The sequence below is a fragment of the Trachemys scripta genome, chromosome 11 (genome assembly GCF_013100865.1).
Source record: "Trachemys scripta elegans isolate TJP31775 chromosome 11, CAS_Tse_1.0, whole genome shotgun sequence".
NCBI lineage: Eukaryota > Metazoa > Chordata > Testudines > Emydidae > Trachemys > Trachemys scripta.
The window spans coordinates 29,082,933-29,155,021 of record NC_048308.1 but is presented as its reverse complement, the minus strand read 5'-3'; the positions used below and the strand labels follow the sequence as shown (position 1 = coordinate 29,155,021).

The following is a 72,089-nucleotide window of genomic DNA, read 5'->3' as shown; positions in this document are numbered from 1 at the left end:
TGGTATCATTGACAAACTTTAAGCATACTCTCTATGCCATTATCTAAATCATTGATAAATATATCAAATACAACTGGACCCAGAACTGATCACTGTGGGACCCCCATTTGATCTGCCCTTCCAGCTTGACTGAAGTAACTGATGATTACTCTCTGGGAATGGTTTTCCAACCAGTTATGCACACACCTTGGAGATCACTTGTGATGAACTGCATGATATAAATGTAGGATGCTATCATTAATGGTGTGAGTGAAAAAAATAGGGACCTATTTACATTCTATTACTCTCTATATACATCGGACTGTGGATTGGATGAATGCAGACAGGTTCCCATTGTTGAAAGTATTATTGAGATGATACATTTTATGTTGCGCAATTCATGTTGCATCTCAAAGTACTTTATAAACTCTTTGACTCTCACAAATTGCACAGTGCATATCCTCAGGATATAAAGAGAGAATGTTTGACTAGGGCTGGCAAGAGATTAAAAATGTTAATCATGATTAATCACACTGTTAAACAATAGAATACCATTTATTTGAAACTGTAGAAAACATCCAAAAATATTGACTTCAATTACAACACAGAATACAAAGTGTACAGTGCTCACTTTATTTATTTTTGATTACAAATATTTGCACTGTAAAAAAACAAAAGAAATAGTATTCAATTCATCTCATACAAGTACTGTAGTGCAATCTCTTTATCATGAAAGTTGAACTTACAAATGTAGAATTATGTACAAAAAAACTGCATTCAAAAATAAAACAAAGTAAAACTTTACAGTGTACAAGCCCACTCACTCCTACTTCTTGTTTAGCCAATTGCTCAGATAAACAAGCTTGTTTACATTTGCAGGAGATAATGCTGCCTGCTTCCTTGTTTACAATGTCACCTGAAAGTGAGAACAGGCGTTCTCATGGCACTATTGTAGGTGGCATCGCAAGATATTTAAGTACCAAATGTGCTAAAGATTCATATGTCCCTTCATGTTTCAACCACCATTCCAGGGGACATGTATGGTCCTAGATGGGATGTTTGAATTTAAGAGGAACGTACTTATAAATTTTACCTTAATCTATTTGCAGTGGTAGAGCTTATCACCTTCCAAAAGGCTTTCCTTGTAACTCACATTATGACAGAAAATCAAGAAAGACAGGCCATTTGATTCCAATTACCACCCACTGGTTTCTCATCAGGTGAAAAATCTCAAATTGGTTGGCTCTTTATAAAGCAAAACTTTTTGCTGAGCGATGCAGAGCAGACAAGAACAGTAACCAGGTCCACAGCATGTTACATAATAATGGAGAAAGGGAAAATAGGCTAAAGATCCTTGATACTTATAAAAAGTGCATGGAATTCTTAATGATTGATTGATGACAGTAGTAGAAACTGGTTTACAAATCCTTGCCATGCAGGGAACTTATCAGAAACAAAACAATCACAACATTGAGCTTTTGTTTAGAGACATTATACGGGAATTATAGTAATCAGATCTCTCTATTTAACAGGTTGTTACCATTGTACAGGATGAACATCACTACACCACCTGATATGGTTCCATTAAATTAAGTGAAATCTCTGATTACACATTTAATGGACCAGGCATGTCTATCAAATGTCAACATTTAAAAAACTGGCTGAGCAGCTAACAGCAGTTGAGAGATTAATTCTTCATTTCCTTTTGTGTGACCATTTCTACTAGGAAGCCCCAGGGGGATTATGAATGGCTCGTTTGGCAATAAATATCCAACAAGTTGTGATATTTGGTTACGGATTGCATCCCAATACACACTAATGACCGCACACGTTCACCAATATACAGTATGCATAAAATCTCCTCTTTCATCTCCATTTTTGGTCTGCTCAGCGGTCGCTTGTGGTCTTGGGGATCCAGTCACTGCGGGTTGTCCATCTATTGTCTTGCCTGAGGACTACATGATCTGGCCATCCTCATGTTGCGTCGTACATGCATGTCATATAAGGACTTTTTTTTTTGTTTTTTTTGTTAGGAGAGTTTTATTTGCAGAGATTGATATAATTGTTTGTTTTTTGTTTCCTAATTGACCAGATGCCATCACTTCTATTGAAATTAGCTTTCTGTATAAAACAGTTTTTCTAGAAAAAAAAAAAAAGAGAAACAAAATGCCTAATTTAAAAGGACTGCTACCATGGGAGAGTGGACCAATTAGGTAGTTTTGATCTCCAAAATAAGTTGGAGAAATTTCTCTACTGAATAGCAGAGCAACCATATGTATTCTATGGCTCTTCCAATCATTAAAGCTCTCTGGTTCATGATTTAGGTTAATATCTTCATTATTTGCAATAGGTGTCATTGGTGAAGGAAAAAAACATCTCTAGTTTTAGCCCAACTCTCTAGAGTAGCCTGTGCTAAAGGATGTATAAATTTCTGGAGAGTGATTTTTTTTTTTTTTTTTTTTTTTAAATACTCCGTGGTAGCCTCATAATGTTTATGCTAGCACAATTTTCTTCAATAAAGACCCAGTGGTTGGGCGAGCTCTAATCCAGACAATCTACTGCTGCTTTGAGTTGATAGCACCATAGAATATTTCCACCCTGTTTAATGGGTCTGTACAAAGTATCTGCACTTATTCTTGGTTTTTTATTCCATATAAATTGGTACTAGAGTTTTATCTGGGATGATAACAGAAGGATTTTGAAACAAGAAAAATATCCTTAGCAAAAGGTTCATTTGACTGTGGCTAGTCTACCCAACCAAGAAGTTGCATACTTCCCCTGCCACTCCAGATCTTTTTTGTTTTCATTTGTTGAAGTATAGTTACTCCTCACTTAACGTTGTAGTTATGTTCCTGAAAAATGTGTCTTTAAGCAAAACGATGTTAAGCGAATCCAATTTCCCCATAAGAATTAATGTAAATGGGGGGTGGGAAAGGCTAGGTTCCAGGGAAACTTTTTTTCACCAGACAAAAAACTATATATTATATAGATATACACACAGTATACATTTTAAACAAACAATTTAATATTGTTCACAGCTATGATGACTGTGACGCTTGGCTGAGAAGGTGAAGTTAGAGGGTGGAAGAGGGAGGGATATTTCCCAGGGAATACCTTGCTGCTAAATGATGAACTAGCACTCGGCTAAGCCCTCAAGGATTAACATGTTGTTGTTAATGTAGCCTCTCACACAAGGCAGCACGAACACGAGAGAGGGGAGACAGCATAGCAGACAGATATATACACACACACACACCCCTTGTGTGTGGGAGAGAGAGATGCACACTGCCCCTTTAAGTAAGCTGACCCACTCTTAAGTGCATTGTCTTTTTAAGTGAATCAGGAAGTTGAGACAGCAGCTGCTGCCCCAAGCTCTCTGTCTCTCTCCCTTCATGTCCCCTCCCTGCTCTATATGGAGATGGAGTAAGCGGGGTGTAGGACCAGGGGGGAGGGGGACACCCTCACATTAGCCCCCTCCTTCCCCCGCTGCACAGCAAGCAGGAGTTTCTGGGAGCAGCTCCAAGGCAGAGGGCAGGAGCAGCACATGGCAGTGCGGGGAGGGACAGCTGAGCTGCCAGCAATTGATAGCCTGCTAGGTGGCTGCAGCACAGGGAACTTAGGGGAGCAGGGAGCTGATGGGGGGGGGGGGAGGGGGTTGCCGATCCACCCTGGTTACAAGCCCCCACCAGCTAGCTGCAACAGGCTGCTCTTCATGCAAGCAGTGGAAAAGCAGGCAGCTGCCAAACGACGTTAGAAGGGAGCATTGCACAACTTTAAACAAGCATGTTCCCTAACTGATCAGCAATGTAACAACGTTAACTGGGATGACTTTAAGTGAGGAGTTACTGTAGGGATTTCGCATTTAAATCACAGAGCACTTCTAAGTTATTTGAGATTTGAATGTCCAGGTATCTTATAGAATTTGTTGCCCATTTGTACCCAAATGATTTCTGGAGGAATACATTTTCAGAGTCTGGCAAACTTATAGACAGCATTTCAGACTTGACGTAACTTACTTTAAATATGGACACTTTCCCAAAGTCATGGATGTCTTTAGAGACTAATTTTAGGGAAATAGTTGGTTGAGATAAGAATAATATTCCATCGTCTGCATATAAAGCTATTTTCTGATTTGGTCCTGCACATTTTATTCCTATGTTAGGAACAATGAATCTATGTGCAGCAGGATCCATGGCCATGCAAGAAGTAAAGACAATGAACATCCCTGCCTAGCTTCTCTGAGTGATTCAATCCCATTAATGTGCACATCTGCTTTTGGGCTGGTGGTGTAAAGAGCAGTTATTCATTTAAAGAACTGGAGGCTGATGTCCCTGAGGGGCGGGACTTGAAACAGAAGGTCCCACTCTATTCTATCAAAGGCTTTCTCGCCATTAAGTGACAACAAAAGAAATTGATTTTTTTTTGGATCTGGCATTATGGATGATTCCAAGTACTCTCTGAAAATTGTCAGACATTTGTCTACCCTCATTGAATCCAGCTTGATCTGCATTTATATAAGCTAAGATGTGCACTAGAATAGGCTAGCTAATATGTTTGCTAAAATCGCTCTCATGATTCAACAGTGATATGGACCTATCAGAGCTGCATAAGGTAAGATCTTTGTCAATTTAGGGAGAACAACAATAGCTTCTTCCATATCTGTGGAAGTTCCTCCCATAACAGAAAAACAATGAAAGTAGCTCTCAAGAGACCCCTCATACCTCCTTAAATACCTTGTAAAATTCAGCTGGAAAGCCATCATGCCCTGGACTCTTAGAATCATAGAAGCTTAGAGTTGGAAGTGACCTCAGGAGGTCATCTAGTCCAACCTCCTGCTCAAAGCAGGACCAACCCCAGCTAAATCATCCCAACCAGGGCTTTGTCATGCTAGGCCTTAAAAACCATTAAGGATGGAAATTCCACCACCTCCCTTGGTAACCCATTCCCATGCTACACCACCCTCCTAGTGAAATAGTTTTTCCTAATAGCCACCCTAGACCTCCCCCACTGCAACTTGAGATCATTGCTACTTGTTCCGTCATCTGCCAACACTGAGAACAGCCAAGCTCCATCCTCTTTGGAACCCCCCTTCAGGTAGTTGAAGGCTGCTATCAAATCCCCCCTCACTCTTCTTTTCTGCAGACTAAATAAGCCCAGTTCCCTCAGCCTCTCCTCATAAGGCATGTGTCCCAACCCCTTACTACTTTTCATGCTTGCTATTGCCTCTAAGATTTCTTCTTCTGTTGTTTCTTTATCTAAAGTTTCTTTATAAGCTGTGTTTCTTTGGCAAGCCTGCTACTTCCAGATAAATTTTAACTTCTGAGCTTGGAGTATCTGAGCTGTAGAGATTTTTAAATAAGATGCAAACAAAGCACATTTTATTAGGGTGTGTAATTATCATTTGCTGCTTGTTGTTAATTGGTGGAATATTACATTGCTCTCTAAGCTTTTGAGTCAATACCTTATACTTGTATGTCTTTTCATAAAACATCTGCTTTTTGTACATAAGGGCTTTTTCAGCAGCATCTGTCATCAACATATTCAATTTCCCCTTAAAGTTAGTTAATTGTTGATGTACTTTTTCTAACCTGTTTTTATGAATGTCTTGTTACCTTTTTATCTCCTGGTTCTATTTTGTCTTGAGCTCTTCGATTTTTCAGTTGAGAAATTCTGCTTATTAGTTGCCCCCTAAATATTATTTTACCTGCCTTTCAGAAAAGACCTCTTTTGATATTTTCTATTTATTTTAGTCACCTTGGAGAAGCAAGCAGCTCATTTTCCAAAAGAGGGATCTTTGGGTCCCATCCCAGCTAGCAAATATTACTTCCAATAGTGCGTGTTCTGCCCAATGTAATGGTGCCAATTCATGATTAAGAAATTAATATTAAATTTAATCTAGTATAGAGCTGATTAGGGTGTGAATAAAAGGTGTAATCTTTTCCCTCGGTGTAATTCTCTCCAGAAAGCTGAGAGATTGAATTGTTGGCACAGAGGAAGTTAATGCTGCACCTGCTTCCTTATCCCCCTCGTCTTTTTATCAGACCTTTCCCAGTAAGGAATTGGTGTGCAATCGAAGTCTCCTCCAAGTACAGTTTCCCCTTCCTCAAAGTGTTGCAATATTTAAATCCTTTTTTGCTTTTGATTGGGAGCATACATTGAGCAAAGTTCTGTCAGGGCTCTTTTCCTTTTAATTACATGATTTAACCCTTTTAAAATAAGATCTTTGAATGTCAAAGGAAGAGCCATTGAAAATAACTATTTAGTTTATTGGAAAAACTTGAAATTATTGTGATTCTTGAGCTGTTTCATGGAATGAACCCCTGTATGGCCAATGTCTCTCATTTAGAATTATGTGAATATGGTTTTCTGTTTGTAAACTTCTCTATATATTTCTTGTAGTAATTCCTTTTCTCCTCACCCGCCTTTCAGGTTCCCGCCCCTCTTCTCCATTCTCCTTCGTTTAAATCCAAAAATAAAATACCCAACATTGCATGTAAATCAGTCTCCAAACAACTGTGTTTTGCTGAACCCTAATCCTTTTTACACTTTCTATGAACATTTGGACAGCTTCTCTTGCAATCCATAGGGATTCATTCTCCACCTATTCATCCCCAAGAAGTCCCTTCTAGTTAATCTTTAGGTTTCTCCTCAGGTATCTGAGTTCTTATTCAGCTTCACTTCTGCCATTGCCAGTATGGTCTCTAGAGTTTTTTCCTGTTCTCCTTTTCCTGGGTTTCACTATCTGTCAAGACTTTTACAGTAGCTTAGCTTTAGTTACTACCTCTGAAATATCCTTTTGTATGGGGAGTTTGAATGGGGATCTCCATCTGTAGCTGATACCTGCCCTCCAGAGTGCTGCTGTAATTTCCCTCAGCTCTCTTCTCTTTTTTAAAAAAAAATTAGGGCAGAGAGATCATGGAAAAATTGCAGCTTGTGGCCTTACACTATGAGCTCTGGCTTTTCTCATAACTAAACTTTCTGCTGATAATCATGAAACTTCACAATTTGGTTTCTGGGTCTATTGGCAGGCCTTGGTAGAAGGAGCAGCACTCTATGTATTCTGTCAATTTTTACCTCTTCCATACAGTTCAGCTGTAACAACTCCACAATTAAGGTTTTTACATGCCAGACTGAGTTTCCTTCTTCAGCATTTTCAGACATTCCTTTAATTCTTAGTTGGGAATTGGTCCTGCTTTGAGCAGGGGGTTGGACTAGATGACCTTCTGAGGTCCCTTCCAACCCTGATATTCTATGATTCTGATGTTGGGGAACTAGTAGAATAACATGGCTGTCTGATGTGACAGCAAAGTAATCTGCCTCCATTGACCTCACCACCCTCCCTAAACTCCCCCCACAAAATCAGAGCAAAGAGTTGCACAGGATGAATTCTCTTTAAAAATCTGAAATTTAAAAAGATACCAAGAAGAGTGTTTCCTGCTCACAGCATAGAGACCTCCAAGTAAACATGTGGCAGCCAAATCAGGCAGAAAGGCCAGGACTTAAGAAAATCCATTAGCTACCAAAGCAGACATTTTGGTGCTGATCACTGAATTAAAGGCCATGAGACATGATCTGATGACCGAACTTCTACTGCTAAAAGAAGTTACTGACTTGGAAGAATGAGTCACTGTGCTAGAGACTGATTTAAGAGAAGAAAGTGACAGAGAGAGAGAGAGACGCAGAGCCACATGGCATTGATGGAGAAGAGAGAGAGGGAGATGCAGGTTAAATTCTGGAAGAAGGTCTCATTAAACCTCCAAGTTTGGCAGCTGAAGTATGCAAGGTCTGGGCTAGTCCCGTGCTTTATGCATGAAAATACTTGCATACTAGTTCTTCAAGGACAAAGAAAGAAACTCTGATATCTTTTTGTTCCATGTATGAAAACAGATCCTAATATCTTATTTGCACCAACCAGCTGAAGGGAATTACTTCTGATTTCAAATCATAGTTCAAGGAAAAAAGAGATACAAGGAAGAAAGCATCAGTCTGCAATTTCACCACCATTTGGTAAAGCTGAGAGCTTTCTGGAGGACTGCCATGTTGCTTCATGATCCCTGTTGGTACAATCGGAGACCTCCAATGAAACGAACACCTATGATGAGAATAGAAGGCAACCATGAATAAGAAGAAATTAATAAGGGAAGCATTTTCCTGTTGTGCCCCTGGGATGAAAGTTAACAGCAGCTTGTGGGGACTGATTACAGAGCTTCTTTTGTTTCAGGAACTCTAGCATCCAGGTAGCATTGTCCAGCTGACTAGCATCCAGCCTGCACTATTGCAGATACACATCCACAGAGGAAAGGCTTGGACAGTACAGCTAAGCCTTTGTAATATTAATTAAAGGACCTATGGTAGCTTAGGCTGGAGACGTACTCAAAGAGGGTAGAGGGAAAGCTGAACGCTGACCCAGTTTTTATTTTGCTGTCCTTGAGATTCAGTCTAGCTTCTCAACATAAATACAACAAATATCTTAAAATCTGCTTTAAAATAATGTTAAGGGTCAAACCTAACCCCCACAAAAAGAACTTAAATTCTGTGTTAAGCCTAACATAGTGCCCATAACTTTATTCTGCTGTGCGTCAGTAATGTAACACGTGCAAGATGACCCACTGCCCTCAGAACCCCTGATTAAGGACCATCTGACTAGTAATTCTAGGGAACAACAAAATTAATTAAGAATGGCATGGCAGTCTTGTCCTCGAGAATTAATTGCTTTTGTTGCCTTGCTGTCTAGATTTGTAAATTGGTTTTCATTTGACTTTAATTAGCTTTTGACATATATTTCCTTGAGTGGGGGGAAAATTTGACCTGTTTAGCGTCCCTCTCCCCCCCTTCTCAACCCTCCATTATCTGCAAAGCAGCAGTATACTTTACCAAATGTATAATATGCAGTGTACTGTGTGTGTGTGTGTGTGTGTGTGTGTGTGTCTAGAAATATTAGAGGATAGTTTGCATGATATTTTGTGTACAAGTAGAACTTGCTATCGAACAGTGAACACACTTTGAAGTGTGTAGTCCTTATTAATTTTCTCATTTATGCAGGGGTTGATGTGGAAGCTCTCTGGCTAACTTGACATATTTTATTTGCATGTTAATCGACTGTACAATAGCGGTTGGGGCATCTATCTTATATTTAAACTTAAACTGCTAACCCTTTTTGGGTTATTTTATTATATTTTAGTCTTTTTCTGCTATAGTATTAACTGAGTTTCTAACTTTCTAATTTGCCTAGCTGTTAACATTTGTTTGTGTAAAAGTAATCACATGGAAGTATTAAACTAGTATGGCTCAAATTAATATAACTTAGTTCAAGAAAATAGATTTCTTCATGACCATACCATCCTATATCAGCCTGAAACAAAGAAAAAATGGAATATTTTACTATCTGGTCACCACTTAAGTTCCTGACTCTAATAAGGATCTGTTTAACCCAACATTCTTTAATTATTTCAAACCACAATGACTGTTAAGCAAACAAGTCACACTGATCTTAAAGTAATTGTCTAAGAATGATTCTTACATTATACTTGTTTACTCATGCCTACTGAAATGTCTTTTTTTCTGAGAATTAAATGAACCATTACCTGTTCAAAATTTAATTATTTTCACCATCTAAAAATGCTATGCTCTTAATGAAAATATTTATTTAAAGAAGCAAAAAGAGTGCCACAAAATACACATGAAAGTTTGTGCATTTAAGGCTTTAACCTGGAAGATGCAGCATGTTCTCCACTCTTTTTGCTAATAAAGATACTGTGTATAATCCATAACAAAATGGCTGAAAGTCAACGCAATACTAAGGGCTTGGTGATAGAAACCATCAACTCCCATTGGTTTGCCTTGGCTCTTAGTACTGTATGAACTTTAAACTACATACTTAATAGCTCTCTCCCTATGGCGGACTTTGATCAAGATTACTTAATGAGGATCAGCATAGTCAAATCAGTGAATTCCCTAGCTTAATTATATTTATCATTCATTTATTATGTACTGACATAAACAACTAATAGGAAAAGGCATAAGAGAAACAGATAAAAAATAGATACACTGAAGTGGTGTTATATTTAACTTCCATTCATGACATTAAAGGTTGAGAGAAAAAGTTTACCTTCCCACACCCACACATACCCCGTCCAGCCCATATTAACAAATTACAATAATTTGTGATTCTCTGTTGGCTGCCCAGGAGGTTGAGTTGGCCTTGTTGATTCATATCATCACTGTTACCTTTTATCCTGATTCATATTTGTAAGAGCAGAGCCAGATCTACAAAATTCGTGTCTAAATTTGGGGGAGTTTTTAGCTTTAGAATTTTGTTGCAGACCCATCTTTAAATTTAATTCATAAGTAATCAAAATTGATCAGTGGGAAGAGAAAATTCTTCAAAATTGATACGTACATAAATAATAGTGTGATGATTATGTTCCAGTTACTTACGTTTTTCATTCCCAGCTCCTTGAGAATAGATAAGGGATGTCTGGGCTCACCCAATCCAAAATGGAACTATTGGTAAGTATGGATGCCTAAGTGACCCAGATATGTCACACAAAGTAGGTAACTGAAACAGAGCAATAACTGAAAAGTAGAACTGGTTGGAATTTTTTTGATGGAACAGTCTTCCATTTAAAAAAAAAAGGGGGGGAGGGAGGGGAAACATTTAATTGCAATTGAAATATTCCATTGGAACCTGATAATTGTGACCTGTTTTTTATGGGAAAATTGAATGTTTAGTTTCAACAAAGTTATTTGGATTAATATTTTTTACTTTTCATATTGTAGCAAAATATTGATTTTAATATTGTATTGTGTGTATTATATAGTATATTTAATACTTGAATGTAATTAAACATTTTTCTGGGATTTCATATCTTTAGAAGATTTGAAATTTTGCCTTTGTGTTTTGATACGGAATGGATTATTTTCTGAAATGTCAATTTTCCACAGGATGGAAATTCCAGTTCCTGTCCATCTCCACTCATAAAATTGTGCATATGCACATGCTCTCACGTTAATCTGGAGGAACATTAACATTATCTCTTTACAAGGCATATCTGAAATGCCATTATGATCCCATATCGTCTCCTGGGCCAGGAGATTTGAGTGTGGGTAGAATTGTGTGTACACTGAAATTTCTATTTTGCAGGGAAATCTGCTCTGAAATGTATTTTTATTCTGAATCAAAATGAAATGTTAAATTTCTCATGAAACAAAAATTTTAAATGTCTTTTGTTTTGGATCAACAGAAATGTTTTGTTTCAATTTGGACTTTTTATTTTTTTTAAATAACATAAAATAAAATTTAATTTTGAAAGTAATTTTGAAACGGAAAAATCAAAACATTCCATTCTGAAAATGTCTAGGCCATGTTGACATCGATGAAACACTTTGTTTCAATATTTTTCTCAAATGAAATTTCATAAAAATTGACTTGTTTGAGTAGAAAATTTAGATTTCCACAAAACATATTTTCCAATGGAAAAATGTTCAGAAAATTTTCCACTACCTTTACTTAAGGGTATTGCCATTCAAAAGACTGCAGCGTAATGTGAAACATCAGCTTCCTTCTTCCAGATTAGATGTACTCACTGTTACATGTCAAAAAGTTATCTCCTCCCTTTACATCCCCAGAGAACTGACCAGTGAAGCGCCTGAGCCCAGAAGTGGCAGCAACAGATAGCCGTTTCTGCTTGTTCTCATCCTATCCTAGAGAATCCAATAGTGGGATCAATGAGAGGAAAAAATCAATTATCCTTTTCTGGCTGTCTCCCCTGTCTAATTGATTTCATAACCCATGAAGTAGGAAGGGTAAGTACTTGTTTTGTGTGTTTGCAAAAAAAGTGTCCTATATTTTCTCAATGGGGAAACTGAGAAACCAAGAGGCTAAGTGACTTCCCCTATGCCACACAGCAAAAGCAGTTGCAAAGTCAGGACTATGGCTTGTCTACCAGGGAAAGAGCACAGAATAGCTGTTAAAATTATGTCAGAATAGAAAAGGGCATCGAGTGCCTTTGTCCTGTTTTTAGCGGAGTCTGTGTCCATAGTGGATTCAGTTAAACTGCAAAAAGGCCCTTGTATTGTGGAGTAAGTGAGAAGCTAGTGCGGATTAGTTATTGAGCTTTAAATTCACATCATAGTTTATTGTGCAGTAGCTTCCTCATGCAGACAAGCCCTTAGAACTCATGAGTTCCTGACTCCCCACACCTTGCTAATCTGCTAGACTATATTGCCTCAAAAACATTTTTTAAAATAAATACTAGGTGAAAAGAAGATCTAGAAAGGAAACATTAATAAACCAGAAGGGGGATAAAGCTGCAGTGGAAAGGGGTTACAGATGATTAAGCAATAATAAAGACCATGTCAATGTAAATATGACTATACAGCTGGTAAAGGAATACTGGGTAAAAATTACATATGTAAAGTCAGCAGGTGCTCATTGGGATGCTTTCTGGGGTTTTAAGGGAACTAGCATAATGCAGTCATGGAACCTCTAGCAGATAATTTTGAAATGTCATGTAGAACTGGCCAGGTACTAGAGGGCTGGAGGGAAAAAATGTTGTTAGCATCAGTCTTTAAAAATAGAAAAAGGAGCAGCTCTAGCAGTTACTATCCAGTAAATTTAATTTGAATCCCTAATTAAAATAATGGAACAAATATGAAAAGAAAAAAATCCTACACATCTAGAGGACATGAAACCATGAGCAATAGGTGGCATAAAGAACTCATAATGCAGACAAATTTGCTTTATTTGATTGAATCACAAAATTAGTGAATGAGAGAGAGCTTAACCATAGTGTGTCTAAAGATTAAACAATTTGATGCAATTTCTCATGAAATCATATTGGATAAAATAATTACAACCAACTTGGGACCAGCTGACATCACATGGATTGAAATACATCTGAAGAGCTGTAAATAGACCAAAGTGTTGACTTAAGAAGGGATATATGATGAAGTGCTGCAGGTACTGGTATGGGTGTGAGGCTTGGTTTAATTAAACATTTCTATTGAGCTGAAAGAAGTTACAGTTGCAGATGACCTATACTACATTATTAAGTAAAGCCAGACAAATTATTTAAAAAGCACTTTGAAATAGGTTAGAAATATGGATAAGAAATACAGAATACATTTGGGAAGAGATACTTAGAAACCAGTAATGCCAAAAAGAACTAGGGATAATAATGAATAAGAAATTGGATTAGGGCTGATGTTACTATCTTAAAACAAGTAAATCCAGACTCTTGTGTAGGAACAGGTCCAACACTATTTTATTGACAGAGCTCCAGTAACCTGCTTCTCTAACATTTCACCAGCAGTGCTGGGGCTCTCAGGCTATAAAAAACATGGTGGCCTTAAGGAGATGTTACATTACAGCAAGTGACGACATATTGGGGAGCGAGGGGAAAAGGTAGCACTGTTCTGGGAGGCTTATACGGTCTTAGACCCAGGGAGATGGCAGTCCTCCTTTGTAGATCACTGGTGAGACCACACATAAGACACTGCATATACTGTTCTGGATACCACAATACCAGAAAGATATTGACAAATTGGAAGGTATTCAGGAAAGAATACTGAAAACTATTTAGGGGTGGAAGGATTCTGGTGTATTAGGAAAGCTTTAAAGCATAGCTTGGCTAAATGGTGACTAAACGGAGGGTATGAAAACTATTAACATATAGCTGAAAGATGTAAATACTCTGAGAAGGGAAATAGATTGTTTAAGGCTGGTTTTAGGCTACTTTTATAGCTTAGAGCATACAGTTATAACTGGGTGAATAATTTTTTTTGTTTAGTTCACTAGCCAAAGTGAAAAACTGAACAAATTTCAGTTTGAGTGAAATGAAATATTCCATTCAACCTGACATTGTTTAATTTTCAGGTGGTTCCCCCCCCCCCTTCTTGTTTTTAGTTAAATCAGCTAAATTTCTAACCAAAAAGTCATTCTAAAACAAAAAGATGAAATGTTTCATTTAGAAAATATTGAAACAAAACATTTCACCTTTATTGAAATTTTTCCCCATTTTTTTTCAGCGAAAGTTCTTCACCAATTTTTGTGTGTGTCCAGCTCCACATGCAATAAGATGCAATTACATCTTGGTAGGACGTGGTGAAATTAGAAATGGAATTGAGCTATGAAGTTTGGATCTGGGTCTGAACAATCCCAGATTTCAGCAAGGTTTGGACCTGTGATTTTTGTCTCAAGACCATCTCAAGATGAGATGAAATGAGATAAAGATAGCATGTGATTAAGGAGAGATCATCACATGGTGAAGAAAACTTGTGATACCGAAAGCCTGAAATGAAAATAGCATGGAAATAATATTCATGCTGTAAGACAATCCTTCCAATATTTGGAGTTGTCAAATGCCACAACCTCACTTTGGCATTTCAGTTTGCAAAAGTTTGCAACCAAAAGCCATGTTATTTTGTTACTCTAATGCCGTGATGATTTTTTTTTTTAAATACTAGGCTCAATTATGCCCTAATTTTGTATATCCAGTGTCTTATTTAAATTAACTCGAGTAAAATTATTTCAATCTAAGCTGTCTTCTGTTCTTTGATGCTCTACTTCCAGTAAAGCAGCGGTTACTCTTTAACTTTTTTGTCTGCATAGGACCACATGACCCTAAGATTTCTAAGGAATTTAACAAAATGTATGTCAACTGACTTGACTTTACCAGATATATATATACAGTGTAACTCACATGCCTGCTAGCATTTATTGTTCTGATTTTATATGGTCATTCCACTGCCACCATCCTTCTGATTTCTGAGGAGATTTAGCTGAAGTTAATGTATAATACCAATTATATAAAAGCACACTTTCAAAGTTATCCTCTATGGAAATTCCTGTTTTATAATATGCCCACTCGTGTTCTCAAAGTGAGGTTTAGAGTGGATAACTAGCTTAATCTGGCAACCACTGCCCTTCTACTTGGCTTGCGCTTCCAGATCACAGACCCAATAGTCCTAGCCAAGGCTAAGAAACAACATGCATCTGTAGGACACTTGTACATTTGGCAGCCATGTCATGCCTTTCTGTAAATTAGGTTGAATCCCCAGCAGCACGTGCTGAGCAGGCAACCAGATGACTTCTTTCATGATGTTGCATTTGCTGGATCCAAGGCAGGAACTCACAGGTAGCAGTGAACAGAAGAAGGATGTCAGTAGCAGCACCACCCGAGGGACTCAGCATTAGTGTCAGGCTCCCTCACCTCTCCTGCATCAGGCTTTTCCAAGCTGTCCCTAAGCAAACACACCCAAACCCCTTGGCTGCATCCTCAGCATCCAGCCAACACCCTTCCCCCAGTAGCAGCAACCTGTGACCCACCCACACTCAGTAACCCACAACATCTTCTGCAGACTCACCCACAACCTCTGCACCCCTCTCAATAGCCAGCAAACCATCTTAAGCAACCCAGTAGCCACAAGCAATCAACAAATACCCACCCCCTACAACTCCAGGCACTCCACCACTGCTACTTACACCTTCACTGTCCCTAAGTGTCCCCCATCCATCCTGCTACTGCCTCCCCACATCAGCCACCAGTTTCCCTCTAGTCACCCCAGCCATAGCTGCCACGTTTTATACAGCTTCGTGCCATACCCCTTGAGGCAGGGTGTTTTGACTATAAATGGAAGTTTGTTTTGTGCAAATTTATAAACCTACAAATTAACTCTAAACAATTTGCTTAAAATGACACATGGAGCTACACAAAACTTGGCGGCTATGCATATTCCAGAACACTCTACACCAGCTGCAATTGATCTTGTGGCATGTAAACTATACCACCTTGGTCTAGGATCCTTGTCAGTTGAGTTTGATAAACTGGGCTGGGTTCCTCCTTGGTGATCCTCCTAAATCACAGTGTTGTAGGAAGCACTGCTAGTGATTCGGTAGCTGGCCCTCTTTCCATTTGAGCTAATATAGTGTTAGGGGGCTCTGTGCTGCCAGAGGTAACGTCTTATACAAAAAAACACAAAACAGAGGTTCCTAACAATTATGGCCACTAACTAACCTATGGTACTTTTCTCCAGTGATTTGGTCAAATTCTAATTTTAAAACTATTCAGTTTTCCTAGCTTCCTAGTCACCATTTCTTTTACGTATGGTATTGTACGCTCTTCTTTTGTAAATTATTGTCGTTTCAGTGTGCTGTTACACAGTTCCATGTTTTGATACACAGATGGCTACATTTCATTAGCCTGTAATATGATCTTTCTGCATAATTTGTATACATTTTATCTATGTGGTGTTTTCAGATCCTTTGAGATGAAAGGGAAAATTTAAGCCTAAGATATTAGTATATTACTCAGTTAAGCTTTGCTTTAAAATGTATTCTTTTCTTTTCATATCTTTGTAGCTTTGTAGCTCTTATCTCACTGGCTGTTTACTAGAGGAGGTCCTACTGGTAAGTGTGTTGGTTCTTCAAGGGAAAACATACTTCCTACTGATTACTTTAATGTGGCTATCTTATGCCAGTGTTTGGCCTCTTAATAGTTGCTGTGGAAATGAGTATGATGATATAGAGACATGATTACAAGTAAATAGGTTATGACTGTGAAATAATTGTGCACAAATATTTAATATCATAGGCCCAGATTGTCCCACAGTGATCCATGCATGCAGGAGTTCACTGTCCACAGATCCCCCAGCTATGCAGAGGTGACTTAGCCAAGCCTGGGCTAATGTGTGTCTCTTGACTCTGCAGCCGGCACTCTGCTGGTAGATGGTCCAAGCTGCAGGGCAGAGTGGAGACTGGTCATGTGGGGAGAGGAGTAGGTGGTCCAGGGCTAGGATTGCACATAGATTAATTGAGTTTAAGACTAGAAGGGATCAACAGATCATCTAGTCTGACCTCCTCTGCACACTAAACCTGACAACCAAATTAAACCAAAGTATTACAGCCCTGAGCAGACTAAACTATTCTGTGCCACAGGCACAGAATAGGAGGAACCAAGGTGCAGTTGTGCCCAAGGCCCCCACACTAGCAGGGAAATGAGGGATTCCTAGATAATCCTGGCAAGTGAGCCACACTCCATGCTGCAGATTTAAAGAAATTCCAAGCCCCCTCCACATTTAAGTCCTTGAGTTCTTCAGTCTGTGGACTTCCTTAACTAATTCCCTTAATTTCCCAAAGTCTAAAACTATAGCTGATGACCTGGTTTTGATTATCCTTTTATTTTATTTAAAATTACGCTGTGGAGGAAAGATAGTGTAGATAGCAAAGCAATGCAAGATAATGCAGTCTTTCCCAGGGAACACCTTCCTGATTGTATGGTCCTGCTGCAGACAAAGGGAGTCCTTGATAATGTGGATTCAATGGCACTGTGGTGCCAGAGAGGCAGAGGAAGATGGGAGTGGGTAGGTTACAGTCCAGAACTGATGCTCAAGCATAGGTTTCTACATGACAAGGCCCTAACCTTTCACAGATCCTTTAAAGACATGCAATGTTTGTGATGTGTGTTCTCTTTCATGTGAGGAGCAAATACTGCCCCTGCCAGGACAGGGCAATTTCTTTTGTGGGGAGGATGGGGGATCTCCTTAGGGATCCTTTTAGAGATTTCCTCCCTCCGAGCCTCTCCCTGCAGGTTTTTCTGTGGGGAAGGGATGATCTGGCCTCTCATTTGTGGGAACACACTAAATAAAACTGATTTTTGTTCCTTAATTTTAATGGGACTGTTAAACTAAGCTCCATTAAATAATAAAATGGTTTTGTAGGCACAGGCCTTAATAGGAGAAAAACATGTCTTCTGGCCGGGAGCCAGCAATCGCAGGTTGAGTACCTAGGCCGTCTAGCTGGAGAGGTGGGGTGCACTATCTGATACGTGCACAGCAGAAGAGACTTTACTGCTCTGGCTGTTCTAACCCCTTCACGGTAGTGGTGATAAATAAAATATTTGTTGGTTAATATTTATAGAAACCTAATATAGCTTTAGACCTGTTCAATGTTTTCCTTAACTGTTACAGCTCCCAGAGCTCAGCGCTGTATCTAAGCGCATTTTGCAACAGAGCACAATGCTACTCGCTGGAAGCCTCTTAATATAAATAAATAAATAGCTAAACAACTTTAAGAAAATGCATAAAGATGATCTCCTATATTATTTTTATATATAGATAGAGAGATCTATACATCTCTATAGAGAGATCTATAGATATATCTATAGATCTATCAGGGTTGGAAGGGACCTCAAGAGGTCATCTAGTCCAACCCCCTGCTCAAAGCAGGACTAATTCCCAACTAAATCATCCCAGCCAGGGCTTTGTCAAGCTGGGCCTTAAAAACCTCCAAGGAAGGAGACTCCACCACCTCCCTAGGTAACCCATTCCAGTGCTTCACCACCCTCCTAGTGAAATAGTGTTTCCACTATTAGTAATATCCAACCTCGCCCTCCCCCACTGCAACCTGAGACCATTGCTCCTTGTTCTGTCATCTGCCACCAGTGAGAACAGCCGAGCTCCATCCTCTTTGGAACCCCCTTCAGGTAGGGCTGCTATCAAATCCCCCCTCATTCTTCTCTGCTGGAGACCAAACAATCCCAGTTCCCTCAGCCTCTCCTCATAAGTCATGTGCTCCAGACCCCTAATCATTTTTGTTGCCCTAAAAACGTGAAGAAGCATATGAATCTTTATTTTTGCCCTAGATCCTTAAGTGGCCCCCTCAAGTATTGAACTCCCAATCCTGGGTTTAGCAGGCCAATGCTCAAATTACTGAGCTAGTGGGGAGGGATATATATAATTTTACAATTTAGGAAAGGGGCTGTTAAACCACTAGTTCTTGCTGGTTTTTCGAAGGCCAGCCCCTAGATTCTTATGAGGGTGGAAGATCACGCTGGGAAGCCGAGAACCAGTACTAGTGTTGTTTAAAAGGGGTAGGGGCATTTCCCCTGGTAACAGAATAGTGAGGCCTGCTAGCGAACGAGAGCAGAGTACCTGCGGGCTAACCACACGTGCTGAACCATAACTGTCTGCGGGGCAATGGTCTCACCCACCTACCTCTACAACAATCAAGCCGAGCTGCAAGAAAGACTAAATCTGAGCGGACTATTCAACCCCCGCAAGCCGGTGTAGCAGATGCTCTCCCTGCGGCCGGGCTGTGCAACAGGACGCTCCTAGGGACACCCCCCCCCCACCCCTCTCGTGCTGGCAGTGTGGTGACAAGCACCTTACCACGTAGCACAGCCCGGTGTAAGCGGGGGCAGGCTGGGCGGGAAGGTGTGTCTGGGGCGGGGAGGAGCTGGCGGGGAAGCCCTCCCCCGGCTCAGGCTGTCGCGGCCAGTGGTGCCCGAGGAGCGCTAGGCGCACAGCTGGGAGCAGGGGGGCAGACACCGCGAGGAGCCCCGCTGCACCTGGCCGCTGCGGAGCCCTTGCGCCGCCCTCAGCCCCGCACCGCGGCCATGCGGCGGGCGCTGCTGCTCCTGTCCGCCGCCGCCTCGCTCTGCTCAGGTACGTGGGGACTGGACGGGGCGGGAACCGGGATGGTCCTGTCCCCGCTCGGCGGCTGGGTGCGCGCCCTCCGAACTTCGCTCCGCTGGGCGGGCAGGGGCGCGCGGGCTCGCTCCGAAGACTCGCTCTGCACGGGCGCACGGCTCGCGCTGATGTATCCGCTACCTGGGAGTGACAAACCCGCCCTGGTCCTGGTGCGTTCCCCGCCAGCTCCGAGCCCTGCCCGTGCCGCGCTGACAGCTGGCCAGCCCCTAGTGTTTCGCGGGCAGATAAGAAGCTTAATGCATTTCATTATCGACGTGTGTGCGCACCAGAGCTAGGTCGGTTCGGATTTGGAATAACGAGTCCAAAGCTATTAAACTGACGGGTTCAGTCCAGAACTGTTCTGGTAACTGAGAAGTTTGCGCCCTGTGGCTTCAAGAACTATTGCCTTGTGTGCAGGGATTTGCACATGCCAAGGCACTGCCAGTGCGCCCCGATTTTCAAAAGGGGACTTGAAGCGAATTGCTTGTCCTGGCGATCAGAGTTTTGTGTGTGTTTGTCTGTGGCCCCGCGCTGTGAACTTCAGGACATCACAAGTTTGCAAGTCGTAGGTGTGCACTCATTTGGGATACTTTAGAGGTAAGGTTGCAAGATGGCACAGGTGGGAGTGTCTGTGTATGTATATTACGGCACAATGTTTCAAAAGTTACTAGGGATTTTTGGGTGCCCAACCTGAGACATCTTGAAGAAGCCTGTTATTCAAACTCAGCACTAAGGGAAAAATCAGACCTCTTTTATAATTTTCAAGTTCGAGTATTCAATTTAGTAGTCACTTTTGAGAATTTGTGCATACTGTTTCCAGTGTTTATCAGTTTTTCTCATTCTTTCAAATGTGGATTAGTACAGTTACTTATAGTGGAGAAAAATATATTTAAATAACTTTTGTATTGCAGTGCAGATTGTAGCAGATATGCACAAAGAGCCTAATCATCTATTCTATGTGAGCCCAGAGTTCCTATTGACTTTAGAGAGAGGTTTGGGTACAAGACAAATGCAGGTTGGGGCCCAATCTGTTCTCTAGAAATATTTCATACGTTTTTTATTTAAGCACACAGAAAAATATAGTGCCATCAGTTACAAAAGCTGGTTTTCTCTTTCCATTCACCTCAGTTGTACACTACACTGTATTGACAGCCAGTCTCCCAGCCCAGGTAGACACTCATGCTAATGGGGCTTGAGCTAACACACTAAAAATGGCCATGTGGATGTTGTGGCTCCAGTGGCAGCCTGAGCTCTCCAGCTCAGCCAACCGACCCCAGGGTCTGAGCTTGGGTGGCTAGCCCATCTCCACTGGAGCCGGAACATCCCCACTGCTACTTTTAATTCCCACAACAATTTTAGCTCTGGCAGAGCTAGCACAAGTCTGTCCTACCCAGGCTGGGAGGCTCACTCCTAGATGTAGGGTAGTCATACCCTACGGGATCAGGAAGAATAATGCATGAAGCATGCTGCTGACCTGATGAACCTTCCCCCATCCTCTCTGTGTACCTCCCACCTCAGGCTGGCCCTGTTTTAGACCCCCCTCAGATGGTGACACTGAAGGGAGCACTGAGGGCATCTATTATATATTTTTTTCTAATATTCATCTACATTCTCCTTTCTTACATTTCATCCAATCACTCCTTCTTGTACCCACTCATTGCCAACTTCCTATAAATCTTCTCCATCCATGGTATATACTTGAAAATGTTAGAAATGGTTAGCTACCTTCCCCTCTTCCTTCACAACCTGAATAGATGCTTAGTCTCTCCTCATAAATTAGCCTTTCCAGACTCTCTATTGGTCTTCTTTCAGCAACCTTTGGATTGTCAATATTTATTTCGGTGGGAGTGGGGGGTACCCAGCCTATTGCAGGATTGGGCCCAATATTTGTACATAAAATCAAAGTCAGCTACCTGTTAATATTTGGGGTTTATAGAGTGTCTGAGACATGCATCATTATTGGGAGTGGACTACATCCACCCTGATCAAATTGGCGCTGTCAACACTGGTTCTCCACCTGTGATGTAACTCCCTTCTCTTCATGTGTTATTATATAATGCCTGCATCTGTAATTTTCACTCCATGCATCTGAAGAAGTGGGGTTTTTTTACCCATGAAAGCTTATGCCCAAATAAATCTGTTAGTCTTTAAGGTGCCACCGGATTCCTTGTTGTTTTTGAGGCATGTACTGTAATATAATTCATACACTACATGTTGACAGTGTACGGGACTTAATTATAGAAGTGAATATAATGTATTTATTAAAAAGTGGTACCTTAACCAGATTTTCCTGTCTTTTACGAGTTTGTAAGTGTATGTGTAACCTACACACCTCTTGGGTATGGTGTTCTGTCCCATCTGGTGGCATTTAGCGAGAGAAATAAAATGAGTCTGCTCTACAGCCTTAGCTAACAGCCCATCAGCTTTTAGCTCATGTGGTAAAGGCTCATGCATTAAGCTCCAGAGGTGCCAGGTTAAATCCCACCACCGATGCCCAGGGTCTGACAGCATTACACATGCTTTCCTTAAGACACATTGTTTTTTTAATTGTTTTTTTCTTTATGGGAATTAATAATAAAATGTGAAAACCACAAGATCATCCCTGTAGATGTTATGAAAGGTATGTGTGTTTCTGTGGTGGATGTCATTTTCTGTGTGTATATGAGAAGGTCTGAGTGTAAAACAAGCATACAGGAGCAGCTCTTCAGTTGGTCAATTTACACAGCTGGAATCTGGTGCACAGTAATGATCTAAAATAGCTTTTTCTTCAGAATAGCTATGTTATTGGCTTTCTGTGTGAGAGGACCAGAGGTAAGATAAGCTGCTGTTGAGAATAGTCAAATAAGAGACACATGTCAAAATACCAAAAGAGAAAATCTGTTCGTTATGAAAGAAGTAGCTATGTTGAAGCATTATCACATGACAATCTTTCTATGCCACAAGATTGCAGTCATAGTGAGCTACAAACACAGAGAATCTTGAGGCTGAATTCTCCGTCATACTCCTTGTGTTCTGCACAGTGTTACCAAGAAGTTGAATGATAAAATACAAGCTTTAAATGTTGATCAAGGAGAAAATATTGTATAATTTGATGAACAGACTGGTGAATGTATGTACAGTGTGTGACTGAACCTTTCATTCAGTTTGTTAATTAACTTGCACAATTAGTAATTTCTAACTTGTATTGTGCTTTTTTATATATGGTATATGCACAAATATAGTGTGTGTGTGTGTATGTGTGTGTATGTGTGTGTGTATATATATACACATACATACACACCCATATAATTTTTCCTGTCCTTCTCTTTATGTACTTAGTGAGAAGGAAAGAAACTAAAGAACCAAGTAGCTGAGCTATTCACACAATGTAATTTACTATTAAAATCAGCTACTACCTTGAGGGCCTTAAAAGTGGTCAGTATAGTGCCAATCTTAATCATTAATAATAATAATAGATAATTAATAAAAAGCTAAGATGAGCCAGGGACTATCGAGAGTTGAGCCTTACATCAGTAAGAAAATAGTTGAGAAGATAGAATGGAAAGAGGAATGAGCTATAGTACTGTAACGCACCTTTGTACCCATATACCAGCTCTCTCCCATTGGCATAGAGTGGCTACGTGGGAGACCTTACAGTGGTGAAGCTGCAGCAGTACAACAACTGTGCCACTGTAAGATCTGCAGTGTAGACATAGCCTTAGTACTAGAGCGTAAGAGGTAGACCTGTCGTGGAATAAAAACCTGTTTAAATGTTCGGAATCAAAATAGGAATAAATGGCTGCCAAGTCTGACTTTGGAGTAGATGTTAACAATAAGTATCTGAAGTAGCTCTACTGCTAACATTGATATTAAATATTTTTATTGACAGCTTGGAAGAACAGTTTTTTGTTTCTTTGAAACCTCTTGAAGAGCTCAATATTGGAGGCCACAAGGCCATTTGGTGTTCTTGCAGGTCAATTCCAATGTTCTTGTGAGAGAGACTGCAAAGATGTATCATTAGCCTCCGAGTTCCTTGATACAACACTGAGGCCTGGTCTACACTGCTGCTTAAGTTGATGTAAGTTACGTCGCTAAGGGGTGTGAAAAAATCACCCTACTAAGCGATGTAGCTTATATTGCCCTAATGCGGTGTCTACACTGCGCTATGTCGGCTCTCCTACCGACTTAGCTCCCACTTCTCAGGGAGGTGAAGTACTGAAGTTGATGGGAGAGTGCTCTGTCATCGACTTACTGCATCTTCACCAGATCTGCTAAATTGATGCCACTACATTGATTTCAGCCGTGCTGATTTAGCGTGTCAGTGCAGACAAGTCCGGAGACACCAGACTCTGAGGACAGCGTTGGAACTTCTAAAAGAAGGGCTGGAGCTGTCCTGTCAATGAACTTTAATACTTGAGTCTAGCATAATAGTCTTCTCCTGGTCAATTCCTCTATGCACTCACTTTTGAAGTGTATAACCTAGAGGTGCACAAAAACATTGGAAAATTCTCCACAGCATTTTTTGCTGATTCATTTCAGGCTATCTTGGGGCCTTCATATTTTGCTTTTATGTTACATTTGACAAACTAGCTAACACTTTTTCTTCTCACAAAACAGCATTCTTGCGATGGAAAGTAGCCCATTTAAAATTAAAATACAATGAATATGGCACAGGTTTTTTTATTTTCAAATTTTTAAATTAATACAAAAGAACTCAAATATTGAATGTATTCATCTCTCATTGAGACTATTTCACCTACCTTTTTATATAAGCCATTTTAAATTTTATTGAATCAATAAAATTTAGCTGCTTACCTGGCAGCATCTTGTTATAATTCTCCATTATAATGTCTCTTCTCTTCTTCCCTTCAGTAGCTCTCGTTTCATGGATATATAGAGTTTTAAGGTCAGGAGGGACCATAAGATCATCTAGTTTGACTGGATCTAGTCATAGGCCATTACATTTCACATGTTTACCCCTGTATTAGGGTTGCCAGGTGTCTAGTTTTTGACTGGAATGCCCAGTTTTGCAATTTTTTATTTGACATCTTATCTTTTGTATAGTTATTTGATAAGAGTCACATTCTGCCTGGTCCTTCTGCACGTGTGCAGTGATAGGGAAGTGTGACAGGGTGCTGGGCTGGGAGTCCTGAGCCAGACCTCGGTCATGCCAGCTCCAATTAAGAGAGGTAAATTGGGCTGGCTAGAAAAACTTGTGCCTGATTGGTGAAGGAGAAACAGCTGCCAGCCTAGTTAGCCGGGGGCTATATCCAGGCCCAGAGGAAGGAACTAGGGGGGAAGCTAGAGAGTGGAAGGAGAGGGGGTAGCTCTTCCCTACTGGTTGCAGAGATTGAGAAGCCCTTAAGGCTCAAACCCCCAAGCTGTAGATGGTGAGAAAGTGGTGGGATTGCACCCTGTAAATAAACTGCACTGGTGATTGTTGAGCTAGAAAGTCTCCGAGTGACTTTTGGAACAGAGCAGAGGCAGGAGCAAAGGGGGCACTGCTACACCCTGTTACAGACGGCAATAAGATGCTTCTCTATCTGAGTAAAGGTCTGCAGTTAGTGGGTGAGGGACTAATTACTCCCTACTCCTGCTAGAGCTCATGGTGCCCTAAATTGGGTAGGGGGAGGAAGCAGAGCTATGTATACACACCACATGCCAGCCAGTGCAGTTGGGAAATTTCACCATCTCATGAAGTAATGTTGCCATATCTATGTACTGGAAGCTCTTTGAGGCATACTTGAGTTTACTATGACCTAAGTAACCATAAACAGGAAATCCAGGCAGTTGTGCTAAATGAGACCAAAATCTCGCTTCATTTTGGGGTAAAATGTGGTTCGTTTTTTCTTTTAAATAGTTATGAACAACTGTGACAGTAAAAGTTTAAGTGCACAGTAAATGAAGTTATTCCAAATAGAAACATTTTATCAGGATTTATCTTTTCCTCTCATCAGGATTAAGGACAGAGATTCTGATTACAATAATACAAAATAAACACTTAATTTGTAACCCAATTTCAATTTTATTGTGATGCACTCTACTGCCCTGAAGCTATTGGGTATTACAGATAACCTTCCTTTAAATCATAATCCTAATGCTAATACCTTGGTAATCTGTATCTTTACAGTGAAAATGGCTTGGCGGTGAAGTGCGAAACCCCCTATGGTTCATAAATGGTACTGAGTTTGCTTATTCCCTCAGTTTTTAATTTCTTTTTCCAATTTGCGGTAGACTGTTAGCCAGCGTATGCTAAATGTACTCTTGCTTTTTTTTTTTTTTCTTGTTGGAGTTGTCCTATATACTTGTGGCATTTAAGTGTTTCTTTTAAATTTTTAAACTCTCCCTCCCCGCCCCCCAGTCCCAAATCATCAGATCTTCCATCTGTTGTTCACTTATCTGGGTTGGCCCTTATATTACGCCTGGGGAAATTCTGCGCAACTGCAGCACAGCAGAAAAATGCTTCCCCCCTTTCCCTGCAGATTTTCTTTGCTTCCTTGCAGAAAATGATTTCTGTGGGAAGTAAAGAGAATCTGCACCAGTACTCACTCACCCCTCCCTGGCAGCTCAGATGTGTCTGTTCAGGCAGCTGGGCCTAGTAGTAAATCACTGGAGGGTGGTGGGGTCAGAGGATGCACTGGCAGCCCAGGGATGTTAGTCCCAGCTGAGTATGGGGGGGTGGAAGGACGGAGACGGAGTTCCCTTTGCCCCTTCCCTACATGGAGTAGCCAAGGCTGGGTCAGATCAATAGAGCCCTGCCAATCTGCAGATATCTGCTTCATATCTGTGCGTATCCGCATCTGCAGACACATATATCCGCAGATCATTTTGGCAGATAGTGGATCAGATGCAGATACAACCATGCAGGGCTCTACTCACTGGTGGTGCCTGGCCTGTGGTGTCTGGCTCTGGCAGCCTGGGAGGCACAGTGTGCTTGGGGCCGATGGCAGCAGCTGCTGGCTGGGGCTCGGTGGAAGTTTGGAGTTGGGGCAGTCCAGCACCTGCTCACCGCGCTGCTTCCTGTCCAGTAGCTCGGGCCACTCGGGCAGCGCCAGCATCCCCACCATGACCGGGCCTGGCAGCACTGGCCACACTCCCAGTCCCGAGCCCTGCCCCCAGCCATGGGGATTGGAGCAGGTGGGGCCCCAGGGCCCCACCCCTCTGCCCCACTCTGATGCAACATGCACTGCTGCTGCCATGTGCTGTCGCTCATGAGCCCCTGGGAGCAGTACATGCCGTGCCGCCTCTTCCCCCTCAGCCCCTCCCTCTGTGTTGCCCCTTCTCCTGCCCCTGCACTGCCCCTTTCCCCCAGTCCCCACTCTTATGCTGCCTCTTCCCTGCAAGACCCCACCCCTGATCCCCCCCCTCCTCTCCCTTGTGATACAGCTTGCTGCTGTGGGTGCGGATACATGTAAAAGATGGCTAGTGGATCGCGGGTCGGATTGTAGGTTGAGCCTGGTGGATGCAGATCAGATGCAGATCCACATTTTTATATCCACGCAGGGTTATACAGATCAAGCCCCAGAAACTTCCCCTGGCTGCAGGAAGCTCTGCACAGTGTCGGGGGGGCTTGGGTGTGGGGGCGGGTGAGGCTTGGAGGAGAGGGGTCTGGATGCATGGGGGTTGGGTGGCTAGGGGGAGCAACTCCCTGTACAGTGACCCCTGCCCCCTAAACCCCTACCTGCTGAGCCTCATCCCCTGTATCAGGAGCTCCCTGCACCCCCCACTGAGCCCTCCAAACTCCCACCCCGCCAAGCCTCATCCCCCTGCATTAGGAACCCCCCACCCCACTGAGCCCTAACCAGCTGCACCCTGACCCCCCAACATACCAAGCCCGCCCCAGCCTCCCCCGAGCCTTAACTACCTTCTCCTGGATTGCCCTGTAGAGACCCATTCTCCCTGCACCCAGACTCCCCACCGAGCTGCCCACACCCATATTGTGCCACACAGAACCCTGGTACTCTTGAGGGAATACTGCACCAAAAAATTAAAAAATTCTGCAAAGTTCTGCATATTTTAATTGTCAAAATAACATAGAAACACAATAACAATATAATCACATCATTTTCAATTATTTTGGTTATTTATTTCAAAATACTTGTCAGCAAATAATTGAAAATGGTGTGATTATATTGTGTTGTTTTGACAAATAAAATATGTAGAATTTTGCAGAATTTTAAAATATTGTGCGCAGAATTTTTATTTTTTTGGTGCAGAATTCCCACGGGAGTATTGTATATCGTGTTTAATGGATCTGAATTGTTACTGGTAAAACTGAAGAGTGCTTAAAAAATGTATTATCCATTTGTGCTTTCCTTTGAATCAATAAACTAATTGTTAGTTTAGATCTTTCTACTATATGCAGGACAACTTTTTATTTGAGGGAGTTAGGGCTAAAAATAATTGCTGAATATCACTTTTAGTCATTTTGTACCATGATTAAATGTTTCCATTTGTGATAAGGTGAGATAAATGAGCTTCTGTTCCAAGTTCAGTGTTTTCTTCCTTAATTTATGTGATCCCTAGTTTTGTTTTTTTTCCTGGTGGGTGGAGGTGAGGGGCTTAGTCCCCTACCCGCAGTTGGCTATGCCCATGTGTATGTGTTCATTTCACTAGGCTATGTTATTCCCACCATTTACATGTTATTCCCACCATTACCATTGGTCACACTGAAGCCTAAAAGAAAAAAAATTGTCTTTGTGTATGTAAACTGTGAAGATTACTTGCTATTTTGAAGGGGAATCATCTTTTCCTTTAGCCAGAGCAGTGTCTTGCTTACAAATGGTTGCGTGCCCTCAACTCCCATTGAAATTAAAGGGACACAATTGCCTTAAAGGTCATACTTCTATCTGAAAATATTTCCCTGCTATTGTTAAAAGTTCCCCCAATAGTTCTATACCTGAAAGATCAGAGAGCTTTTTCTCTATTTTCGTTCATTTTTTGCATGTGACAGAATTTTGTGTGTATTCCCTGTTTATCCTGTGTAGGTCTGTAGTCAGTTTTCTCCATTGTTTGTGTGGGTCTTTCACAGAGAAATCTAGAAGAAACACAATTTCTAATAAAAAGAAATGCTATTGTAAAACTGCAAAAAATGGCTGAGGTATCGAGAAGCTGATGATGTGTATATGAACTACTATTTTTTTTTCTAAATTAACTAGAGTTCAAGTTGGTGGTGTTCTTTTAGCCTCGATGAACCAGAAGCATACAATTAGTAATTCTGTTCTGAAGAACAAATATTTAATGACTACAAAATGTTGTCCTTCAGAGAGTAATTAATGATGTTATGCTTCTCTAGCCGGCTCCCCATGGTGGCCTTGTCCACCAGACTTTGCTGGGCCATAGTACCAATCTGCATGTGGTGTATAGGGGGATGCACAGGCATGTTATATGACAGCTGCACTTCCTTATTTGCATAAAGGTGTAGGGCTTGGTAGATAAGTGCTGCTAGAGAATTGCATCCTTAAGAAATTGGGCAACCAGGACTGGATGCCAAACATAGCTGCTTGAGGACATATTTCAGTCTTGTCACTTTTCTCCTAATTTCCCAAGAACAAGAGAATGTAAAGTTTTAAGGACACATTGTTTTGCTTTCTTTCTCACTTTCCATTACTAATTCATAATCTTTTCTATCAAAGCTTAAATACACAATTTTCCCCCTTTGGATTATTTTGTCTTTTTCCAATTCACAAGAATTTTATTTTGCTACATTGGTTCTAATGTTGCGAAAGTTCTCCATCAGTGCACCATCATCAACGTGCATATCAGCATCTATGGGAAAGCAGTTGTGTTGTAGGGTAGGGGAATGCTATGCATTCGTTTGGACTCTTCTTGGGATGATTGTGCAGGGTTTGCTAGATATAGCTGATGCTAGCAGTGAGGAAATAAGCAAGATGTATTTCATCATGTTCAAACCATTTTGAGGACAACTCTTCTCTCTCCTTTCTTCCTCATCCCCAGAATTTTGAAAGAAAATGTGTGTTGAAAATTCCCCAGCCTCTCTGTGGAAGTAGGAGATACAAACTGTAGCAGAATTGTTGTGGTTCTGTATGTAACCCTTCTGCCAGGTGGAGTTGGCAGCAACAGGGCTGGGTTTAATATGTAGGGCAGGGGTTGGCAACCTTTCAGAAGTGGTGTGCCAAGTCTTCATTTATTCAGTCTAATTTAAGGTTTCGCGTGCCAGTAATACATTTTAACCTTTTTAGAAGGTCTCTTTCTATAAGTCTACAATATATAACTAAACTGTTGTTGTATGAAAAGTAAATAAGGTTTTTAAAATGTTTAAGAAGCTTCATTTAAAATTAAATTAAAATGCAGAGCCCCCCCGGACTGTGGCCAGGACCCAGGCAGTGTGAGTGCCCCTAAATCAGCTCGCGTGCCGCCTTTGGCACGCGTGCCGCAGATTGCCTACCCCTGATGTAGGGGTTCCTCTTAATAATACAGAACAGAACTGGCTTGAGCCCCAACCCAGTAATCTGGGAAAATTTATCACCACCTCCCCCCACCCCCCCACAGGCACTAGCCTGTGTAGAACAAAAGGGAACTTTTATTAGAAGGGAAAGGGAAAACACTACTACCACATTCAAAAGCATGCAATCATAAGCAAAAACTCGACCCTGCAGTGCATTGGGCAGTGTCCTTTGCCTCAATTTCCCACCTTGCGGTGGGAGAGTCTGACAAATGAATATCCCTTTAACACATCACTCCCCTCTCCCTCCAGTGCACCCCACTCACAGTTGGCTGTCCTTGGTTTCACCCAGAGTTCAGAGGTGTGTTCATAGGAGTTGACCTCCCAACTCAGAAAGGGGTGGGGTGGGCATTGAGCAATGTCTCAGTAATCGCTGAATGCCTCTGCAATTGCTGTTTGCCACTGCCTCTGCAGTTTTGGTCAGCTGCTGCTTGCTTGCTTGCTGCTGTTGGACACTCACTGCCACTTGTGCGTGCGTATTCTGAGGTTCCGCCACTTAACTCAGGTCTTTAGTGATTTCACTGTGTAGCAGGGAACCTCACTGCCAGTACTGCCTCTGCATTGTCTTTCATTTCACCCCTATCCTACAGCAGGTCTAAGGCATAACCCCTATACCTGCTTATCAGGGATTTCGGCTCTGGTAATCACTGAACAGACACAGTGTCTATCAATTGAGTCTAATCTGCTCTACCTTTAAACGCTGGAGAGGAGAAGGTCAAATGGTGTCTAGGACTCTTCAGCCAGAGTCCACACCACCAGGTAGGAACACCTGTCCCCATACTCCCTCATCTTCACTGGAATTTGGCATCCCTGTCCCCCGCTTAGCAAGTGAGGCTAAGTTTAGGGTGACCTCAATCAGGGCAGGCCTTGGCAGAGTTCTGCTACCCTTTACTCATACAATAAGGATAACATTTCATTACCCCCTACATTCGAATCCTAGAGTGATTTGTAAACTAAAGCCAGCCAAAATTGATCATTTTGGGAAAGCAGTTCCATCATGCTGCATACCTAGGCAGAGTAGGCATATCTATATTCCTGAAGTCTCTTTTCTCCAGTGCATCACTAGATGTTGGAGGAGAGCTCATTCATACCCTGCTTCATGCAGCATGGGGGTCCTGGTAATGTGAACACCATGCAAGTGGACTCTGTATCCCCAATGTATTATAGAACTGAATTCAGCGAGATCTTTCTCTGCAGGCATAGAAGGATGCCGGGAGTCATGGGTGAACTGGGGGAGTGAGTGGAACATATCAAGTAGGTCTCGTGAATCAGTACAGGTCACAATTGCTGTAGTAATAGCTGGCTCTAGTAATAGTTATAGCCTGGCCACATAAATGTCTTCCCCCTGCCCCTAACCTGGATGGCAGGATTTAATTCACCCTCTCCTAGAGTCACTTAGTCAGGTTTTGTTGCATGGGAGACCAGAATTTCAGCCCTTAGAATCCATGAGAAGTGTCAACTTGGTATCTGGGCATTTTGTGAAATTCTAGTCAACCATCCTGTGACTAGAAGACAAAGCAAAAACTAACATTAATTGTGGTATAAAACAAAAACATCCCCCTAGCCCTTTAAGAAGGGAGGTGGGTGGTGAAGGATGAGCTACAGATTAGAATCTTGTTTTCTACCAAGAACACAGATATTTTTCCCCCTTCCCTGAACAGGAAGATGTTGAAATTGTTTTTTTGGCTTTACAGTGGTGTCAGCTGAATTGACCTTTCTTCCATAATTTTAGATGTTATGGGCTACTGGCCTTTAGTAATTCTATTGAATTATTATTATAGGCCAAGGTGGGACTGCTGCACTGCCGGTTATTAAGGTTGCCTGGCACTTATCATTATAAGTCACTGTTTTCAATTGCTTATAATTTTGCCAAACTAACTATTTGGGATGAAAATGTGGATGCCAGCATGCCTCAGTCTCTGTGGGTATAGAATTTTCTTTTAATTATTTTTATTTTTTAAATTTTAGTCCAAATTGTTTGGCTGTTTTGAGAACAAGGCTAGGGAAGCATATGTTATTTTGCCCATGTTAAAAAATGCAACCCTTTCTTTGAACAGCATTAGCACTCCCGTGATTTGGAGCAGGGGCCTAAAATTTGGCAGAAGGTGGCCTTTGTGTCAGGGATGTATCTTTTGCCATCTCCCTAAAAATCTGCCCAAGTTATGAAAAATCACAGTTTGCGCATGCTCAGTAGAGACATCTTTGATTTCATCAGCTAAAATCTCTGAAGCTTCCATCCTCTCTGGTTGTGCTTCACCTCACAGCTCCTACGTATGATTGGACATGCACCATCCCCAGAGAGAGACTGAACATACTTCCTCCAGGTCAGGGCTTCACAGGTGAACCCAGACTTTCCCTGTAATGGCTGCTCCCAGATACTCTGGGCTGAGTTGGGGCAGGGTTCCTTTCTCTTCTGTGATCTCTATGACCCCCCCTGCTGGCCTACAGGCAGCATAGAGGAGAAAGATGTCTGATTGGAATGAATTCAGCACAAAACTTGGATTGTGGGAGAGGAAAAGGAAATTTGGACAAGAAGTGTGATGAACCTGGGATAGGAGAGAGGGTGGAGAGAAACTGGGACTGACTGTGCAAACAGACTCGGACTGGGTACTGGAGGAGAGGTGAGGTGTAGGGGAGCTGAGATGTAGGGGAGGCTGGAACAGGGAGTTGGATAGGGAAGGGAGGGAAGGAACTGGTTGGCAAAGATATTGGAACTAGAAGCTGGTGCAGAGACTGGGACAGGAGTCAGTGAGGAAAATAAGTCGGGGAGGAGAACTTGGGATCCAATTGGCTGGGGTAAGAATGTTGAGATCAGATGGGGGGAATAGAAGGGGAGTGGCTGGGACTAGGAACCAGTGTGGGGAAAATGGAGGCAGGGCAAGTCAGAAGACAAGTCTGCCTAATTCAGAGCAGCGTTATTAACTTGCATCTCCCACATCCTATGTACGTGCCCTAACCACAGGCTATTGGCTATTCTGGGGTGAGTCTCTCTGATTTTTTGCGAAACATTTTGGAAAGTCTCTGGTTTGTCTCTGCGGAATGGGAATCTTGGAAATTTTTGCAGGATAGGAAAACAATTTCCTGCATCTCTCTGGTCAGATAGCAGACTGAAGCAGTACCTGAAGTATGGCAGTAGAAAATACCACTTTGCAAGTAGTAGCTAGAACAAGTGCTCAGGCAAGATCTGTAGCTGCCCTCAGAACTATCTGTATGATTTCCAACCAGCTGCATTTGGAGTCAGACCCCAGCTGGTGCCAGGTCTTTGGTCAAAAGGAGGAAACTGGACATTGTCCAGAAAGGGAACTGTGCAAGAATCACAGGAGCAGCTTTGTCCCATTCCCAGTATCATGCAACCATGAAAATGCCGGGACATGAATGAAACCATCCATCACCTACTTCAGATTAGAGCAATACAACATGTTCCCATCCTATTTTTAGCTTCAGAGAATTAGGAATAAACCGAGCAGGGCTCCATCTGAATCAGTTGCTAAAGGAGGCTTTTCTTTCACATTCCCATTTTATAACCCGGCAGACAATTGTTTCATTTTGCATATGAAGGCCATCTTTTTTTTTTATTTTCAGTTTCAGTCATTACCACTTGATCTGATAAGTGCTACTGGGATCTCTTCCAAGATTATGGTCGAGTTAATATTGGCTTTAAGGCAGAAAGAAATTCATGTGTTTCTCCTCCTGTACAATTTTTCTGATCAGCCCTCCATACAGAGAGAACACTGAAATGAAAACACCGTGTTCTTGGAGTATCTTGAATTCAGGACAAACACAGACATATAATGCCAAGGAAGTCAATTATAGCCAGGGACTGAGGATGACTACTATCAGGTGTAAGGTCTCATCTCAGAAGAATGTTAACAGAAAATGAAGGTGGCCATAAAAGAAAAGAGACATCAAAGAAAGAAAAATCTGGTTCTTATTGAAGTCTGTTAAGATTGCTGATCTCACACAGACCTGCTTCAATGAACGAGAGTTCATATGAAATTTAGCCAGCAAATCTTGTTATCTCCTTTGCCTCTCACCGTATCACCTCTGTTGTCAGAAATCAAGATCCCTTTTATGTTCTGATTATTAGATTTTTTTGTAATGGATCCATCCTTTAGTGAGCAAGGCAGAGCTATTCTTATGTCAGATGTCAACTGGGGGTAGTGGAGGGGGCTCATTCGAGTCCCAGTTCAGTCCAGGAAATGATGTCAGAAAGAGCATAGTATCCACCCTAACCTAATGATTCATTGATGTCTCGGTGCATTGTTCCTTCCCTGTTTAACAGACTTGTTCTGATTGTGCCATCAGTGTGTCTGATGGAGTTTTCATAAACAAAATAAGAATAACCCTATCTGCCCTATCACTGAGAAAAATCAACTTCTCTTGCCCTGAGTACAGCAAAGGTTGCTATCTCTATGTGTAGTGCCCATAGAGGAGGAGATGAACACCAAGACCTACCTGGTAAATGTTGAATTAAGCAGAATGGAATCTCTACTCCGAACTATCTTCACTCATTGGAAGTCCATTTGATGGGCTAGTGATTTGACTTTCTGTTTTTTGACACAGCAGTAAAAAGCCTTGTGGCTTCTCCATGTGTCGAGATCTGGGATGTGATGTGGTGAATGATCTCTTGCAAAGATGGGCAACGTCTCTGCTGTATGTCTTTCCCACCTTTTCAGTCCTCCCCAGGACCATACAAAAGAAAAGAGAGAGAGAAATAGTGGTACTCTTTCTGGCTGAAAAGGCAATGGCTCTCAGGTCTGATTAATTTAGCCCTGGACCTTCTGAGGTCTCCTTCTTTCAGAGGCCTGCTATTACAAAAACCAATCCTCCAGAGAGGTTCAAAATGGACACATGGATGAAGTGATTCATTCTCATATTCCCTAAAAGGAAGTCAGTAAACATAACGTATTGTTCTTGTGGTACAAAGTGCATATCTTAACAACCAGTGCACTTCCATAAGGATGCCCAAGCCAAAAGGTCAAGTCTCTGTGGTTAATATCGGCATGTTTGACAAAAAGAATTTTAGTACAAATGCTAACATTAGATGCTTGCTTTGGGCAACAACCATTATTCTAGACACATAAGGTGATAGTTCCAAGGTCATGCTCTTCATTCTACTCCTTAGAGCACTACCCAGATTGAACTCCTGCAGGAGGTGTCATTATATTTCCTCTCCATTGAAATAGATGACCTGATAGCTACTGTCTCCAATAAGGCAAGTTTCTGAAGTTGGGCGCTTTCTCAGATGAGAGCTAGCATTGCACTTTTTATTCACAGAAGTAGTCCTCACAACTTGGAACATGCATTCCCAAAATAAATTCAGAAATATTCTTCCTTCTCTGAAGCATCTCAAAGTCCAGTCAATCTCAGAGCAGAGTAGTCATGTCTACTATATAGAGATCTGCTAGGTGGCCACATGGCTACCAATACATAAATTCATCTATTCTGCATTTTGGTCATCCAGTCTTTAGTCAATGCCATTTTTGGCAGAAGTCTTCTCAGTGCCTTGGTGCCCAGAGGAAGATGGAGGATATATATATATACCTCATTTTTTATGTTTGTATTTAAAGGCTAATCTTGCTTCCCACCCTGAAGGCACTCTGCTGTATAAATTCCACTGTAATGATCTGTGGACCTTAGCACAATGAAGAATCGGAAAATTTATGTGCTTTCCTGAAATTTTCTTTTCTTCAAGTAATAAGGTCCACAGATTTGGCCCACCCTGGAGACAATGGATCATCCAGAGTAGAGAAGGAAATTGACATCCAAAGATTTGGGATTGTTTGTTAGGGTTAGTTTCCTATGCTCTGCAGTAGGAGAAATTATTGTGCTTGTATATATTTAACACAATCTGTAATTCAGGAAAGTAAAATTGAATTATCCTGGCTGTGAAAATACTCAGTTGGAGGGAACTTCAGGGTGCGGGGCACTCCTCTTTAGCCAGTGCCAGGTCTGGTTCTGTCCCCAAGCTACAAGCAAGCTGAAGAGCTCAGTGTAATGGCCCTGTGGACCTTATTATTTAAAGAAAGGAGATTTTCATATAAGCACAGATGCACTTTCCTGTCTTTCTCATTTGCCCATTGTGCAACTTAGGATGTCTTCTCCTTACTCCTGCTGGTCTTTTCAGCAGGACTTAAGTATAAAATGGTATAAATAGCAGAGCTGAGTGAATAATATTAGTTTTTTTGCAAATACTTTTTCAAATTAAAAAAAAAAATCTGTTTAATTCATGCCTGTCATATTTATCTTCTACAGACGCGAGCTGCAGAGCTTTATTAGACAGACTGCCAGAGAAAAAGGAAATTTTAAGCTCAAATGTCAATATGTAGAAGAAAGCAAACTTCAAATTGTACATTTGATTGTGATGTGTGAAATTTTACACACTGAGTTGGTTAGTTATGTCTAATTATGAAATGGAAACTATACCACATGATTTATATAACCAACAATACAGCATCTTTGTGAGTTTGAATATCAAGTATTTGCAAGCTAATTCATATGGGAAAGTTTTCTTTAAGATATTTGTGAATTTGAAGAATTGATCAGTTTCATTCTGCTCTCAAAAACAGGCAGAGCTTGAGTACATTAGTCACTCTGAATTATTTTTGCAGCTCTAATACTAAAAAGTTGGACGAGTTTCCATTTTATAAATGGTGTTTGCTTGTATTGTTCATGATTAATAAGTAATAATTGGTTCTAATCACGAATGAAAATTGGGTATGCTTTTAGAAAATAGGGGTTCAATACCAAAATTGTCTGTTTAAAAGAGTTGCTTAAATATGTACTGTACCAAACTGTCATAAAATGTTGGAGATACATAGCAGATGAAGTAAGGGAAGGTTTTTGACTCTTTTTGAAATTGGGTCCAATCTTGGGGTATTATGACACCACCTGTTCCATGGGCTTGTAAAGACTTACATGTCTGACTTTACATGTCAGAATAATAGCCGTACCCCTTGTTGAAAAGAAGAGAGGGTAGAAACTATTTCCTTCTCTTGGGAAGACCAATGTCATGGAGAAACTACCATTAAAACTGACAGCATGTACTCAGCGTGACCATGACATTTTTTCTTTTCAATAGAGCTTGCAAAATATAGTCTTCATTAATTAATTCATATTTAATTGCATACTGTGATCTTTAATTATTAGGCATTCTTTAAAACAAGCAAAACTTTAATGCACATATGACAGCTTGATTTGGGGGTAGAATTATTCCTGTAAATGCCTGGGCCTGAGGTAAAAGGCAGCAAATGCATCTATTACTTGTATTTGGTCTACAGGGATGGACATGTAAACTTTTTTCTTTAAAGTAGTGTACTATTATAAAACCTCCATTCACAGTATCAAAGATTTATTTTTACAGAAATTAATTTAAGCCTTTCAATACCCCAGCAAGGTAGGTATGTCATAATCATTTTGCAGTTGGACATGTAACCCATGCCTGCTTGGTGTGGCACTTTGTCCCCCTTTAGTGGCACCTAGACTTTGATTGAGCCTGCTACAGTCTTGGCTAAGAGACATGTCTTTTAGCTCATGCAGTAGAGATGCATGCATTAAGCTCCAAAGGTCCCAGGTTTGATCCTGGCCGACGATGACTGGGGTCTGTTGGCGTTACGGATGTATTATGGCACATACATGCTGTGTCCATGAAAGCACTACAGCATGTCAGTGAGATTACTCACCTGCTTAAAATTAGGCACATGCTCAGGGGAGGAGACATGCAGGGTCAAGCAGCCAGTCTGGGCGGGGAGGGGAAGAGGTGGGACCAGAGCCAGAGTGGAAGAGGTGGGGCCAGTGCCTCCTCTGGCTGCTGGGACACTGTCTGGTTCAGCGCAGTGGCTGCCTGGGAGAGGGTCTAGCTGCTGTGGGCTGCCTCCTGCCCAGGCTCAGCTTCTGGGGACAGCGGCTAAGTGAATCAGAGCCTCCTGTTCCCCCTGGCATGCTCAGCCCATCGTCCCCAGAAGCTGAGCCCCGGCAGAGAGTGAGAAGCTGCTGCTGCCCCTCCCCAGCCAGGCTTTCTCCCAGGGAGCTATGCTGCACAGAGCAGCAACTGAGAGGAGTTCCATCCTGCTCCGTGCCTGGGCCCGGCTGCCAAGGAGAGCAGCTGAACATGCCATGGGGGAGCCAGCGCAGTGGAAGGACAGAGCCCCTTCCCTCTTCCCCCCACCCCCACCCCCAACCAGGTAATGTGGGGCAGGGAGAGTGTGGAGGCCCCAGGCTGGGGGTGGGGCGGTCACGTGTCCTCCCCTTTAGCTTGTGCCCCCCAATATGGGGAGGCACCAGTCATCTATGCACACGCTTAAGTACCTTGCTCAATGTGAGTGTAGTTAGGCACATGTATAAAGCTAAACATGTGCTTACGTCTTCTGCTGAGTGATGACTTAGAAGACTTGGCAGAAGTATTGCAATGAATCCATAGCACAACTGAGAATAGAATTCAGGAGTCTTGACTCCCAGTCTCCTTATCTAAACAAAAGACAATCTTCCTTACTCTGAATTACTAAATAAATGTACATAGTATGTTATGAAGTTTTATTGTTTTTAGTGAAAAATAATACCTTTAAAAATATTTTTCAGGTCTGAAATGTGTGTGCCAGTTGTGTGAGCATACAAACTTCACCTGCCAAACTGAAGGAGCATGTTGGGCTTCAGTCATGCTAACTAATGGCAAAGAAGAGGTGATAAAGTCATGTGTATCCCTACCAGAACTGAATGCTCAAGTCTTCTGTCACAGTTCTAAAAACATTACAAAAACAGAATGCTGCTACACCGACTTCTGCAACAATATAACACTCCACCTGCCTATAGGTAAGCAGTATCTCACGATTAGGCTGTGTTTGAATTATCATGACAGGAGCAAAGATATATTGCAGTTTTGAATCATAGAATATCAGGGTTGGAAGGGACCTCAGGAGGTCATTTAGTCCAAATCCCTTCTCAAAGCAGGACCAATCCCCAATTAAATCATCCCAGCCAGGGCTTTGTCAAGCCTGACCTTAAAAACCTGTAAGGAAGGAGATTCCACCACCTCCCTAGGTAACCCATTCCAGTGCTTCACCACCCTCCTAGTGAAATAGTGTTTCCTAATATCCAACCGAAACCTCCCCCACTGCAACTTGAGACCGTTACTCCTTGTTCTGTCATCTGCTACCACTGAGAACAGTCTAGATCCATCCATAGGTCCACATTCTTCCCTTGGACACTCGTATAGCTCTCACTATAGTCAGTGGAAGGTGTGTGCACAGCTGACAGTGGAATGTTGGTGAAGGAAGTAAAAGAAATTTGATTACTTAAAAAATCTTTCTAATGGAGTATCTTAGGCTTGGTCCACACTGGGGTGGGGAATAGCGTAGCTGAAGTCGACGTTTCCTAGATTGAACTAAGTTTACTTACTGCGGGTCCACACGGCGCATGCAAGCTCCCCCGTCGACAGCGCTTCCTCCTCTCGGCGAGCAGGAGTTGTGCAGTCAACGGGGGACTGCTTCTGGGGATCGATTTATTGCGTCCAGATGAGACGTGATAAATGGATCCCAGAAGATCGATCTCTACCCACCGAATCAGGCGGGTAGTGTGGACCTAGCCTTAGTTTAGACTTCAAACTGATTTCCTGGTGTCCTATTTAGACCTTTCACAAAATTGTAACCACTATAATGGAGACGTACTGTGTATCAGCAGCGAAGAAACATACATTTTGGCTGTGAATTAAAGATTGCTTGGTCACAGAGAGCTGTGTGTGTGTTTTGCCAAGGGAATGGGCCCTGCAGAAATTATTTCATTTGATAGTGTCACAGGTGATGATGCTTTACAAATAAATGGTAAGACCAAGTTCCTGCCCCCAAGGATTTTATAGCCTAAACTGGACATACAAATATTTAAAGGTTGAGGTCTGGAATTAAATGTCTTGGATATGCAAACCGGATAGAGAGGTTGGAAAATGTTTGTACACTTCCAATTAGGGGGATAATTACACACCCATTTTTATCTTGCTAGTTGTTAATTCTGTGACTGAAACTCCCCTCCCACCTGTGGGCAGGGGATATCTGCATTTGTTTTTTTTATTCTAACCATTGGTACGGGCAGCTGTCATGACTTGTAACATCTTTCTCCTCATTTTGACTAGTTACTTCTAGAGTCATGTAATTTTAAGTGGCATGTCATTTTTGATATATGTGGTTTGAGAAATTAGTAAAGCTCATATTAGAGTCTGTTAATATAAAGATCAGAAGGACAAAGATGGGAGAAAGAAAGTATGTAGTATTGCTTTCTGTACAATTCAGGGCCAGTCTTGAGTATCATGTTTATTTGGGACACTGGGATAACCTTACATTATAAGACCTCACTGTTCAGTACATAGTGTAGCATATGAGAGTAAAATCGTTTCTTTCTATAGCATCAGCAAAATTGTTTGTAAATCTTGAGTTTTCAAATTCTGCAAAAGGATTGTAACAGCTGCCAGTGTTATATTGGTGTGTCATTGAACCTTGTCAAGTAAGTTGGGATTCCTGGTTCCAATTAGAGAGGCAAGTGTGAGAAAAGGGTTTACTCTTCTAGGAACTCTATACCATAAAGTTGGTGCTGTATTTTGAGTCTGGCGTTCTCAAAAGTTGTAACAGTGAAAAGATTATTTGCTGCTTTTTCCATTTGGGATTTAGTTACAGAAAAACATTGCACTTTTCCCCTTCAGCAGTTTTTAGTCAATCCATTCCTATTCCAATAACCTTTCAGGTGGTATAGCATTTATTTGCAAATCCTGTTATTTTTATACAAGAAGTTAACATATTCATAGTCTGTATTATAATTAGTCATTTATATTGTGATGTTACACAGCACTTTACTCAGCAAGTTATATATGTCTATTGCTCCGAAGATTTATGGTGGATTACAAAAATGAGATAGGGGACAGCAGTTCAGGGAAGGCAGAGGAAGGCGGAATTACCGATGACATGAACAAAGGGGGAAAGATTCCTGAAAGCTGTGGGTTAAAGATGTAGTATGAAGGAAGTAAGATGGGTGTCGGGGCAGACTTGGTAAATGAGAAATGGGAACTCCATGTATAGGGAGCAACATAATAGAAAGACAAAGATGAAAGTGTGTGACAAAGATGGGAGTAGTAAGAGGAGAAATGTTGGGAGAAAGTGGGACACTCAGAAATGAGACCAGAGGCAAGCCCTTCTAAGTGAGGATGAGGAGCTTGAATTTGATTCAGTAAGATGAGGCAGATGCAGAATCAAAAGGGATGTGTGTGGTAACTTTCACAGCAGTATTTTGGACAGACTTGAGGTGAGTGGGAGTATTTCATGGTTTTCTTACAAAAAGATGTGTGAGGATATAATAAGCAAATCTGACCTCTTGCCTTTTCCACCCCAGCATTTATTCCTCTGCTTTCCCCACCTCCACCATCTTTCTGGCTCATAGCTGTAGTCTATATGTTTGGGGATATCTTGTATAGAATGTTTTCTCCATTTCGTCTAGTTCTCCCAAGAGACAAGGTCTGGGCACACAACAATGAAAGCAGATGCTGTTGCAGAAGTTTGCACCTGCAGAAGAGAGAAAGATGGGGCAGGATTCTGCAGAAAATTCTGGAGGGAAGCAGGAGGCTTGCAAGAGGGAGGTGCTGTTTTACCCAGTAGTTTAGGGGGAGAACTCTCACTTGGAGCTGATAGAAGGAAAAAGACTTGGGAGAGGGAGGTGAGACTGACTGACTGCAAGAGGGAAAATGATATATGGGTATACTTTTCTCAGCTCCCAGTCGATCACTCAAATTAGAATCTCTGGAAGGAAGAGTATATTCCTTCTTGGTAGTCTGAGATAAATCTACTTAAATTTACATAAACATTTACAACCCTTAAATACTGACATGTTGCAGGAATGATCCTTTTCAGTTGACACTTGCAGACAGATACTAGTAGTAATTATGTTCTGGTCAGCAGCTTTACTACATTCATACAATACATAGCACAGTGAATCAAAATACTCTTGATTTAATAAAATGTGCAGCTATTGGAAAAATGGAACAAATGTAACAATCTATTCATAGATGTGCTTTCTATAGCTTTGTGTCTTTCCAACATTTGAACGGGTAGTTGCAAAACATTTGGTTTCCTATTATGTTAGCAGTGAGGGTAATCTGCTTGGGCTAAAAACTGAGCCCTTTGCCCTACACATTTGGGAGAGTTCATGCTAGATGGAACTGCAGAAGTGCCAAGGTTACTTGATTGCTAATCTTTTCTGACAGTCCTTTTACATATTATTCATATTACAGGACAAACATTGCCTAGGTCCAAGTGAAGGCAGGTTTCTTGGAAATTACTGGATTTGTAGGCCCCAAACTCTGGATCCCTTAGGGCTGCTTTGCCCTATATTTCTGGTGCAAAGTGTCCCCGACGCTGGTGTGTCTGTCCCTGGAAATATTAGAGACACAAGGTGGGTGAGGCAATATCTCTCATTGGACCAACTTTTGTTGGTGAGAGAGACAAACTTTCGAGCTGAGTTCTTTCTCAGGTCTGGGAACGGTTCGTAGAGTGTCACAGCTAAATACAAGATCAAGCAGATAGTTTAGCATAAGTAGTTAGCATGTATTCTAAGGGTATGCCTACACAGCAAAGAAAAACCCACAGCTGGCCTGTGCCAGCCGACTTTGCCTTGCAGGGCTCATACAGTGGGACTATTTCTTTGCTGTGTAGGCTTCTGGACTCAGGACAGCTCCACAGTCCAAGCACTATGAGCCTTTGTCTGCTGGCACAGGCCAGCTGCAGGTTTTTCTTTGCTGTGTAGGCATATCCTAAGGGACCATTCAAGGTGAAGTGGCCCATTAACATCCCTGTAGTCATAGGACAAAAAGGGCGGGGGTTAGTGGGTTTCAAATTGTTATAATAAGTCATTAAACCTGTATCTTTATTAAGACCATGGTTTTTAGTGTCTAACAAAGTTACAAATTTAAGCTCCCAGGCTTGTCTAAGAGCCAGGATAATGGCTTTTGTGCCAACCATGTTCCTGCAGCTGATATGAGTGTGTCCAGGGGAAGGATGTTGCTGGAGTTTCCCTGAATCTTGGCTATTTCCAGCTGCCATAATGGCACATTGAGACCACTGGCAGTTACTGTGTAAAATAGCTTCTTCTTACTCAGCAGATCTGCAGACCTCTGAATGCAAAGCAATATCTGTTTTGCCTCCATGACTAAAATAAACATTACTGGTCTTTACTCCCATGAGCACAGCAGAACCTACACTGCTGAAAGAGTAGAACTTTAACTCTGAGGAACAAGTTGTTGCAAAACATTTGGGCTGAAAATTTACAAATACTTGTGAGAGGTTTAAAGGGAGTTTGGTGAGAAGTTAATATATTTGAAGATAATTAACATTTTGGTCACAGCATCAATAGGAATTGGCCATTGTCTGCTACTAATTTTCTTTTTGACTATGAAGGCCATTGATTAAATGAGTGGGGAAAAGAAGCTGTTTGCATTAGTGCAAATGAGAGCACAATCAGGAGCAGGCACGTGTTAGTGATCAATCTGTCATCACTGTGAAATTATGAACACAGTGTTAAAATAAAAAAAACCAAAACTGGGGATAGTTTAATGGTTTGCCAATGTGATTTAGTGCCCAGCTTCTGCATCCACAAGACCTTATTTCCATTGGCATTTGGCATTTACTGTATGCAAATATTTGTGTGCACAATTTCATGCTTAATTACACTTTATTGAAAACTTAAAATGTGTTCTTTGAAATTATAGTCCTGCTTGTAACCATGCAAATTCACAAACACATAGATGGGTATGTTTTCAGATCAAGGTGGATGGGGGTGAACAAATTCTCATTATACAAAAATTTTTAAAGCAGAGCACAAGAAATGTATAAACGTTGCCCACAAATGTAAGATTAGTTCAGTAGGAAGAACAAGTTTTGACTGATAATCTGGGTATGCCTTACTTCCAAAAGCAAAAGCTCATGTTCTGCATATGTCAAAAGTGGCTTTTTAAAAAGTTTGTGTTAACTGTTGACAGAGGTGTCATGAGGGATTCTTACCAGAAGGCAGTTTGTTTACTTTGTGCAATTTGTCTGTTCATGAATTTCCTTAGTAAAAGCATAAATGGCAGCATGTACTGTTCAACAACAGAATCTTTCTGTCAATTCTCTCATTGTTTTCCCTCCTTTTGGCTGAGACAGACAACTTGATTTTCTTGCATGAGCCAAGACTAATATTTCTTATTTTGCATCTGAGGAAGTGGAAAGGCGCGACAATAAAAATATGCAAACACGAACACAGTCTGGATAGCTAAATTTTGACAAAATAACAGCTCCTGGCAGTGACTTGATTTATATCCCTTTATAAAATTTGCCCTGGGTTAATGTTAATAGAGTGCAAAATTAATTTGCATTGATCAGTATTGTCTAGGTTTTTATATTGCTTGGAGTTTTTTGCTTCTGCTTAATGTTTCTAATTCTAGTGTTTCCTGCACAAATCTGTGACTTGATTACCTTTCTCTGCCAATAGGTAAAGTCCAAACAAATCTTGGTACACTGCTTCCTGGTGGGTCTTCTTTTGCTTCTATGTCTAGCAGGGGAAATGGCTCTATGTACTTCCAGTGTGTAACTGGTTATTTTGAGGAGTTGCTGATAAAATCTGTGAGGTGTCTCCCCCTCCCTTCCCCCCGGTTGCAAACTCAGTTAATAGGTGACTGACCTTCCTAGTTTATCAGGTCATATTCCAACTTTGCAGTAGCTGATGTACAGCTACTAGGCTATTGTATAATTTGGAGAGACTTTTGGCCAGGTTGATGTATAATTGAGGAAGAAAAATATCTGTGACATGGGAGAAGGAAAGAGAAACCATGTAATGTGCATCTCAAATGTACTAAATATGTCACCAAATCATGGACTGATCGTACTTAGAGATGTGTTCACTGAATAAAACCCATTTTCCCTATCATCAAATATACTTGAAATATTAACTGAGACAAGGCTTAGGTAACTTCTCATGCTGCTGTGGTTCAGGGCAAGCTGCACCCATGATATTTCCCCCCAGTGTCAGTGGGCGCTGTTTCCAAGTGACAAGCTGCTGGGTAAACACCATTATCCCCAGTTTACAGATGGAGAAACTCATGCACAGAGTTGTGAACCGGCTTGCAAAATTGTCATGAAACTTTATCTGCCTAGGTGCAAAATTGACTGGCTTGCCCTTTTCCATGATGACAATGAAGAAAAACCCAATAACTTTATTGGCATGGTAAGCAATATTAGTATTTCCTAACTTAATATACTTGTGTTCATAGTAATAGGATAGATTGGTCTTAGGCAATATATGCAGCTTGTAATGTTATTCATTTATGATTTGGTGACAAACTCATACATATGATGAGATACAGACTCTACTTTTAAAGATTTAGTTTGTTCTTCCCCAGACATGTTTCTGGGATTCCAGCTTCAAAGAGGGGGAAAACTAGGAGAAAGAGTGAATTAAAAATTGACAGCTTTCATATGCACTTTGTTGCTTGACATCAAAGTACTGAAGGGAGACAGGATATCTATTTAGACTTTGTGCTTGGGACAGACTTTTTGTAGAAATTACATTTTCTGCCCTGTATCTCGGGTACTACAATCCAGGAATAGAATAACGAGGATTTATTGGATGAGATTAAAATAACAATAGTGTCACAATTTCAGGGTAACTGCACCATTTGCTGGATTAGAAGGGAGCCCCTGAGTCAGTTTAAACACAGCTTTTCTATGTCAAAAGCACTTTCTTTGTCCGCTGGTTTCTGGAAAACCAATTTGATCCCGTAGATGCAACTTTTAGACCCACAGTCCAAGCCTTGCGAGCCCAAGTCAGCTGATGTTGGCCAGCCATGCCGCTAGTATTGCAGGGTAGATGTGCCATTAGTCTAGTTTTCTAATTGTCTGTCTTGATGGAATACTGTAGGGAATGCTCCTGCTCTTTATGTACTGATGTATGGATGATCCCATGAAATATCCAGTTCCAGCAATGTTGTGACTGGATTTACTGCATTTCTTATAAGGTCCTATTTCTCATTCCAAGGAACTTCCAGAAGTCCAATTGTTTCAAGGAACAGTGAGGAGTTGGTTTTGGGGACAAAGAGCTGATTTAGTAGTTCTTTTGCTCTTCAGATAAACTTCTAGCTGTGGCTCCAGTGGACCCATTTGTGTTGAGTTTCCTGAGATTTTATCTTTTACTTAGTTTACTCTCAATACACAGAATGAGATGGGGAGTGTGTGAGCATGAGGTGGGGGGTTGGAAGGCTATTATTTGTGGACTGTTAGTTTGTGTTGCATGGATTTTTTAATGAACTTTTTGTACATGCAGCCAGTGCTTTGGATCAGTGGTTCCCAAACTTTAACAACCTGTGAACTCCTTCACTAAAATGTCAAGTCTCGTAATCCCTCTCCTAAAAATGAATATTTCCAGGGATTTTCTCCTTTACCTGGGTATAAATTATAAAAGCAGTGATTTTGGAAATATAAAATTTATTTTTATGACAAGCTTATTACACACTATTATTATTATTATTTATCATTACAGTGTTTTTATTACTTTATGAAATGGCAACACTCTTCCAAGATCTCACTTTTGTAGATTGTATCATTTTGAATAAGCCTCTTATAAGACAAGGCTCCTATGTTTCATCAAAGAGTATCAGATGTGAAACAGCATGAAGGTATTTAAGAAGCCAACTCAAAGAGTTCCTCCTACACAAGCATTCAGAACTTGAGCAGTCCAGGCAAACAACGCACGTTACAACAAAGCTTAAACTTGTTCTTCATAGTAATTTTAAAAACAATACTAGCTGTCTATTTAATTTTAAAAACAGCAAAAAATATCCACCTCCCTTTCCACTTCTTATAAGGAGTCTTGAAGTTTAAATCTCCTCAGTGTGATAGATATGCTTGCTTTGATCTGCTTAGCTCTTGGAAGTCCAGGGGCTCTAGGCTGCTGGTCCCAAGTTGTCCCGGTCCTTAGGGACAGCTTTGTCCGCCATGAGGAATTTTTTTCATGAGAACCCCCTGTAACATTTCGCGAACCCCCAGGGGTTCACAAACCCCAGTTTGGGAACCGCTGCTTTGGATTGATTAACTTTAATTAATTGATATATTGCATATATTGAAATTTGGGGCCCAATCCTGTAGTCCTCAGGGTTTTGTGGACATTCTCCAAAGGACATTATAGATATTAAAAACAAGTAAACTTTGTAAAGTATAAGAATAAAAATTATGTATTGTCAACTGTTTAATATTAAAATAGCATTCTCTTCTGTTGCTTAAAAATATCCTTTAATAAAAGTTGGAAGATGCCTCATACTGTAGTTTGAAATCATTAGGCAGCTGCTCTGTTTCATACATATTAATTTAGAGACAGTTTCTTTTTATATAGCAAGTAGTTGATTGTTTTAAATAAGGGTTGCTAAACTTTTTGATTAATGTTCACTTGATGGCTTTAAATAGTTAAGAAGAAAATCCTTTTCTTATGTTCCCAAAGAGATTAGCATTACACATTTATTTTGTCCGTTTAGGTTAGAATTGCTGATTGTGCCTTCTTTTTTTTTCACGTATATTTTGAAAGTTTTTGTATTATTTGTCCCATTTGTGTGAGTTCATACCCACTGTGCTCCTTTTCTTGGGACCTGTCTGATAGATTCACTGTGTGTTTGGGCTTACATTGGTTAAAATAATTAACCAATCATCAGGGCCAGCGCAACCCATTAGGCGACCTATGCGGTTGCCTAGGGTGCTACAATTTGGGGGGCGGCGACCGCGGTGGTATTTCGGCGGCGGGACCCTCCACTGCCTCTGGGGGGAGGGACGGCATTTTGGGACGGGAACCTTCCGCCGCCTAGGGCGGCAGAAAAGCTGGCGGCACTCCTGCCAATCATTAAATTAATAACAGACTGAATTTTGCACTTCCTATCCCCTGCTTCCTGGTTGGTGGCAGAGGCTAGTTTAATTTCTCTCTGATGCAACAAGCAGAAGAGAATAAGGGTTCGTCTGCACTAGAAAATTGTATCACTTTAACTATACTGGTAACTTTTGCACTCCCTCGTTAGTGTGGATGCAATTGCATGTAGTTGGCAGAATTCAATTTTTATTTTTATTTTATAATTTTGAACTGATAATATAGAGGTTTATTAAGCATTTTAAAAGATTTTTCTCTCTTTAAATTTTCAGTCCTACAAAACTATGGGTTTAAAATATTTTTTCTATTTTTATCAGTTTTCGCAATTGTGGGAAATTATGGGTGATCAGAGAATTATTTAATGATAGATATTAAGATTCAAAAAGCTTTATAACTTACCTTTGTCTCTCTCATAGCTACATACAATATAGATATTATATATTTTTCAAAGTGGGCCAGCCATTATCTCCCTCTATCTTAATCTCTTCCCCTTTATCCCAAGATTTTGGATATACTGTATCCTGAAACCCTGAGGTATAATTTGGACTGTACTGTATGTGTACCTTAACATTTTCATAAATTGAGATCAAGACTTTTGTCTCTAAAACTTTAAATGGTATAAATTCATTAAATGGGTAAGGCCTTAAGATTCTAGTTCATTCAGTGCTCTTTGTCAAATTCTATCTCTGGGGGTCTGATCAGTGCTTTGCTTCTGCAATTCAGCGATTAGCTTATCTATGATGACATTGTTTACAAAAGCTGAGCTGTTGACTAAACTTTGCTGCAAGTAAGTAATTTGCTAGATTTAGGGTAGTAGGTGTAACTGTAGCAAGGTATTTTCTAGACTTCTTGTACTTTGAAAAGTAAGTTGGCCTATAACACTTTGGTCTCTCCATATTTGTGTTGCATTCATGAAAACATGCAGTTTATACATTTTAACTGTATTCTAAATATTGTTATGAAGATTATATATACACTACAGTAGCATGTATAACATTTTCCTCTTGTGAACATATACTCTGTGTTTGCAACTTCTCATGATAAGCTTGCTTTTTCTCTCTGTACAAAATTATGTGCAAGTCTAAAGATTTATCATAGATGCAATATCTTGAACTTTTATTTTGGTGAGATTTTTTTCTGTGACTATTGTAAGGAATTTATAAAGGCGTAAATTTATAAAGCCTACCAATCTGCAGGCTCTTAGAAGTTATAAGAACAGTGCTTAGTAGCTAGAGTATATTACAACAGCCTGTAAACTGCATCTTTCATTGAGTGCTTGGTGCAGTCTTTTGCTCTGAGATAAATTTCACAGTATCTGAATGCTTAGGGCAGGGGTCGGCAACATTCGGCACGCGGCTCGCCAGGGTAAGCACCCTGGCGGGCCGGGCCAGGTTTATTTACCTGCTGACCGCGGTTTTGCCAATCGCGGCCTCCACTGGCCGCAGTTCGCCGTCCCGGGCCAATGGGGGCGGCGAGAAGCCACGGCCAGCACATCGCTCGCCAGCGCCGCTTCTCGCCACCCCCATTGGCCCGGGATGGCGAACCGCGGCCAGTGGGGGCCGCGATCGGCCGAACCTGCCGCGTCAGCAGGTAAATAAAACTGGCCCGGCCCGCCAGGGTGCTTACCCTGGCGAGCCCGTGCCGAACGTTGCCGACCCCTGGCTTAGGATATGTCTACACTGCAATTAGACTCCTGCAGCTGAACCATGCCAGCTGAATCTGGCGCCTGGGGTTTAGGCTAAGGGGCTGTTTAATTGCAGTGTAGATGTTCAGCCTCTGGCTGGAGTCTAGGCTTTAGTAACCTGCAAGGTATTTGCAGTGTAGACATACTCCGTGTGACACATTCTACTGCTAGGTGCATCTCATTGATTTGGAAGGGAGTTGTGTAAATACATCCAAGGTCAGAATTGGCCACTACATTAAAGGGCTTTGCGGGGAACAAGGGTGAGAATTTTGCTATTGAGAGTATTCTGTACAGCTGGCTTGCACACACATGCTGCAGTGATTTTTTTTTACTGTGGTTACCAGAATTTATATAATTCTAGAGTTACAACTACAACCTATGAAGGTGCAAAATTGTGACATTGCCTCTGTATTTGGAACTGGATTTTTTTTTTTTTTTTTTTTTTTTTTTTTTTTTTGAAACCAGAGTAGTATTTGCACTGATTCTGAGTAAATTAGAGAACAGATACATATTTTCCTGGAGTAAAAATGATTAATACATTGATCCAAAATAGGAGATGGAAATAGTGTTTGGGGAGAGAGATTAAATTTCACCTTACTTTTTACCTCATGGGTGATGATAATTTAATATAAACTTTTCTGCCCCCTTACATGTGAATGTACATTAACCTGTGATGATGTAACTATAGGATATAAGTCTACAGTGCAATGTAAACCCTGGCTTAGTAGAACTCAAGTTACCTCATGTCAGGAATTGTTGAACCCTGGGTCCCATCCTGGGGTTCCAATGTCTACACTTCATTATGCAGGCCTGAGTCTAGCCACCCATTTCTAAGACTTTCTAGTGCCCTCCCAAAATGTGACTGCTCTAGTCCTTTTTTTGTGCAGTGCAATGTAGGAGAACTTGACTGTCCACCAAACTTGAGTGTCCAGAGGACCAAAAAAGTCAGCCAGCATAACTGTGGGATACTGTTGGTAGACTCCCAGAACACGAGTCCAGTGGGGCTGCATCTACACTGCAAAGCAATAGGGCTTGACTCAGGCTCTGGCTCTCCATCCTTATAGAGTCCTAGGACCCTGGGTCTGCGCCCTGGGTCAGTGTAATTTGTGTGTAGACAGAAGGGGATTAGGTCTGAACCTGAGTTTGAACCCTGGGCTTCCATTGAAGTGTAGACATACCCATAGAAAGTAGGGCTTTTACCCACAGTCCATGGGGGGAGGGAATAGCTCAGTGGTTTGAGCATTGGCCTGCTAAACCCAGGGTTGTGAGTTCAATCCTTGAGGGGGCCACTTAGGGATCTGGGGCAAAATCAGTACTTGGTCCTGCTAGTGAAGGCAGGGGGCTGGACTCAATGACCTTTCAAGGTCCCTTCCAGTTCTAGGAGATAGGATATCTCCATTTATTATTATTTATTGTGTATTCAGTAATTTGGAAAGACATTCCTATTGACTTCAGTGTATTTTGGGTAATGCCTTAAAAGTAAAATTTTAAAACATTTACAATACACTGTATATTGATTTGTTGTAATGTATTTTTTTTAAAAGCTTCAGAATCTTCAAGCAGACCAAACCTAGGACCTGTGGTGTTGACAGTGATAGTTACTGTGCCAGTTTGTATCTTATCTATAGCTGTAATGCTGATTGTATATACATGTCAAGGCCGTCATTGTACATTCGGAAAGAAGAAGCGACAAAATATTGAAGAACCTCTATCTGAGTGCAACCTTGTAAACTCTGGAAAAACTCTTAAAGATCTTATTTATGATATGACAACATCTGGGTCTGGATCTGGTATGTATGCACTCCTAAGCACACTAAAACTTCTATATTTATTAATGAATAGCCAGGAGAACAGAATCACAACATTGTGTTCAGTTTTCTTAGTTCAATAGACGAAGTGATGGCAGTTAAAGTTTCCACTGTCAAGTACAGTACTATTGGTTTGTGTGGGTATTCCTAACACTTAGAATGGGAAGTACTACTAGAACCTATAGTGTCTTTCTCATGATAAAGAGATTAAAAAACTGTGCCAACTGCATGAAATGTATTGCCTTATGGAAAGAGATTTGTGTCATAGCTTTAGGAGTTTGTCAAGACAAAGTATTGCCTAAAGAGATTTTCATGTTCATCAGGGTAATTGCATGGTATGATGAGTCAACTGATGTGGGGATCTTGTTAAGTTAAAGTGATATGAAAAGATGCCACAATGCAAACTCCATACTTCATAATTATCATATTGGGCTGTTGGCTGTATGGGCCAGATTTCTGTAACTAGAATGGTTTATTTAGAATTGAAATAAACAGTGCTTAAGAAAACCAGAATTAATAAAACATATATTTTAGACAGCTCTTTGTTGAGTGCAGTCAATAGACGTATGCCTTGTCTACATTGGGGATTTGTCACAGTTACAGCCATCTTTGGCTAGTTAGTTGTGTAACTATTATTGCAAACCCCTAACAGAGAGAAAACCACAATATACACTGGTGCAGCTTAGCACGGTTTCAAACAAATAGTGCTTTTGCTTATTCATATTATAGGGTGTTCTTCAGTAGCTGCCCGATCATAGCTGTAACAGGGGGCAAATCTTGTGTGTAGGTAAGGCCACAGCCATTATGGCGTAAGAGTGGGATACAGAGGTAACAGGGAACAGCCAGAAGAAAGATAATCTGAACCAAGTTAAAAATTACAGTTGTTTAAACCTAAATGTCACTGTTTCTAAAAACAGGGCTTTGATACTATTCCTATGGAAAGATTGGAATACTTGGTACAAAATGTATTAACACATTAGAAGCATTCTTATGTGTATTTCCTACAAAAATATAGTTTTTCGTTGAGGTTAGTTGGATTAATGCTGCCAGAAGAGAGTGGATTTTTTGATAATTCAAGAGAAATCTGACAATAAACCAAGTGAAGCAGGAGTCACTGTTAGATGATCCAAACAATAATAGAATTTAAAGGTACTTTGTAAGCTGCTTCTTTTTGTATACATGTTTATGTTTATCAAGGATAAATGTCCTAAATTCAAAGGTCAGTCTCATGATGGTGATTATTGGGTGTTTCTTGAGCAAAACAACCAAAACTGTGTTGAAATAAATATAGCTTTAGATTACTAAAACTGCTTAATTCTAGCTCCAAAATAAGACCAGTTTTTCATTCTTTTATTATAGGTGGGACAGGTAGCACCTCCTATTATTAAGGTAGCCCCACTCTTCCCATTATAAGACCCAGTTTTTGGTTGCTTATAGCTTTTGCTCAATTTTAATAATTTTAGGCTGAAATTTTCCATGTTGAGTTTCTGGGTATCCATGCAGGCTGATTTATTTGAAAATTGTAGCCAAAATGGTTCAGCCACTTCCAAGAAGGCGGCTAGGGAAAAATACATTGTTTTGCCTATGTTTTTTTTAAAAATGTGGCCCTCTTTATTTTATTTTATTTTATTTTATTTTGAAAGCTCTAGCCCCCTTCTTCCCACCCTCCAGTTTGTACCAGGGACTTAAAATTTGGCAGGAACATGGCCTTTATGTGAGGGACATGCCTTTTCCATCACCTTCAAAATCCATCCTCATTTAGCTAAGTTAAAATTGTAGTTTGCACATACTCAGAGACTTAGATTTTAGCTAATAAATTCTCAGGAGATTCTGTGTCACTGAGCATGCTATCCTCTGTGGCCAAGCAGGACTTTCCCTGCAGTTGCAGTTTTGGGATATGTTGCAGGCCCTGCTGGTCTGGGCACCTGCACTGAGAGCAGGGAGACTGTTTCTCTTTTGCTCTCAATTATTTCCCTACTAGGCCAGGCAACATGGAGGAGGAAGCTGCTTGATTTGAATACAAAGGGGACAAGAGCTGGACATGCCGGAGTGACAGGGGGAGAAAGTTGGGAGATGGAGTTTTGTAGGGGAGACTGGCACTGGAGGCTGCTGGAGAGAGAAAATTTTCCTTTTCCCCACCAGGACACAACCAAGACCTTTTTGAAGATTTTTGTGAAAAATGAGGCAGGCAGGCAGACGAGCCCCATCTCCAGAATAGCCATCAGGTTGGTGGTTTGGGCACTCAACCAGGGATGTTGAAAAGGCAGGTTTAAGTCCCTACTCTAAATGAGGCAGAGCAGAGACTTGAACCGTTCTCTCTGGTTTTTGATGAGAAATTCCATCCTGGACATGAGAAACCTTTCTCTGTGAACATTTTGTTGCAGCTGGTATGTATCCATGAAAAGTTTAGGTATCAACGAATGAGTGTTTTCTGTTGAAAAGCCATTTGATTGAAATATTACTGACCAGCTTTACTTATTTTTGAGCCAAATGATTTACTGCATCAGCATGCTGCTTCAGTGCTGCTTCAGCATGTGGACGTCTGGAGTTAGTAACATCGCTAGGATAGTTTAGAGCAAGAAGTCATGCTTATCCCTATGTCCATATGTGGAAGGTTGCTCACATTCTTATACCAAAGATTCAACTGAAAAATCATAAAGAACCATAACAATATACATACAGTTCAAGGAATGTTTCAGAGGTAGACTTACAATCCCTCACTCAGACAAGGATTGTGCATGATTCATGCCATCTATGTTTATCCACTTTTGTTAGTCAGAATTGGAAAAAATAGTCACAAGAAAGTGTGTGTATGTTACTTGTAAGGCCATGGTAATTACAACATATTAGAATATATGTTTTTAATTTGAATTTAATAATAATTGCTAATGCACTCTTTTACAAGTATCCTCATTCTGTTCATTAGGTTTACCTCTACTGGTCCAAAGAACAATTGCAAGAACAATTGTTCTTCAAGAAATAGTAGGAAAAGGCCGATTTGGTGAAGTCTGGCGTGGAAAATGGTGTGGGGAAGATGTAGCTGTGAAAATCTTCTCCTCGAGGGATGAAAGGTCTTGGTTTCGTGAGGCAGAAATCTATCAGACAATTATGCTGAGACATGAAAACATCCTGGGTTTCATTGCTGCTGATAACAAGGGTATATAGTATTTCCAAACATAGTTTCACAATGTTTGTTCTCTGCACTATGGCAGCCCAATGAAATTGATTTTTCCACAACCTCTGCTCTAATTTGCTAAAACACAGGGATGTGTTTTTAATGATTTGAGGAGCTGATTAGGAAAATTAATTTTAAATCTGATCATTAGGATTGTGAGATCAGTTTACAATTTTTAGGCTTCAGTCCTGCGTTAAGCAGACCTCTGAATCTGCATGGAGCCTTGAGGCTCTGCACAGATGCAGGGGTCTGTTTGAATGGAGTTCAGTGTGGGATCAGGGCCTCTCTGATTTAAGTGAAAGTTTAAATGAGTCCTATATCTATCAGGTAGTTCATTAATTAGAATAATTCTTGGTAAAATATTACTGAAAGATTGACTATTTATTTATGCTATCAACTTGATAATCAAGCTGCATCAATGCTTTATACCTTTCACTTTAAGCCATACATCTATAAAAATAGATCACTTTATATAGATACCTTCATAGCAGGAAAAGAACTAAATATGGCAATACAGCCAAGGAAGTAAAGTATGATATGAGAATGTCTTGAAATTCAGGATTGCTGTACAAAAACCTTTAAAGATGAACTAATGTTTTTTACATTCCAAGAGCTACAAGAGTTGATGGTGATCTTGCTATCACTGCAGAACAATGAGCTGCATTTCCTTTGGTTCTCTGGTTTTTGGTACTGTCACCAGCTCTTGTGAGGGGAAACAGAGCACCGCTCATTTTTGGTGGCCATATATTCAAAAGGACTTAGCTTCCAGAAGCTCCCATTGTTCTCAGTGGGAAGACTAGTGCTAAGCACTTATGAAACTCTGGCCATTAATCTGTTGGGATCTCTTGCTGTGTAACATACCAGATACACAATGCAAAATGGATGCAGTGCAGCCTCCCTTCGTGGGTGTGTATATCCACTTTGAAATTCTGGAATTGAAACCACTTCTGTGGCATGGGGGCTAAAGAAAGAGTGATTAAAGAGGTGTGGTTGCTTTTTTTTAAATCCACTCAACTTGAAAATTCGGATCCTTTTGTTTATCTATCTATCTATCTATATGGGGCTAGTTCTTTACAATGTTAAATAATATTATTTTCTTTTGGTAGATAACGGAACTTGGACTCAACTGTGGCTTGTATCTGAATACCATGAGCAAGGCTCCTTATTTGATTATTTAAACAGAAATATTGTCACCATTGATAGTCTGATTAAGCTGGCACTTTCAATAGCAAGTGGTCTAGCACACCTTCATATGGAGATAGTTGGTACACAAGGTATTTGTATTTCTCTTTCATATATCATTTTTAGGAAATATGAGTGGAAACTTTGGGTGGTATTTACAAAAATGCTTTAGCTTATTAGTCAGAAGGAATGGTAAAGACTTCTTTTACAAACAGTTTGGTATCTTAGTAGCTGTCTTTAAAGATTGTAAAATAAATTAAATAGAACCCTAAATGTAGATGGTGCTTTATAAATAGAGAGTAAGACACATTACATTTTTAGTGGTGCTTGCAGTCTACACAGCTGCCAAAACATCTAGCAGTACAAATTCTGCAGCACACTGAAAATAGAAAATTTTGGAGTGGCATAAAATTAATTTAATTTAATTTCAAACAGTGTAAGGAATATTATACTGTTTTTCATTTTCATTTCATTGTCATCATTTTAATTAAATTATACAATAGAGGTTTTTATTTATCTGAAGCTGCCACAAGTTCTCCAGTCCACTCCACTGGAGTGCCACAGAATCCAGGGGATTCTCCAGTGTTGACTAGTTTTTTTTACATGTCCATTGGAGAACCTGGGATATAAGAGGCATGCACCAGCCAATGCATATCTGAGTAGAATAGAAGCATGGAGAACAAGATATTTTTGGTTCTTGAAACATGACTACAGTTTGGGAATAAAGGAAATGTATGAACAAAAGATGCCTTCTTTAGGCTCCTCTGGTTAGCATTGGCACACATCCAGAAACTCTATTTTGTGCTAAATACAGCCCTAATTTTTCTATGTTGAGATGGGGGATGTCAGTAAACAAGCTATGTTTTAAGATTCACAATAATGCTTTTAGTTGCCTTTTTGTCTTAACAGGCAAACCAGCTATTGCACACAGAGATCTGAAATCTAAGAACATCTTAGTGAAAAAAAATGAAACCTGTGCCATTGCAGATTTAGGACTTGCTGTGAGACATGATGCTGTATTGAACACAATTGACATACCTCAGAATCCTAGAGTGGGAACAAAAAGGTAAGACATTTTAAATAGACAAGATAAGTATTTTTCCATAAATATTAGGGAATATCTTTTCAGTGTGATTTCCATTTCTGTGCAATTTCTGAGTACTGTATGAAGCAGGCATGCTGTCATAAATATACAGCTAAGAGTAGCATAAAATCCCAAGAAGCTCAAATAACCTGGTTGGCACCTGACCAAAAGGACCAATAAGGAAAGAAGATACTTTCAAATCGGGGTGGGAGGGGGGAGAACTTTAAGTATCTGGTTAATATGAATACTAAAGCTAGTCAGATGAAAGACTAATTGTTAAACACCTTATCACAGGGTGACATTGGTCCTTTAAGTGGGAGCTGGGCCTGTGCACTTGTGCCTTATCAGCACACTGCAATTTGGCCAGGGCTAAGAGGGCACCTGGGTGTAGAGCAAGGAGAAAAGAGACCTGGTGAATCAGAGCTGCCTAAGTGGGAGTCAGGGGCATGGGAGAGATGTCTGTGGAAGGTCCAAGAAGGAAGCAGAAGGTGTTTCCTGGGGGAAGGCTGGAGGCAAGAAGAACAGCAAGAGGGGTTTGCTGGCTGGCATCCCCAGGCCAGGGCTGAAGGCAGGAGCCACAGCAGAGGGGAGTTGCCTGCCTGCTGGCTCTAAGCTGGAGCGCTAGAGCCGAGGCCAGAGAGGGCTGAAGGTGGGGGAGCAGCGGAAGAGCTTACCTGCTGACATCTCCAGGTTGGAGTCAGGAGCAAGCAAGGGCGAGTGAGGGATGCTTCCCTGGCAAGGATGCTCCCATCAGAGAGGCTCTCTGGGGGTGGGTGGGGGATACCTGCTGGGAAGAGCAGGGTTGTACTCCATTTTGAAGGCCTGGAGTGGCTGTCATGATACAAGGACAGAAGAGGGCTCACAGGAAGTCCAGCCATGGTCAAAGGGGCCAGTGTGTGGTATGTGGGGCATCAAGAGACAAGATGTCTGGAGTTTTAATGACTGCTTGCACTAGCATGAGAAATGTACTATATGTTTGGGACTTATATTTTGGACCATTTGTTATAACCAGCCCTAAGGAGGGTGGTTGTGTAGCAAGAGAGCCTGAAGTGGAGTTAGGGACTCTAAAACAGGGAAACTGAGGCAGGCATGCCTGTCATGCCGCAACCTGTTGCAGGAGGGCACTCCGGGCGGGGCTGCCACCTTATGCACCTCACATATCTTTAGGTCCTTCTGCCCACAGTGATTACAACCGCATTGCATCCTGTCAGCGCTCTTGGGGGTAGTAACTGCAACACGTTTGCATCCTTGACTGCATGCTCAGCTGCTACCTTTACTCCACTCTTTACTGTGGTTAGAATTCATTTTCATTCTCTCTCAAGTCTTTGGTGCTTTTCCACACTAATTTCATTACATTCAATTAGTTTGTCTTGTAGAGCACAGTTTATTAATGAAAAGCAAAATAAACATTGAGATGGAATATAAATGGAGGTAGAATAAAGCTCTTTGGCCAGTGTAGCTACCTACCTCTCACACTTGCATGGCTATTAATCATATAGCAACATGTAAGGATTTTCATTATAGAAAGTCCCTTGTTTGACATGCTAGTCAATGACACACTGACGCTAGTCAATGGCAATTGAGGATGGCTCTCCAACATGTTGTTCCCAACCCTCTCTATGTCAAATATTAGAAACTTTGTTAGAACTTTTGTAAATTGTGCATTTGTGTGTAACTTGTTTTAAAGGTACATGGCTCCTGAAATACTTGATGATGTAATGAACATCAGCATCTTTGAGTCCTTCAAACGTGCAGACATATACTCTCTTGGTCTGGTGTACTGGGAGATATCACGAAGATGCTCAATTGGAGGTAAAATTTTTGGCTGTTTTGTGTTGCATTCCAGACTTGATAAAAATAATTTAAAGGATTTTAAAGGAAATATGTTCATACAATTTATGAACATCATTTTTAACTGAATTTTCCAGATTGTGGAAGGAGAAAGAGTTGTATGACTTAAAAATTTCCTGTTGAGCAATTACTGATATGATAGGGTTACCATATTTCCACAATCAAAAAAGAGGACACTGGGGGGGGGGGGGGGGGAGCCCCGCCCTAGCCCCGCCCCACCCACATCCACTCCCTCCCACTTCCCACCCCCTGACTACCTCCCTCAGAACCCCAACCCCCCCTGCTTCTTGTCCCCTGACTGCCCCCTGCTGAGAACCCCCCACCCCTAGGACCCTACCTGTCCCCTGACTGCTCTGACCCTTATCCACTCGCATGGGTGGCAGGGTTGTAGAAATTTTGGTGGTGCCCAGAACCCCCCCCCCCACACCTGCCTAAGGCTCTGGGAGGTGGGTTGGGTGGGGGGAGGAGGTCTGGGGTGCAGGTCCTGGGCTGGGAATTAGGGTACAGGAGGGGTGCAGGGTGCAGGCTCCGGGCTGGGGCAGGGGGTGGGTGTGCAGGAGGGGGTGAGGGGTGCAGGCTCTGGGATGGAGTTTGGGGGTGGGAGGCGGTGCAAAGGGAGGGGGTGCAGGCTTTAGGAGGGAGTTTGAGGGCAGGAGGGGGTGTGTGGGAAGGGGGAGGCGTTTGGGAGGGAGTTTGGGGATAGGAGGGGATACAGGGGTGAGGGCTATGGGACTGAGGATGAGGGGTTCATGATGCAGGAGGGGGCTCAGGGATGGAGCAGAGGATTAGGGTGCGGGGGGATGAGGGCTGGCGCTGAGGGGTTTGGGGCATTGGAGAGGCTCAGGGCTAGGATAGAAGGGCAGGGTAAGGGCAGCCTGTCTTCCCATTAGTGGATGGGGGACGCTAGGACCTGGGGGCAGCAGACAGCAGTTGCTCTGGCTCTGGCAGTACAAGCAGGGAAGGGAGAGGCAGGCAGGGAGGGAGGGGGGATTCACAGGGGAGGGACGCGCGGAGGGGGGGTGGCAGGTGGAGGCCGGGGTCCCATCCAACAGTCCTCCGCTCCCTGACTGCCCCCCCCCCCGGACTCCCCTTACCATTCTGGCTCCACGTGTTTGCAAAACACGCTGCCCAGTGGGTCGGTTTGTGTGTTACACAGGGCTGTAGTCAGAGGGAGGGGGGAGCAGGGGAGGGCTCTGGCTGCTGGAGGCCAATGGGAGTGGCTCAATTGGTCCAACTGCCCAATCAGCAGCTGCACTCTGCATGGAAGGGAGGGAGGGAGGCGAGGGAGAAAAAAAACCCGGACATTTTAACCTTGTTACCAATTCCTCCCGGACGGCTATTTAGAGATGCAAAAGCCGGACATGTCCGGGGAAATATGGATGGATGGTAACCCTATGATATGAAAGAGTTAACAAGTGAATAAATAGCAGTTAATGCCTAGCTGATTTAATTATTCTGAAATATCAAAAGCAACAAAACATAAGTAAATTATTTTTCACTTCCCCTGTCAAAGAAACTAACATATATAGTAGAACTCATTAGAAAACCAGTTCCTCCCATGCAGTTTCCCTACTGATCGGTTTCCAATCTGCAGGAAGTTTATCTTTCAAAATCTTGATCTGAAAAAACCCACAAAACTAACCTCCCATGATGATGAACTTGTGTGCTGGCAATATGAAAATAAGGGACTCAGATTATCAGGGAATGCAATAGACCTGCTCACATTCTGTAGAGTTTAGGTCGCAAGGGTTGGCAACAAAGAAACCTCTACTAGTTTGGATTTTATATGGTTCTGAACCAAGAAGATGAAACTCCATTCTCTCCCCACTTCAGCCAGATCTTCTTTACTCCTGAGCCCCATTCTCCCAAGGACCCAAGACCATTCACCTTATCTTTTGTTATCTTTAGTGTTATCTTTGTTATCTTTAGTGGCGTTCTTCCCAGGGCTGCCTCCAGTCTTTTTGGCCTAACTACTGCTGAAATCCAAAAGGTTTTCTGGTGAAGGGGGTAAGGCTCTTCCATCGCAGAACTCAACAGGTGTATCTAAATGAGTGAGCACAAGGACAGTGATGTTTAGTATGGAACCTAGTTAGAGATTATCGTTTCTTTTTCCTCTTGTAGGAATCATTGAGGAGTACCAGTTGCCTTATTATGATGTTGTGCCTTCGGATCCCTCAATAGAAGATATGAGAAGGGTAGTTTGTGAACAGAAACTTAGACCAAATATCCCAAACCAGTGGCAAAGTTGTGAGGTGAGTTCCCTCCCCACCCCCACCCCCCATTTTTAGGAGAATATTTAAATGTATTCTTTAAGGCTGAGATTTTCAAAGTAGCCCAAGGGAGTTAGGTGCCAGACTTCCATTGTATTTCAATGGGATTTGGATGTCTAGCTTTTCAGCTGGCAGAAGCAAGGGGCTTTTGAAAAGCGTGGAAGAACTTAAATGTGCAGGTTGGGTCACTCTGGAGCCAATTGCTAACCCAAACCCTTCTCTCTAGTATATGGGAAGGCAGCAGGCCTTAGGGAGGTGGGTAGTCCTGCCTCCGCCTTGTGTGCACTCTTGTACCCCTTTTCCCACTCTCCCCACAAATACCCACTGCTGGCATTGTGTGGCATCCCCTGATACCCATTCAAAACTCCTCCCCTGCTGAGTGCAAGAAAGTGGCATTTTTAAGGTGAATCTAATGAAATGGACCTGATAGCACTGAATATCAAAGTATTCTTTTTCTCTTTGACTGAACCAAAACAATGAGGTAACTTTTCTGTCATTTCTGCTGGAATATTATTTCAAAGTACACCTGGCATTGGAGTATTAATTGATTGCTGCACTGAAGCAGTGGATTTTTAATCATAAACCTCTTTTTCTTTGTCTTAAGGCACTCCGAATCATGGGTAGAATAATGCGTGAGTGCTGGTATGCTAATGGGGCAGCTCGACTGACTGCGCTCCGCATTAAGAAGACCATTTCACAGCTCTGCGTACGTGAAGATTCGAAAGCCTAAATGGGTGATTTGGGGGAAGGAATCACTCTCCATCTTTTTACATGTGATTTTTTTTTTCTGTCTACCTCACATATATACAGTGCAGTATTTAAGTGCCCAAACCACAGCACTGAAAAACAACTTCAAAGTTGGCTACAACCAGCTGCAGCTTTTAGTTGGTTTTGCTGTTTTTATAAAGCAAATCACCAACTCATGTTGGTTTTTAAAATGCAAGTTGATATTAAGAGCTATGAAACAACATTCCATATTTAAACTATTTTATTATTCTTAAGCTTTTTATTCTAGTTAAAACCAAAATACACTGTTGATGGAATGTATGGGGTTAAAGACAGGTATGCAAAAGAAACCATATATGTTTTAGCCTCAAACCAAAAACAGGCCAAATTCATTGAGCTTTTTAGGTGTTTTCCCATAGAATCCTGTAGAATATATTACAATAAAGTGCATTTATATGTTTTTATATTATATTTATCATTTAGTAACCAAACAAATAAGAATGTTCCACTGAAAATTTATACTGTGAAGCTAAAGTAAACATGTGTGTGTCAGTCAGTCAGTCTCTCTCTCTCTCTCTCTCTCTCTCTCTCTCTCTCTCTCTCTTTCTTTTAAAATATTTGTTATTAACAGCTCCATTTGCAACACCGTAGTTAAGGTTTGGTGGTATTTTTGTTATGTACCCCTATTTCAGGGATTAATCAAACAGCCACAAACACCTACTCTGAGCTAAGTGTTTCAAAATATCAAACAAGGACCAGTTTTTCTTTTTATCAAATTGAGGAAAAGTAATTTGGGCAGTATTTCCTGGTATTTGTGGGGAAAAATTATAGGAATGCTACAGTGTAATCTAAAAAGCATGCATTTTTAATCAACCTTTTTATAGACCATTAGTCAATGTTTTAGTGTCTTTTGGTATTTTGCGGAGTGAGATCTAACAAAGTTATTTGCTGTAAGGGCACAATGTATTGGGTGAAATTGATCCAGCTGCCGAGACTCATACAAGCTAACCTGTACGCTGTATACACCAGCACAGATGTTTGTGTTTGAGGGGGGCCAGGGTGAAGTCCACAAGATCTGTAACTGTGAACCAGCAGCTCCCACACTGTGAGAGAGTGGTACAGACAGTGCTCACAGAGGTGGTGCTAGCCTATTGGGGACCCTATGCAGGAATATTTTGGCCCGCCCCCACACAACACATAATAAAAAGTGACTAGGGGGCCCCTTGATCTGCTCAGGGCCCTAAGCAATTGCTTAGTCTGCTCTTACGCCTAGTGCCGGCTCTGAGCATTCAAGACTATAGTCTGGAGCAGTAGTACTCATGAATGGCTGTATTGCAGTTCCTGTGCTCTGACCTGGCTTTGGGGCATGTATTTCCTTCCCACAAACCACTTCCCCCATACTTAAATTATTTTTTAAAAGTCCAATCCACTCTGCAGACACAGGAACTTCTTCAGTGTTTCTAGCACAGGAATGTAATAAGCATGTGCAACAATTGAAGAAAATCTGTGGATTTAAAGAGCCAAGGGTGCCAGAATCTTTGTTGGGGTGGGTGGAGGGGCGGCACTGGTGCAGGAACTGGAAGGGTCAGGGGACCATTTCCCCCTTACTTTTTAACATGAGTATAGTTTGGGAGGCAGTGTTAGCATCCCTCTTCCCCCCCTCCCCCTCCCAGACTGCAACCTGGGGCAGGTGTAGAGCAATGCTAGTAGGGGCTGCACTTTGTCGTGGCATTGCCTCCCCAAATTGCAAGCCTTGGGCAGGCATGGAGTAGCACAGGTAAGGGGCTGTGCTTCATGGGGGAAAGGGGGGAGCTGATCACCCCCCCAGACACACAGTGCAAAGTGAAGCTCCTGCTGTTGCCGCTTTAAGCCTGCCCAAGGCTTGCAGTTTGGGGGGGGGGGGGGGGGAAATCCCCCCCCCCCCCCCAAAACTACACCCATGTTAAAAAGTGTGGGGGGGCGCCCCCCCCCCCCCCCCCCGTTCCAGCATCATTGTCCAAAAGTGCTCATTGAAGTAAGACCATTCTGATTTCTTCAGAAGGGTCAAATATGCATCTCATTAACGGCCCCAGGGTATCAGGTAAATAACTAACAGGACATCAAAACAATCCCTGAATAGTTATTTTCACCATAATGTTAGCTTACAAAAGTGTAGTATCAGTAGGCATTTTCAAAGGTTCGTAAATATTCCGGTATTTCATGATTTCCTGTATTGGATTAGAAGGTATGTGGATAAATAACATTCATAAACTTTGAGACAGATTCTGTTCATATGTCTTTGATTTTGTTTTATTACAAAAATAATTTCTTATACCCATTGTAATATATATATATATTAAACCCACAAAATCCAGGAAATATAAAATTAGATCTACAAATCTCTTCACAACACCTCTGATTTGGGGCAATATGGTCTTTTATTATGGTGTAGAGAGAAATCTTTACAAGAGATCTTACATAGCATATAGATACTCGATAGTTTTTGTGAGTGTGACTAATCTCTGTCATTGAGTCTTTTGACTTCTGCTTTATGTGGAAAACCAGGAATGTAGCCTTCAGTCAGCAGTGTCAGTGATCCTTGTTTTATCCTGACATGTTGATTTCTGGTGCAGTGGATGTTGTTTGTTCTTTAAATCGATACTAGTGAGATGTAGCATACATGTTCATAGAATTTATACAGTCACTTTACACTGCTTAAAGTGAGGTGAAGATTTAGTTATTTGTGGCCCTTTAATTAGACTGAAGGGTAGAGCCCAGATTTGTAAAGATATTTAGGTGTTGCTCCACTCAGCATTGCAATGCCTAACTGACTTAGGAGCCCAGTACCATTAAGTCACTTTTTAAAATAATAATTTTTAACATGAGGTAGCATGGCAGGCTAGACCATTCTAGATTTACACCTGGGCTTGCTGCACACTAACAGGGCCTATCTACATGCCCAAAGTCTCATTTTAAAAAATGACAGTCAATGGGACTAGGCTCCTAAATCAGTTAGGTATTGCTGTGCTGAGTAGAACAATGCCTAAATACCTTTAAAAATCTTAGACTGTGTCTAATTAATAGCTATTAAGTTTTATTTCTGTATGTTTTGATTTAAAGTCAAACTGAATATATATTTTTAATATTTTTATATGTTCCATATGTGTAAATTATACCAGGCAGTTTTGTCACATGCACACTTTCTAATCTACAATATTTATTTGAAAATTAAATGAAAAGTAACCAACCACTACAATTCTGTTACAAGAGAATTGTTTTAGTCCTGTGTTTTATCTGTTTACAAATGTTAAAGATGATTTGGATCTTTTTAATATCAGCAAATGTGAAAAAATAGAAGAATCCAGCATATGAGCTCATACACTAATTCAAAACCACTTGACAATTTTTGTTTTTAAATGCAAGGAATTTCTCTGTGAAAAGGGCCTGATCCACCTCCCACTGACTTCAGTGGGAGCTAGATCAAGCTCAAAGTACTTCCAATAACTTTTCAGATACGGTTTTATTAATATGAGGCTGTATTTTCAACAGTGATCAGTGCCTGTATTTTCAACAGTGATCAGTGCCTGCAATTGGGGCTAGATTTTCCAAAGTGTTCAGCATCCAGCAACTCCTATGTATTATTCTCACTATTCCCTGAGGCTTTATCCATATAATAAAGAAACAAAATATTTGTGAATTTCCCCTACAACACACTGACACCAAGAGAAAAAATTTAAAATGGTCTATAGCACAAAAAGGATCTATTAAAAAGATGTCTAATATTCTTACTCAAAATCACTTTTGGTATTCTGAAATCCAGTGTAAACCCAATTATTTTAAGTAACTTTAAAAAATGGCTCCAATGCAGTTTTGGATTCCTACTATTTGTTCTGTACTAATATTACTTTTCTGTGTACAGTATCTGATACTAAAATAAAAACTGAACCCACAACTGCCTTCCTCAGAAGTTTTAATCTTGCAATTTTCCTTTTTTCAGTAACACGAAGTTGTGCTAGACCTGTTGTTGCATCAAATCTAGGCAGCGTTATTATTTAAACTGGAATTAAATAATGCACAGAGAGAATTTTAAAGAAACAAGGCTGCTGATGCTGCTATTCTTTGGAGTGTGGCTTAGATGTGCATTGATCGCTACAGATAATAAAGAGAGTATCCTTGCTAAGGATTTTCTATTCTAAGTAACTGTCCTTCATCTATAAGCATAACTCCCATGTTAGATTTCTATTATAAATATGATGTGCTTTTTAAATTCTATGCTGCAGATTGACTACTAAATGCTAGAAAATATCACCTGCCCCAATCTAATTGCTACCCCACAAAATCCTAACATTTAGACTACATTAATTACAGTGGTTCATAGAATAAAATTACAGATGGAGCCAAGCACTTGCGGGATTCTGTAGTGCCCTAGTGAAAATACAGGCAACAAATGAATTTATCATGACATAGTAAAAGAAAGGAAACAAGTTTGATAGGAAATTTTCTGACTACAAAGAAAAACAAATAATGATATAATTCTACCTTTCCCTCATCTGCTTTCATCTTCCAATGTGCAAAATAAATTGTCCTGCCTCTTACCAACTCATTTTATTCAAAATTGGTTTTCCAAGTCATGTCACTTCATTTTTTTTATGCTCTCACTCTCTATAAAATTATATATATATAGGTTTATCTATTTTCTTAGCTGCATTTTCATGATTCTCTTTGTTTCCCTACTTCTTCAGTTTTTCTACCTCTTGCTTCTATCAGTTTAGGTCCTTTTTTCTTTATTTATATTATTTTCTCCTTTTGTTGTTTGTTTCCATTTCTCTTATGGAAAAATCGTATAGAATTTAATAGAGGATTTAAAACGTTTCTGTAGAATTATTGAACCATCCTGGAATTTGAATTCTATTCCTCCTAAAGAATTGTATAGGTTGCTTCAAAAAGATTTCCTAAATTTCCAGCCCAAGGGGAGACCTGTTTTTCTTTTTTGGTCTCTGCCCCAAGATAAGCTCATTCTCTCTCTTTTTAAATCTGAGCAGATTGTGTATTGAGCCATTTTTGAGTTACAGTGGGGAAAACTACTTGTTTGTGAGAAGTGATTGATTCTCCTGGTTTTCCTCATTTCTGGGACAGGGGCTATCTCAAACTAGTAGAATATTTCACAACTGAATATTTTTTTTATTGTGTGACCAACATAAAGAGGCACAAGTTACCAATTTCTGCTGCCTATTAATGGACCCAGGGACTCTTTTTTTCCTTTTAATAAAAACCCAGAAAATGAAATGTAAAAACTTGCATTAATGCAACATTAAAGTTGCATGGTTTAAATCTTAACTTTTGCAGCACCTGACTTTTTTTTTTTAAGTTTCCTCTGTGAATGCCACAAACTAAAATCCTCACATTGTTTTGCTGTTTGTTTGCACTAAACCAAATTTATCTGAATTAATCCTATGTTGAGCCTATATTTTTAGCCCTTATTAAATACTAGCCTTCTCATTGTTACTTCACTATTCTCTGTTACAATTATTTATTACCTCACATCAATAATTATCAATAATCTAGGAATGAAGAATATGGAACTTGTATCACAGTTTTTACAATAATAGGAGTACTTGTGGCACCTTAGAGACTAACAAATTTATTAGAGCATAAGCTTTCGTGGACTACAGCCCACTTCTTCGGATGCATATAGAGTGAAACATGTATTAAGGATATATATATACACACATACAGAGAGCATGAACAGGTGGGAGTTGTCTTACCAACTCTGAGAGGCCAATTAAGTAAGAGAAAAAAACTTTTTACAATAATAGTGTGAAATTCTTCTCTCCAGTTTGCAGTGTGAGACTCTTACCATAGTAAAGGTCTGTATTGCTCTGCAGATAAAGAATGTAGAATATACAGTAGATATTCACATTGCAGATTGAACAGAATCTGGCCCCATTTTCATCAGCATTTGAAACAAGATCTCAGACTTGCCTTAAAACACCCTCTGTTTAACTTTATACATATTAACTTTTTATTTGTAATGTTGTAAACTTCTGCTCAGCTGGGGCCAGCTCCAAATTCTATGGACTTCCTTAAGAGTTTTGCCATTGACTTCAGTGAGGCAGGGATCAGGCTGCTACTGATTGCAGTAAGATTACTTAGATGTAGTGAGCAAGGTTTGCCCCAAAGGCCTGAGCTGTCTTCAGGCAAATCTTTCACTGAAGTTAGTGGGACTGATTATGATCTCAGTAACACCAGCATATTCCATGGGAGTTAACGGAGCCTCATATGAGATCCGAATCAGACCCAATGGGACGTTTTTGAGGCAAGAGTTCAGGATTGCAACCTAAATAAAATAGAATTTACTGTGAAAACGATGCTGGCAGAATGCATCTCTCTCTATATATATGTGAAGCTTGTGGCTCACAAAAATCCCATTGTTCAGGTACTAGTTTTATAAAGTTGTTTTTGCTGGTTTCTAAAGCACCATGCTACCTATAGTATGTTCTATATAAGAAATAGAACTAATTATTAGTTGCCTTGTATAAAATAAAACCATCTTAACTGCATATTGCAAGCTATATATTTGTGATTTGAAATACTGTGGTAAGGATCATCTCTTGAGACACATTTGTCTTCATGAAGTTTTTAGAAAGACTTAAACGTTCCTTTTATTAGACTGCACCAGTTATGAATGTACAGGGAAATAAGCATTAAAAAGTACAAAATATTTCTACAGTATGAGACGTGCAATAAATTGTATCCAAAGGTTTTGAATGTATTTTGTGGATAAATAGACTGAATGCATTTTAAACGTAACCCTTGAGATTTAGTGACTAACTCTAAGGAGCTCAGTCCCCAAAGAGAAATGTGTAGTGTTTGGCAATGTACAAGTCTCTGTATAAGCTGTGCATTTTATAGAAATATTCATATTTTATCTAGAAGTAACAGAATATTTTAGAACTTGGTAAAGTGATTAAATCATACTTCATACTGTAAAATATCTAACCTAGCATATACTGTAGCAAGTAAAAAATATTTATTTTTTAAAAAATTGGTTAATGTTATTGCTTAATATTGCAGCTGCCTCTGGATGTAAATAGTTGTTTAAATGTTGTATTTTATATGCATAATTCACATATTAGATTTTCAGAAAGTGGCAATTGTAATAAATTAAGTACTTCGCCATTGTTTCTGTGAAGCCTAAAATTCTATTTTAAATTAATTAAAAAAAAATAGTTGTATTGTCCAGAGCTTGGATAATGCTTTTTGCATTGTTGCATTCTCTTTCAATAGTGGGTCCTGGAAACCACCTTCTATACTCAGCAGACAAAGGTCTTAGGAGTTTGAGCATACTGGGTTACATCTTGCCTGGCATGGAAAACTTAAATTAAAATGTTTGCGTAAGATGCAGTGTTGTCACCTGTGTCTCTGCCACAACTTCCTCTCTAATAGGGGAGACTGTGTAGTGGGCCCCACACACCTCACTCTGCTGGATCCTAAAGCTCATGCTCTGTGCATACCCATAGATTTTAGGCTCTAAATGGGGACGTTCCACTCTTCCACAGGCTCCAGTGGCAGATTGGCTAAAAAGGCTGCTAAATTGCCACTGGCTGCCTTTCTGCCCACTCTCTGCGGTCTCTGAATGCTGGGGGTGGGGAGGCCGTTTACTGATGTCCTGAGCAGCAGTAACTTATCATTTTGCTTCCTCAGTTCCAGAGCCCCGGGGGGAGGGGAGGGGGAACGTGCTGCAGAGAGTGGAGGTTCCCGTGGCTCTGACACTCCTTTCCCACCCTGTTTTCACCTGGAAGCTTGTATAGTGGCCATCAAGAGGACAGGCGGCTCCACATTTGGGAAACCAAAGCATGTATCTGCCTTCCTTTCCATGCAGTACCTACCACTCTGATCTTCTTTGTGATTAGGGCTCTTTGCTCCTCTCTGTATGTCTTAAGTGGAGGGGAGAATATGGCTTGCATTAGGTGCTCCTTGTTTTAGCCAAGGTATTCGACTTTCCCTAAAGCATCACCCATGAGTTTTGCACATTGTTTGGGCTTCAGTATGAAGCTGATGAGCCAAATTCTCTTCTCTCTTCTTATAACAGTGTAAATCTGGAGTACTCCATTGATTTCACTGGAGTTGGTCTAGAGTAAGAGTCTGTTTAGCAGAAATTAGCCTGAACTTAGTAGCACTTTTTAAAGTCTATCCATATGAGTCCTTATTGGACTCTGTCACTGTTGTCCCTGGATTTAATTAACACATTTAAATACATATAGAAATGTATATTGTCAGCATATGAGCCTGAGGAAATGGTTTGGACTAGGAAGAAGAGGCAGAGAAGGGGCCCATGGGTGGGAAAGGAGAGGACCCGAAGTAGAAAAGATTAAAGAAGGTGTGACAAAATCAGGCTGGATGGCTGCAAGAGGGTGCTGGAAGGCCAGTATGTTAGCCCTAGAATGTTAAAGGCCCTTTTCCCTAACAAGCTGAGCACGGGTTACCTCAGGTCAATTAGGGACACCTGAATCCAATTAAGGGACCTTTTTAAACCCCTCCTCTGGTGAGAGATGAGGGAGAGCAACAAGCTGCTGCCAGGCTAGTTGCAGCAGGGAAATAAGCTTCTCCACGGTGAGAGGCTGTGCTCCTTCTCATAGGGAAAAAGCCAAGCCTGAGTGTTTGCTATGGGAAGGACTGACACTCCAGGGGCAAACAGGACAACACCCTGCCCCAGTGATGAGACAGGGGAAAAGGTATCCTGCTGTGTTTTTGTATTTGTGAGACTGTTTCCTTTTTGTTTGGTGGAGGATCGCCCCTTAAGCTAGGGTTGCCAACTTTCTACTTGCACAAAACCAAACACCTCTGTCCCGTGTGCTGCCCCTGCCCCTGCCCCTCCTCACTCCATTTCCCCCCCTCTGTTGCTCGCTTTTTCCACCCTCACGTTCACTGGGCTGGGGAAGGGGATTGGGGTGCAGGAGGGGGTGAGGACTCTGGCTGGAGATGTGGGCTTGGGGGTGGGGACAGAAATGAGTTCAGAGTGTGGGAGGGGCTCCAGGCTGAGGCAGTGGGTTGGGATGCGACAGGTGATGAGAGCTCTGGCTGGGTTGTGGGCTCTGGGGTGGGGCCAGGGATCAGGGGCTTGGGGTGAAGGAGGGGGCTGGGGGGTGGAGCAGAGGGGTTTGGAGTATGAGAGGGAGCTCTCTGCTGAGGCAGGGGGTTGGGGTGTGGAAGGAGGTATGGGCTCTGGGCTGGGGTGCGAGTTTTGGGGTGGGGCCAGAAATGAGGGGTTTGGAGGGTTGGAGGGGGAACACAGCTGAGGCAGGGGGTTGGGGCACAGGGAGGGTGAAGGATCCGGCTCGGGGTGCGGGCTTTGATGTGGGGCTTGGGCTGAGGGATTTGGAGGGGCTGATGGGGCTCTGGGCTGGGGCTGAGGGATTCAGAGTGCAGGAAGAGCTCTGGGCTGGAACAGGGGGTTGGGGTATGGAGGTTTGTGAGGGGGCTCTAGCTGGGGGTGTGGGCTCTGGGGTGGGGGTGGGGCTGGGGATGAAGGATTTGAGGTACAGGATGGGGGCCAGGCTGGGACTGAGGAGTTTGGAGGGCAGCAGGGGGGATCAGGGCTGGAGCAAGGGGTTGTGGCCTGGGAGGGGATCAGGGGCGCAAACTCCATGCGGCGCTTACCTCAAGCAGCACCTGGAAGCAGTGGCATGTCCCTCCTCCGGCTCCTATGCAGAGGCATGGCCAGGCGGCTCTGCATGCTGCCCAGTCTGCAGGCACTGCCCCGTGGCTCTGCGCAGTACCTCATCCACAGGCGCTGCCCCTGCAGCTCCCATTGGCTGCAGTTCCCGGCCAATGGGAGCTGTGGGGGTGGCCCCTCTGGACGGGGGCAGAGTGCGGAGCCCCCTGGCTGCACCTATGCTTAGGAGCTGGAGGGGGAACATGCCGGCTGCTTCCTGGGAGTTGCACGGTGTGGGAGACTAGCAGAGCGCCTGCCAGCCCCGCTGCGCAGCACTACCAACTGGACATTCAACAGCCTGGTCAGCGGTGCTGACCTGAGCCACCAGGATCCCTTTTCGACAGGTGTTCCGGTCGAAAACCGAACACCTGGTCACCCTAACTTAGGCCGACCCTGATGCCTACCCTGAAAATACGGCCAAAGCGGGAGAGGCAAACACTGCCCAGAGTTGGGCTGATTCATCCCAGGCCCGCCACTGCCAGAGGGGGAAATGCTAAGTCTAGTGGGATGAAGGAGGTGCCTTGCCACAAAGGGAATTGATGTCCTGACAGTGGTGGCTGTGCCTATGAGTGCATGTGACACTCATGAGGCATGAAATCACCCAAAACAAAATGCCGAACACATTTAGCATGGAATTCAGTGAAATCATCATCCTTCTTCTCATGCTTCTGAAGATTAGGTATGGTAATCACAATTCCCAAGTGACAACATAATATGATGGAACTTCGTAATTGCTTGCAAACATGAACTAAGCAACATTAAAGAGGCAACTGGTGTCAGAACATTTAAGGCAAAGATTTTTCAAAAATAGCCACAAA

At 41.4% G+C, this 72,089-nt stretch overlaps 1 protein-coding gene across 1 annotated transcript; it reads left to right on the top strand.

The window, feature by feature from the left end:
• The first annotated feature begins 19,197 nt into the window (after nucleotides 1-19,197).
• On the top strand, nucleotides 19,198-62,159 carry ACVR1C (activin A receptor type 1C). Its single transcript, XM_034786447.1, has 9 exons — nucleotides 19,198-19,422; nucleotides 38,468-38,698; nucleotides 51,026-51,271; nucleotides 54,216-54,446; nucleotides 55,571-55,738; nucleotides 56,556-56,712; nucleotides 58,418-58,542; nucleotides 60,703-60,833; nucleotides 61,456-62,159. The coding sequence occupies exons 1-9, from the start codon at nucleotides 19,374-19,376 to the stop codon at nucleotides 61,579-61,581; spliced, it is 1,464 nt and encodes a 487-aa protein (XP_034642338.1). The 5' UTR covers nucleotides 19,198-19,373; the 3' UTR covers nucleotides 61,582-62,159.
• Nucleotides 62,160-72,089: the final 9,930 nt, after the last annotated feature.

Bases quoted from the DNA above. Each gene is read 5' to 3' on its own strand.
- ACVR1C (XM_034786447.1), top strand. From the start codon at position 19,374: ATGCGGCGGGCGCTGCTGCTCCTGTCCGCCGCCGCCTCGCTCTGCTCA. The intron at 19,423-38,467 runs GTACGTGGGGAC...AATATTTTTCAG, and splicing joins CGCCGCCTCGCTCTGCTCAG to GTCTGAAATGTGTGTGCCAG. The intron at 55,739-56,555 runs GTATTTGTATTT...TTGTCTTAACAG, and splicing joins GGAGATAGTTGGTACACAAG to GCAAACCAGCTATTGCACAC.